Here is a 65,878-nt window from a genome sequence, read left to right on the forward strand (position 1 = left end):
AATATATTTTAAATTGTAACTTATTCCTGTGATAAAACTACATTTTCATTACTTTAGTCTTCAGTTTCACATGATCCTTCAGTAACCATTCTAATAGGCTGATTTTGTGCCTCAGGAGCAGATTTTATTTATTTATATATATATATATAATATACATACATACATACATACACACACTACCGCTCAAAAGTTTGGGATCAGTAAGACTTGTAATGTATATATATATATATATATATAATATAATATACATACATGTACGTACATACACACACACTACAGCTCAAAAGTTTGGGATCAGTAAGACTTGTAATGTTTTTTTTAAAGAAGTCTCTTCTGCTCAAGGCTGCATTTATCTAGATTTACTAGATCATCTAGATTGTGCTTCCAATTTTGATCAATGTAATAATTTACTTGCTTAATAAAAATATTAATTTGTCATATTTTCACAAATATTCATAAATTATTAATAAAAATATTTCTGATGCCATATATAAATTATAAAAACGATGTCATTACAGTTATTTTTTCCATGATCTTTTAGGATCACCATTAATCTGGAAATATTAGCAAACAAAATAGTTTTCCAGCCCTGCAAAAGTCCTGCAAAAAATAATTGTGCTTAAGTTTAATTCACTTAAGATTTTATTCATTTTCAAAATTCTTGGAAATGGCTGGAAAGGCATAAAAATGAATTGGTTTTCAGGTTTGGAAAGTCTGCTGGAAGCCATTTTGGCTCCAGATCAGTTCTAAATTCTTATTTTTATACATCCAGTTGTGTTCTCTAGTCCACAGACTGTTCTTAGACATCTTGAATTACTTCCCAAAGAGGATGCAGCTCGTGACAGACAGTCTCGATGTGCCTGGTACCTGTCCTTCCTTATCAAAGCCTCGCTACAGAAACGTCTCTCCTTCAAATGTGAGTGTAAAAGAAACAAAGAATTCATTACTGTGTCTCTGCAACTAGTTCAGCTCATTTTATATGGCCATTGTCGTTTTTTTAAAGAGCACCTATTATGCAAAATTCACTTTTAAATGTTGTTTGAACACAAATGTGTTGGCAGTGTGTGTACACAACCACCCTATAATGATACAAATCCATTTAAAAAAACGAATTTGTTTTTACTGTCATTTGCAGTTGGTATTGAGGATGAATGTCCCAGAATCATTATCCAAAATGTGCTGAAGAATTTCACAGTGGAGAGTTTCCACCATGGCAGGTGTGTACTTTCCTAACTACGCACAGTCCTGCAGCCTATTCTGACTTCATTTTGTGCCGCCTTTTTTTTTTTAACTCTCAATTATAATTGCAAAGATATTATTTAAACTGAGCTGGATGTTGACATCACTCCATAATAGGTGCCCTTTAAACATTTAAAAAAACGGATTTGTTTTTACTGTCATTTGCAGTTGGTATTGAGGATGAATGTCCCAGAATCATTATCCAAAATGTGCTGAAGAATTTCACAGTGGAGAGTTTCCACCATGGCAGGTGTGTATTTTCCTAACTACGCACAGTCCTGCAGCCTATTCTGACTTCATTTTTTGCCGCCTTTTTTTTTTTTAACTCTCAATTATAATTGCAAAGATATTATTTAAACTGAGCTGGATGTTGACATCACTGAATTCAATGATGAACTGTCTTTAACTGAAAAATGAGTGTTTACTATTGTCATTTTGCATTATTGACACTATTTTCCTAATTAATGCTGTTCAGTTGCTTTGTCACAATCTGTATTGTTAAAAGCGCTATATAAATAAAGGTGACTTGACTTGACTTGACAAATTTCAGACAATTACATATATAAATGCAAGTTTTGCCTGTCTCAACAGCCTCAGGAGCACTGTGTCTTCGTCCATGCGTATTAAAATGGTTGCTCACTGTTTGGCTTTACTGCTGCACATGGGTGATCAGACGGCTAACCTTACACTCCTACACAGAGACATGGGCATCAGTGATGCCAAGTAAGTCAAATGTATTATTATACACCTTAATTGTGGAACTAGATATTCAGTTTGTTTTCTCTTTCTTGTGGTGGTCTAAAACGGTGATTCTCAATAAGTATTACAATTATTTAAATATATTAAAGTATTCTTGGCAACACTTTACAAGGTTCTATTAGTTTACTTTAATGTATTATCTAACAATGCCCATTTATTTTGCAGTTGTAATGCTTTGGAAATATTTTTTATTATTAATTTTTATTGTTAGTAATTAACAAATAGAACCTTATTCATTGATAGGCCTATTGAATCAGTGCCTATGAAATCACATTTAAAGAGACAGTTCACAAAATATGTAAAAATCCGTTATCATTTACCCACTCTCATGTTGCTCTACACCTGTATGTATTTTTTTCTCCGTACAATGGAAATCAATGGGAACCAAAACTATTTAATTACCAGTATTCTTCTAAGTATCTTCATACTGGTTTGAAATTACATGGGGTTATGAGGATAGAGTAAATGATGACAACATTTTCATATTTAGGTTAGACTATCCCTTTAGGATCTTTGAATTGTCTTTTCTGAAATATTCTTGCAAAATCTAAAAAACTTTCCATTAGGCAGTTTTCAGTTTCACCCTTCAATAATGTGCACATGTACATAAAACAGGAGTGTTTTTATAGGAAAGTTGAATATTGCCGCTCGATGTAATGCAACTCATGATTGGCTGCATCTCGGTACCCAGTACGTGCTGTTTTGCACTGTCCTGTACTGAATGTGCTTTCAGTTGGATTGGTAGCCGGCCAGACTTCAGGTACATGATAAAATCCAAACTCCAATAAGTTCCTCATAAACACTGATCAATTTAGAGTGAGTTGACTGATTCATTTCAGATCCAAGTATATCAAAAAGGTGGTCTTAATCCTTTAAAGTTTGATTATCGGACTACTAAACCAGTGGTTCCCAACCCTGGTCCTGGAGGCACCCCAACACTGCACGTTTTGCATGTCTCCTTAATCAAACATACCTGATTCAGGTCATCAGCTCATTAGTAGAGAATTCAATACCTAAAATTGGTGTGTCAGAGAAAGGAGACATGCAAAATGTGCAGTGTTGGGGTGCCTCCAGGACCAGGGTTGGGAACCACTGTACTTTGGTTAATCATATTAAAAATGTGCTTTTTGATCATTTTAACGTCATGTGCTTGAGGCTTAATCTGATTGTTCATCATCCATCCAACATTGAAGCAGTGCCTTCACCTCCTCGGTGTCCTCCTTCACCCAGGGTTCACATTGAGGGAACATTGTAGGAATATCCATCTGATGTTGTGGAGCTATAAAGCCAGGAAATATGTACCTCATAAAATTGAGCAAAAGATGCTGCTGTTGTTATGGCAACCACTTTCTACAGAGGTAGTGATTCTGTTTGTCATGGTGATGGCAAGGTGAGTAGGAAGTGTGGAGGGGGTGACGCTAGAAGGGTTACTATTGTGAGGACGAGGAGGTGGATTATCTAAGGTCCAAAGCGCTTGTGATCTAGGACAGAAAGAGTAATACAGATCAAATATAGTGTGCCATATATTATTAGCGATGCACAGAACCAAAAATGTTAAGCAGAAAATTAATTTTCCATTTTGCCTGAAACGGTTTTGGAAGGGCGAAATGTGAACCAATCATCTCTTCCACTTTACTACTAGTTACAGCACAAAATAAACAGGAATGAACATCAGAAGAGAAAGACATCAATAAAACAGCTTGTAAACAATGTCATGTAAGGTTACTTTCATCTCAGGAAAGCCTTTCAATGTCCATAGCTTGAGAAGCTAAATAAATGCACTTTATTACTCAAACTTGTTTTCATTATTTAATGTATGTTTTAATAAATCTCTCTTGACAACTTTCTTACATTCACCGTTCAAATGTTTATATTTCAATTATGGATTGGAGTAGAAAAAAAATTGTATCAACTTATTTTAGTGTCAGTTATTAAATAAATTTGATTAATTGATTATTAAATAAACATTATTGTCAATTTTGGCTTTTGGCATAATGATGTTAATTTTGGTAAAAACAAAATCATTTTGGTGCATCACTATATATTACGATATATATATTGTAGATATATGAAACTGAATTCTTCTAAACTACATATAGAGTTTTGTGCCTATGACGTGAGTGTATCTAACCTGGGTGTGAGCAGAGAGTTGTTAAGTACAACACACTCCAGGTTCTGTTTGTTTGTCCGTATGGGGGTTTTAGTACTCGCAGAGTGGCTCTGATAAACCAGGTTCTCCTGAACCACACCTCGGACCCTCTCCTTTACAGAAATCCCATAACCCCGCAACACCTGAACACGATTCCTCAATACCTGCAGAACACAAAGCAAATGTCAACATCTGATAGCAGGGACTGTAGTTTAAACAGTACATGAGCTGTGTCCGAAACCTAAGGCTTTGCTGCCCTGTCAGTCAATAACTACACAGCCAGTACTTTTGTATAAAGGTAGGCTTTAGTGATAACTACATTAATATTTAATGATTACAAAGCTTATTTCCCATTAAGGCAAAAAGTCACTTCTATAACTTCTCCATCAGTTAGGGGCACATCTATGATGCCTTTAAAGATAATTATACAGTTTTATAAAATATTTTAAAATGTTTACATTTTTTCAGTTTTGTAATTTATGCTTACAATAGATAGAAATTGTTGACACAGCAAGAATTTCTAATGGCTAAATTATTTTTAATAATAATAATAATAATATATTCTAAGCATATATTTTTATTGTAGTAGTAGTAATATTAATAATAATAGTAATATATTCTATTAATGTTATTCTTACATTGGACAGAAATTCTTGACACAGCAATAATTTCTAATGGCTAAAGTATTTTTAATAATAATATATTCTAAGCATATATTTCTTATTGTAATAATTATAATAATAATACTTATTATATACACATGAATTACTAATATAATACATGTAGTATTATTATTAATAATGAACAATGCTAACGATATTTTTTATTGTATTCTATTATTAAGAAGACGAAGAAAGGATGTATTGATATAAATTTATTGTAGTCAATTATTATTTTATTAACATTATTATTGTCACAAATTTTAAATAAAATTATTAAAATTCAGTTCTGCAAATATTGTTTCAGATAATTAAAAATAGTATCAATATTGGCCTTAAAAACAGTATCTGTCAATCTCTCATATTATCAGAAAGGATGTGACACAAACACATCTGTATTTCGGACACAGCCACTGTATGTTTTTACTTTTTCAACCATGTGACAGTAAAATTGAAGCATACTCACTTTAACATCTGCATTGTCCATCACTCGTATTCCAACAGCATTATTTCCAACCACATCGTTTTCCACAATCAGCCCATCGCCCCGGAAGCAGACACCGTGACAGTTATTGCCATAAACCCCATTGCCACGCAGCTCTACTCGACAATCTCGGTCCACGGCCACTCCTGTCCAGCCATTACAGAGGACACAGTTTCCAACTAAACGCGTCAGCTGAGCGCTCTGAATGACAGACACGCCGTCTCCTCTGTTACTGTTCACCATGTTAGCCACCACGTTCAGAGGCTCATTGCTCTTCACATACACTCCAACAGCTGGAGAGACAGAGGAGAAAAAGGAGACAGAAGTGGCTGAGATGTCAATCTAATATGATCAGGTGAAGTTGACTAGGGGTTTTACAACTTTCTGATGCCAAGGGCCACCAAATCTCTGCTGCGTGATTGTTTGTCACAAAAATATATAATTTTACTGCCCATCTCTAAGTTTGATATATATTATATTCAACTTTAACTGCATACATACAATACACTTACATAAAGCAATATATAGACCAGGGTAGCGTCATATTTAATATATATTTAATACTTTTCTACAGTACTTACCTTTGTAAAGTCTGTAGTCTGTACCTCACAGAAATTATATTTAACAGCAACTCACCTCCGTTGTGACTAATGCAGTTGTTTTCCACTAGGGCTACTGTGATTGGCCGTCGAGAGGAAAAGCGTTCATCTTCGCTATCGATATCACTTTCCCATGCCATCAGTTCTCCTTCCTCATTGAAGTTCTCAGGACCTCCTCTGTCCCTCTCTCCAACCCCGACTCCTCTCTCTCTTTCCTGTAAAGAGCGATAGCCCTCTCGGCTCACAGCAGACTCCGTGTCCTTCCGGCAAAACACGGCCAGCCCATATATGCGGTTATGGGTAATATGGTTTCCAATGAGCTGAGGTAGACTAGATGACATTACCCACACCCCACAGCCTCTGTTCCCTACAAAACACACAATTATACAATGTCATGACCAAAAAATTAACTTTGACCCTTTTATTCTTTTCTGAATTGAACATGTTAGGCCATTGTAATTTTGACTTCATTCTTAAAATATTATAGTCAACAATTTATTTTTTTACTTTTTATTACGTGTCAAATGTCTATTATTAAAACATTCTCAAAAAGTCTCTTTTTTCAGTTTTATTCTTGTAATTATTTTACTGTGGTACTAAATCAGACCTAAAAAGTATCTTCTTTTTTTTTGACCCAATCTGCAACCAAAGCAGCTTGACAGATCTGCAATCATTCCAAAGCAGCTTTAAAAAAACTGTATCACAAAGGTGGTCATGAAATGTAAAACTGGCAAAGAGAAACTCAGCAGAACAATATCAGCAAATTAATTTAAATAATTCATGTAATGTAATTATGTAAATCAGTGTTTCTCAACCCTGGTCCTGGGCGCCCCCCAGCACTGCACATTTTGTGTGTATCCCTAATCAAACACACCTGATTCAACTCATTAGCTCATTAAAAGAAACTCCAGGAGCTGAAATGGGTGTCAGATAAGGGAGACATACAAAATGTGCAGTGTTGGGGGGCGCTCAGGACCAGGGTTGAGGAACACTGATGTAAATAATGTAATAAGTGTTATGACCAAAAAACATTTACTTCAAAGGATTAGTTTACTTCCAGAAATAAAAAATGTCCTGATAATTTACTCACCCCCATGTCTTTCTTTCTTCAATCGAAAAAGAAATTAAGATTTTTGAGGAAAACATTCCAGGATTTTTCTCCATATAGTGGACTTCATTGGTGGCAAACAGGTTAAAGGTCAAAATTGCAGTTTCAATGCAGCTTCAAAGGGCTCTACATGATCCCAGCGGAGGAATAAGGGTCTTATCTAGCGAAACAATTGGTCATTTTCTAAGAAAAATACAAATGTATATACTTAACCACAAATGCTCGTCTTGCACTAGCGCTGTGATGCGCATGCTCGACTTCATGCATTACATAATCACGTTGGAAAGGTCACGCGCGGTTAGTTCTTCATCTGTGTACTTCAGTTCAAAAAGGTAGAGCAGGGTGAAAAACATTTTCTCCTCCAACTTCACAATGGTCCGATATCGTTGTTTTATTTATACCTTTTTTTGTAAAGGGTGTTTGATTTTCTTTGCATGTTCTCTTTGTAAACACTGGGTCAGTACTTCCGCCTATGTCACGCGTGACCTTTCTAATGTGATTACGTAATGCGTGAAGTCGAGTTAGTGCAAGACGAGCATTTGTAGTGGAAAAAATATAAATTTATATAAATTAAACCTATTTTTTTTTAGAAAATGATCGTTTCATTAGATAAGCCCCTTATTCCTTGGCTGGGATCGTGTAGAGCCCATTGAAGCTCCATTGAAACGGCAATTTGGACCTTCAACCTGTTGCCTCCCACTATGTGGAGAAAAATCCTGGAATGTTTTCCTTGAAAACCTTAATTTCTTTTCGACTGAAGAAAGAAAGACATGAACATATTGGATGACATGGGGGTGAGTAAATTATCAGGAAATGTATTATCTGGCAGTGAACTATAATCCTTTAACATCGCAATGTAATGCCTCTGTAATTTTGACTTAATTCTCAAAATATTACTATTTTATCTTGTAATGTTACCAGTTTTTTTGAGAATTTTTGTGTGGTACTAAATTGATCTAAACAGAATGCTTATTCTAATTTTTGTGTCCCAATCAACATTTTTAAAATCAGTTGGTTTTTGTGTTAGGGCACACAGTGTTTGTGTTGGTTTCTGTTGTAGCCTCACCCACAGGTCCAATATGCTAAATAATGTGTGCCAAAAATGCTCTGACTAGATGACATTTTGTCGCACAGCATTTTATCTTTCAGTGCGTATGGTAAAATTACTTCTCACTGTTGCACTGTACCTGATCACACACTTAAATAATTTCTAATGCATTTCAGCTACAGAAAGAACAAAGGCTGGATAACATCTGCCAAATGCCTTAAACGTATAAATATGAAATATGCACACCGTATATGTGGTTGCCCTCAATGAGGCCCCTCCCTCTCTCTCCCACCACCACTCCGTCCGAGTAGCCATAACAGATGAAGTTATTGCGGAGGACTGGATCACCTCCTCGACGGATATCAGCACCACCCCACTGGTTCTGCCTTATAACATTCTCTATCAGATGCAAGAGAAGTAAAGCAGAAATTCAAATTGATTTAGCGTAATTTAATTGAGCAGTTTCAAGAGCATGAGGAAACTACTTGAAAAGGGCAAGGTCTACTGTGCTTGAAGCACCTACTGTATATACAATTAAACGGCAAATAGAAAATGGTATACTGCAGTCAACGGACCAGTGATCAGTCCTCTTCCATTCTCGTTGACAGCAATGCCTGCTGCAAGGCCCTGGAAAATGTGATTTCCACTGTCATAAAGAGAGAAAGAAACAGAAATCAGATCTTCATTCTTTTTAGTTTCATGATACTAAACAAATACATCTAATTTTTTTCTTGTTATCCAACTTTATTTGAATAAAACACAATAACCCCTGCACTGTATACCTGACAACAGGATTGCCATTAAAAAGAATATACACGCCAGCTTCCTTGTTGCCGTAGATCTGGTTGCTGCGGATAGAACCTCTCCCGTTGCCCAGGACAACAATCCCAGAACGCAAGCCACTGTGGATTCTATTACACTATAGCCAGGAAAAAAGAAAGGGAAAGAAAAAACAATGTACCACAGAAAATTATCTGGCATGGTGGAAATTCCACTATATTTTCTAAACTTTCCTCTGCACTAGCTCTTCTGATTACACTAATTCATTTAAAAGCAAATCTGTATAAGAGAAACATACGCATTTTTTACGCCATTGACAATTTTTTTTCCATGACTGAAAAAACTATTTGCCATTGGTATAAGAAAAACAAACACTTTTATCTAATTATACTGTACATATTCCTCCTCCTTTTTTTAGCGTACTAAAATAAATGTGTACCAGTATGATAGGATTAGCCCCTTTGCGGATGTCTAGTCCCGCTTCCCCATTGGAATGAATGTTGTTCTCAGCAATGAGACCTTGAGCAGAGAGTCGCAGGAACACACCAGACGCCTTGCACTCACACACTTCATTACGCAACATCACCATCTAAACAGAAAAAAAGACACAGTATAAAAAAAGAGACACTGGTGAAAGAGAACCAGGACATGAAAAGAAGATAAAAGAGAGAGTAAGATTAGAAACATATTCACAGAAAATATTTCATGACATTGCAATCTGTTGTTTGTGATTTTTGTGCTACAAGCAGTATGAAATAAAATGAACACAATTTTTTTTTTTTACATTTTATGAAGAAAATATGGCTGGTGCTTAAATATTTAAATTTTTTGACTGATGATGGATTAATGTCAGTATTAAAATTCTATACTATTTTGTTCAAATTAAAGCTCTAAAATGACAAATTCATCATTTTAAATGTTACAACTGAATTTGTCCAGTTCCAAAATGGCTATTCATTTTGAGATATGCAAATTAAATAGTTTTTCCCAAAGCACCAAAGGCTGCTGTACTTAAACTTTTCAGGAAAATCAGCCAACTAAAAGCTTACTTAAAGTTGTCTCTGCACATTAAACTTGGAAAAGTTATTTTCAGGTAAGCAAAATTTCACACATCAGCTTTAAGGGCCATTAAGACGCAGGTTTTACACACTTTGGCATTCTGGATGCAGCGCACTGCATAATTGAGCCCTCTGAACACATTGGCCTCCAGTCGAGCTTGACCGTGATTGCACAAGTGCACACCCCCTTTTCCATCACGCAGCAGACAGCGCCGCAGCAGGCAGCCTTGAACCAATGCAGCCAAGTCCCGCGCCTCTGCATCCCTCTGCAGTTCTGCAGACAGACTCAACAGTGCAGGAAATGCAGAAGAATCAGGCGTATCTGCTTTGGAGAGATGCGCTAGTCCGTGCTGATCATATGAAAGTTTTAAGCCTGTGCCTTTCTCGCCGTCTTGCTCATCATCTTCCTCACTTGACTCACTCGATGTTTCCATGCCATTCTCCTCAATCACTGTACCATCCTGACTTGGAAGAAGACTACCTCCACCTTTCTGTTTTGCCCAGTTTGCTTCCCAATCTACTTCCTGTTTATTCCAGTCCTCCATTGTGTTAACTCCTTCCAAGGGTGTGTTTACATGACTACCAGCACCCACACTGTCTTTCCCGCCCTGATTAGATATTTCAGTTGACCCATTACTAGTCATCATGGTGAAGGTCTTGGCCAAGGCGACCAGGTGTTTGAAGGCCCAGTTGCGTTCAGAGACCGGAGCACCTTCCACAGTGACAGAGGCAGAATCTCCCCCTGAGAACTCACAACTGTCCATTAAACTGATGGTCACCCCCAGAAAATGGGCTGAGCTGCCCTGGGCAAATGAGCAGAAACGAGCCTGACACGTCCCTGGACCCCGGATGTGCAGCTGACAGCCCTCAAAGTTACAGTTGTCCAACTGGACATGACCAGAAGACGTCTAAGAAAGAAACAAGAGAAAATATGTAATTTTAACACTATAGGAAAACTAACAGTGTCTCAATAAGAATCAGATTATCTTAATACAATTTAACACTGTTTCAATATCAATTTACTGTTTTCTGTATGAAGTCTTAAAGGGGTTATGACATGAGAAATTAATTTAGCCTTGATCTTTTGGCATATAAGAGGTATTTGTCCCATTTCATCAACATGCAAGTTTCATAGCTTAAAACATCCTCCTCATTGTAAACTAAGCATTTATTTAATCAAGCTCCAAAACTGCTCGTTTTGGATTTGAGGTGCAAGATGACGTCACCCGGGCACAAACATTTGCATAAACACTGCCTCAAGAGCAAGGCAAAGAAACATTTGTTGAAAGATGAAGTGGTTCTAGATCTGACTGCAGCTGCATCACAAACCGTTTCATAATGCTTTATCTGGAAATGACCGTTTTATTTTGATCATGTTGTCAAAACACTCACATGCAATAGTGAGGAGGTGTTGATACTGTTTCCTATGCAAGGACGTTAGACAATCATAACAGTGGCCAATTCCAGACAAGCCTTAAAAGACCCGCCCCTTAAAAACAAGTAATTTTAGACAGAGGCTCAGAATGAGGGTTGAAAATAATAATTTTTCCACATATAATTTTTTTGTGTGTGCAAAAAACTAGATTAACATTATAAGTTCAAGGAACATATTAAAATGCTAATAAAAATCCATGTCATGACCCCTTTAAAGAGTGGCAAAGGCAGTGGAACTTTTCTTAATCAAGCTTCAGTTAAAGGAACACTCCACTATTTTTGAAAATAGGCTCATTTTCCAACTCCCCTAGAGTTAAACAATTGAGTTTTACCATTTTCGAATCCATTCAGCCGATCTCCGGGTCTGGCGGTAGCACTTTTAGCTTAGCTTAGCATAGATCATTGAATCTGATTAGACCGTTAGCATCTTGCTCGAATATGATATTAGCAAGCACCTGAAAATAGTCCCAGCTAGGTAACTTCCAATAAGCCTATTTTCAGGCACTGCGTAATATCATTGCGCCTGCTGCACCCATGGTACGGCAACAAAGTTCCTTGATTATTACACCGGAATGAGAGTATAGTTCCTAGCCATATCGGCCTAGAAAATCGCAGCTTTTCATTTTCCGTCGGTCTTAGTACATGATGTAACTACAGAAGAGTCAAGTTTTTAATAAGAAAAATATAGAAACTCTTTGGTCATTTTTGAGCGAGATGCTAACGGTCTAATCAGATTCAATTATCTATGCTAAGCTAAGCTAAAAGTGCTACCGCCAGACCCGGAGATCGGCTGAATGGATTCGAAAGCGGTAAAACTCAACTGTTTAACTCTAGGGGAGTTGGAAAATGTGCCTATTTTCATAAATAGTGGAGTGTTCATTTAAAAGAGATGATAACAAATGACATGCTTAATGTTGGAAAACCATGTCCTACATGGGTAGGGAGGGATGAATAGATAGACCGATATACAGATAATTACATATTTATATTTTTAAAAGATGGATAGATAGATGGGCGAATAGACATAGAATGGATGGATGGATGATGAATGGACGAACAGACAGAAAAACATAAACATATGGATCATCGGATGGATGGACAGACAGATAGCTAAATAGATGGACAGATAGACAGATATAGACACACACAGAACACATGGAGAAAGAACACACAATTGCTGAAGTTTAAGGGGCTGAAGCAATTACAGATTTTGATGCTGACAGTGGAGTTAATCACAGATTTTTACGGGCACTGAGATGAAGCCCCCAGTTAATAGGGTTTAGAGAATGTGTTCAGCCAATTATGGATGCCAGTGTTTTCTGGTTGAATAAGCACAGATGTTACAATTTGCATGCTTTTGATGTGGAAGTATCAAAACTCACCTTATAAACCACCGGTGAAAACCATGCTGGCATGAACACCAGATTGCACAGCCTCGCTGTTGGGCATTGTTGATCAAAGCTAACCAACAACGACACATCCCCCAACTTGCCCAATCCAACAATCTCCACAGGCACCTTGAGGGACACCTCCACCTGTTCCTCATACACACCCGCGTGGAGCACCACCTTATCATATGGCCCTGCTGCAGCCAGCGCTCCCCTAAGAGTCTCATAGCCACCTCCTGCTATGGTCCCGGCATGCCAAACTCTGCGGTCTTTTCTCCGGCGGAAAAGATGGAGGCAGGCGGACGAGTGGAGGTCCGAGCCATTCTGGGTCCATGTACGGCTGGCAAGAGCATGCTGATGCAGAGCCTCTCTCCAGGAAACCGGGGGCAGGTGGGGGCGACGGGGCCAATTTGGGTGGCGACATTCACGGCATCCTAGACAGAGCTGGCGCCAGCGTGTGCTATCCAAACTCAGAATGAGCTCCCGCCAGGCTCTGCACACCAGACAGCATCGACCCAGATCTGGCAGAGGCAGGTATGCCAGGATGAGGCGCCAAAGCTCGACAGGCAGACTTCCCACCTCCATATCTGTCAGCACCACACCACCTCACTTGGGCAGATCGCCTTAGTGTAAACAGGGAAAAAACATTTGCTCAATCAAAGTATAAATACAAATTTTTACAATTACACTTTCTTTCCGGTATTGACATATTTCCTGTTGAAACAGGAAGAGTGGGCAGGAAATACTGAAGTCCTTCATTATATCATAATTATTATTATTATTATTATATTATTATATATTATTATATATTATTATATTAACAATCAATAAAACAGCCTTTAGTCATGAACTACAATTTACTACTTGTGGTTACAGGATGCTCTCATTCTCGTGAACATTTGATTGGGCAGAAATCTCTTTAGTACATGATGAGTCATCAGAGACTCCGAGAATTTTAAATGCATATACAATTGTTTGGGGTTAGTAAGATTTTTCAAATGTTTTTGAAAGAAATCTCCTATGCTCACCAAGGCTGCATTTATTAAGTTAAAAAAGGGAAATATTAAAGTTTAAAATAACTCTTTTCTATTTTAATATTTTTAAATGTAATTTACTCCTGTGATGGCAAAACTGAATTTTCCGCAGCTATTTCTCCAGCCTTCAGTGTAATGTGATCCTGCAGAAATCATTCTAATATGTTGATTTGGTTCTCAAGAAGCATTTATTATTATTATAAATGTTAAAAACAGTTGTGCCGTGCTTTTTAATAATTTTGTGGAAACTGTGAAATATTTTTTAATGAACAGAAATCTCAAAAGAACAGCATTTGTTTGAAATCTTACTGATCCCAAACTTTTGAATGGTAGTGTATCTGCTAATCATTTTGTCAACTTTTAGGTGTACACTAGCATATAGAAAGCAAAGCTAATAAGATTAATCTAATTTTGATTTCATGGGATGATGTAAAATAATTTTAGGTTACATATGATCCATAGATTTACCAAAAAAAAAACAATCAAAAGGTCAAAGGTGAAAGAACATGGTTCAGGATAGACAGACAGAACATAAAAAAATTATTTTATGCAATTTGATTAAAAATGGAAATTATACATACATACACACACACACACACACACACACACACACACACACACATACATATACAGTGTATATATATATATATATATATATATATATATATATATATATATATATATATATATGTGTATATATATACACTGTATATGTGTGTGTGTGTGTGTGTGTGTGTGTGTGTGCGTGTGTGGATAGTACAAGGATAGGAAAACCTGAGATTTTTTACATTGTGGGGACCAGCCTACGTTTAAATGATGTTTATCTGAAAGTGTAACAATGCAAACAGGTTTTCTGTAAGGAGTAGGTTTAGGTTTAGGGTTAGGGGATAGAAAATATAGTTTGGTCAGTATAAAAGTAATATCAGTCTATGGAAAGTCCCCACAATCCACAGAAACAAACGTGTGTGTGTGTGTGTGTGTGTGTGTGTGTTTATATGTCACAAATCCTGTTTCCAAATAAGAGCATAGTATTCTTTCAATGAAACATTAGAAGGGTTCACTGCTGCAATCTATAATATATTATATATCTATAATATTCAATAATATTATAAATAGTCAACAAAATGAATGTGCAATGCTATAATATTTACTCTTGGCAAAGAGTCAGTACAGAATTACAATGCCCTGTCCTGCATGCAATAACAAAGCAACACGGGACGCAATACGAGCACACAAATGAAAACAGTAATGGGTGCACTGCATTCGACTGAAGTTCAAAGGAAAATAACACATCCATCGATTCTGCAGCAACTTCTTATCTGCGTGACAACAACGAGATGTTACAATGCTGCCATCCGATTCAGCGCAAAAACAACAAACAATCCTACCTCTGACAATACTGTGTTCAGCTAGCATTTTATCAGACGTAAGGCTCATCGTTTTCTCTTGGGTTACGAGCAGAAACCAAACACCCATCCGGTAAAAATCTCGTATTTTGGGGTATTTTCCTTGTTTTTGAAGGCGTGGAAAATAGGGCTCACGTATTTTCATTCAGGAGGCGGGCCGGGGAATGTTTTTCTACGAACGACAACGACAACTTTTCCCTCTTGTCTTGTCTGACACAGTTGTTAAGCAACATGGCTTTTACTGTGCAGCAATACACGTGATATTAAGATTTCGACCCCAGCTCCCCCTTTCTTTGCCTCTTTTGCAGGCGCGCGCATCATTTGTTGCCAGCCAAGCTGATGATCAAAATCACGCATCGCTTATGTCGCGGGGGGAAAATCGTGCGTGTCTTGTGATTAGACTTGCAGAATACATTACCTTCCCCAAATAGCCTACATTTAATTATTTATTTGCAGTATATTCAGACCAAACTCATCTACTTCATTCCTGCTTTGAGGCCCTTCCTACAGGGCGCAGGCTGCGTATACTGCTGGCTAAAAAGAACCTATATAAAAGATCATTTGTAACATTGGCGGTGACTGTTTTAAGCCAAATTCTTAAGTGAGGTATTATCATGAGGTATCTTTCTGGGTAGGTGTGTGTACACATGTGTATGCATGTGTGTGGGCATACATATATATTGTATTGTATTCATTTTATTTTTTCATTTTTTATGTGATATGTGAATGTGTAGTATTATTTGTTAGGATGTATTTTCTATGCCAGTGTCAAAGATGAATTTCTGTTCAGGAAATCTGGACAGACAATAAAGTTAAACTAAACTAGTGTAAAAATTATTTTTTTAATTCATCTACACTTCCATGTCAACTCCAAATGTCTGCAACCAAACGTTGACCTAAATGTATTCCACTAGTGAAATGATCTTATTAAATATATCCAATTAATGCATGCACATGAAATGGCAAACGTTTCTCATTCAAATTAAAAGTCCTTGTCAGTCAGTAGAGCATTGCAGTAAAAGCGTAAAAAAGCTGTTCTGAATTACGTTTTTATTAAAATGTGACATAATTGCATTTCCTTTATAAGTGTGATAAATTAAGTTACAGGAGTGAAACATGTTTAACAAAATCAAACAGACAGTAGGCCTAGTGGGAAAACTCCCTTCCCTATTTGGAGAACACAAACAGTTATGTGTCTGTCTGAATTGCTTTTTTTGTGTCTTGTAATCTTCTCTAGCCTTTTCCTGTTTTTCTCCCACAGTCCACCATCCACTAAGCATCCCCATCTGACTTAAGTTCCCAGGAAGAAAGAAGAGAGCTTCCCTCATACTTTTTAAACCCCATTAACTTTTTTAGTATCCTCATGATGGTTCCACTATACAAATTTATGTCAATCAACACATCATGTTTGAGTTAAAACTTCATGTAAAGCTGTTCATTTGTGATGCCAATTTATAGACTTTATCAGAAGGCTAATTCTCAAAGGTCTCCCTCTGGAATTTGTATTATATTTTAAGAACAATTACTTTTAAAGTAATAGTCTAATAGTAAAGAATAGAAAATATATATATTTTTAATGTAACAGTTTTTTTAAAACTTTTGACCACACACACACACACACACGCGGGAAAGTTTGTGTATGTTTCATGTTTTGTATTTGACACATCAGGGTTTTATGGCCCATATAGTACTATGATATAATGAGAAAATAGTGCTCATTCTCATGGAAGAAAAAAAATTCAGAGGCACAAACTGAGCAAAATTATGGAACTTAGCCAAAAAGATAAATAGATGAAATTCAGGTAGCTTATAATGTAAATCAAGAGATTTTTAGTATAACAGTATAGCAGAATACTTATATCCAGTATACATGCAAATAAATATCAGTTGTCACTATATCTCCCAAAAAATATATCTTAGTAAGATTATATTTTTTTGCTTAGTTTTGTGATGAAAGCTCTGCACTGGAGGGCAAACCATTTCAATGCAATACAGTGATGACTGAGAATTACAAATAAACTCCAAAAGCCTGTTTTTTCCTCCTAAAATGTTGTATGGATAATAATGTACCTGTAAAGTTGCTTCAGTTCAGTTCAATAAATGTTCTTGAAATTGATATTGTTCTTGAAATATAAATAACAATATAAAAGATATTCTTGGAGCGTGGAATACAACACTATTATACATTTAACACACATACTTATTTACATTTCAAATTTGCACATACCTTACCTGTACATACAAAATTGTCTATTTTGTATATTGTGTCTTTGCTATTTTGTACATTGTATATTTGTATATTACTCTTTTTTTCTCTGTGTCTTGTCTTGTCACTCATTTTGTTGCACTGTGGAGCTTCTGTCACTAAAACAAATTCCTTGTATGCGTAAACATACCTGGCAATGAATCTGATTCTGATTCTTACATTTACGTTACCACAGCCTGAAGGTGGACAATTTTTAGAATGATACTAAAAGGTCTTTTACTAACTAAACAAGTATGACCTATCAGTCATAGGCAGAATGCACATAGAAGATTTTTACAACAGATTTTTCAGCAAAGATTTGATTATGTTAATAATTTAGAGGCCTTAGAAATGTATGTATTGATTATAAGCTCATACTAATAATTTTGTTTTAATTTGTTTAATTCTTTGTATAATTATATTGCATAATAAATGTATGTCCTTTGTCAAATGTGTTTATCTTTTTAATTTAGACAACTATTTTATTTGCTTTGTACCATTTTTCATTGTATGAAGTAAATCTTAATTTCAACAAGAGAGAGATGATGGATTTTATTTATTATCTGTTTTTTTATTGTTTTTTTCTTTCTTTTTATATATGTTAATGCTTCGGCAACATTATGTTACACAATCATGCTGATAAAGCTTGATAGAATTGAAAAAAATTGAAAATTGATAGAGAGAGAGAGAGATAGAGATAGAGAGAGATCGAGGTGTTGTCTTAGGAGTGGCAGTGCTGCTGGAGACTTCACTTCAAACATGGCTGCACAGGACGAGCTCAGTAAGTTTAACTCATTCTACATGCGTTATTTCTTCATTACTGCATACTTGTTTTCAAGACCCTCTTCATTATTTGTCACTCTTATGAAGACTGAGTTCACCGTGCTGTCTGTTTGTCTATCTGTAGTTACATAAATAAGTATTTGCAAAGTGAATATCAGTTTGGCAGCTAGCCGGCTAGTATTTACTTACAGAGGCCCAATGCTCAGTCATGCTCCAAAATGAAAGTACCTCTTTTGGGTTTTTTTAATTTAGAGGACACTACAACCTCTTTTTACCGTGAAAATAGCCTTATCTAAACGTCATTGTGGTCCTGGTCTGGTTGTCATTTATTGACAGCGTGAGAAATAAGTATGTAGTAGATAATAACCGTTAACGTCGGTTAGCAGTGAGGCTATTCAGATCACAGGCTAACCAACTAACGTTAGCGATTATAGCGTCTATATTGACCGTTTATCTGTATTTACAGTAATTCTTATCTTCTGTTGTTCATTGCAAGCTTGTTAAATAATTTTATTGTAAATTGATTTATAGAGAGCCGGTGAAATGCACTTATGCAAGGGACATGATGCATTGCAGTAATTCTCAGTGTCTCTTTAATAAATGGATTTAACTAAAATATAAGCTTCTTATAATTAACCTGTGATCATATAGGAAGTATGTGAGATTTTTTTCATTCAAATCAATTTGAAAATAGCTAAGTTAGCCCTGCTTATTTTGAACACTGTATCTGCAACTTACGAATTCCTGCTTTCTCTTTGTTTTCCATTATAGACCAGTTGGAGCGTGTGTTTTTGCGCTTGGGTCATGCAGAAACAGATGAGCAGTTGCAGGATATTATATCCAAATTCCTGCCTCCTGTCCTCCTCAAACTATCCAGTGTGCAAGAGGGGGTTCGCAAGAAAGTAAGTGTGTGAGAAAAAGAAAACCGTTCATAGCAAAGAATCAGAATTTTCGATTTTGTGGCAAAAAAGTACATATAAAATAATTTTCTTGCATTTCTGACACTTCTAATCCTAATCTTCTTTGAAACGGCGTCTGTAGCTTCTGAAGAGCAGTACTAAATTGAAAAAATAGGATATTTAAAATAAGAAAAAAACGTACACATCACCCTGTTCAAAAAGTCTTAATGCATTGTGTTTCCTTCTTGAATATAAGTGAATGTTTTCAGTCTTTGTAATAGTTGCATATAAGTATATTTGTTGCCATCAGTGTGAAAAGATGGATCTCGAAATCATACAGTCACTGTTGTAAAGGGTTCAAATATAGATATAGCCCTGCCCCTTTTCAGTTCTGCACTTGTTGTTTTCTGTATTCTGGTTTGTATTTCCACAGCGTGAAGGTTTGGTTGTACAAATTTATGAATGAACTGCTCATTTTAAAATCTTCCCAGTTTACTGACATCTGTTATGACATCTGCTTCGAATATTACAATGCACATGATAACTTTCGTTAACTCTACAATAAGCAAATCCACTTCACAGGCTAATTACTCTTTAAAGACAAAATTCGAAAGATGGCTGCTCACATAAGGTCTATACAGAATGATCTTTTGCGTATTACAAAATATGTGAAAATTATTAATTAATGTTTTTAATGGAAGTTTTAATAAAGTGTTTATGGGAGTCCCTGTGTTGACTTGTGGTCTGCTTGATGATCCTTGGGTTTGTAATGGTTGAAAACCAATGTAACGATAATAGAAAAAATGAATGCTTTTGTATACGTGTTTATGTGAGAGATGCAAGTTCAAAACTCTACATTATTAATGTCATTCCTCTAGGGATGCATTGTAGGACCCATGAGAATAATTTCAAAGAAGATCTATTAAAGAACTGGATTTTGTTATTGCCCTCTCCAGGTTATGGAGTTGCTGGTACACCTAAACAAAAGGATAAAGAGTCGACCCAAGATTCAGCTTCCTGTAGAGACTCTGTTGGTTCAGTATCAGGACCCTGCTGCTGCATCTTTTGTCACGGTATGATCGTATCCCCACATGTTACTATCACCACTAGAGATGTGTCACCATTTCATGCTGAATATATTCCCATATTATGAAGTAAGAACTTCATTGTCATGACTGTGTTTGTGCTTGCAGAACTTCACTATCATCTACATAAAGATAGGCTATCCTAGGTTGGAGGTATCCAAACAGTGTGAGCTTGCACCTACTCTACTCACAGCAATGGAGGGCAAGCCTCAGCCCCAACAGGACAGGTTAGTTTCAGCTTCATTTGAAATGAAACATTGTTGTTTTCATTATTAAGGTAGAATGTAGCTGGTTATAAGCACATTTATAGTATATGATAAAATATTGTCTAATGAAATGTATTTATTATTAAATATATACACAACTGTTTAAAAGTTTGAGGTCGGTATGAATTTTTTATATTTTTGAAAGAAGTTTCTTATGCTCACCAAGGCTGCATTTATTTGATTAAGAACACCGTAAAAGCAGTATTATTGTGAAAAACTGTTATAATTTAAAACAAGTATTTTCTATTTCCATTGATATTTAATTGATTCCTGTGATGGAAAATCTGATTTTTCAGCATTACTCCAGTCTTCAGTGTCACATGATCCTTCAGAATATACAGATTTGGTGATGTAGTGAAGAATCAGGATTTTCATTTTTATTGGAGAGAATTTATTTATTAAATTTACTTAAAGCTTCTAAGATTCCTCTAAGAAAGCTCCTAATTTTGCTTAAAAATTTCTACGTAGGAGTCTTGGTTTAAGAGCGATTCAGGACCAATCTGAGAGCAACTCTGAGTGAGGAAAAGACAAAAACTTTCATCTTAGTGAGGAGGCGGGGCTGACCCCATTGCTAGGTATGACACAGTCTTTTGAAGACTGTGATTGATTGGTTGGTTGTCCAAGAAGGAAATAAAAGAGCGCTTTTAAGTGTAGGGTCTATTATAAGCCTTCACTTTGAAATTACAGGCGTAATTTTTCCTGTTTTACCATACTCTCTCTCACACACACATTATATATGTATATATATTCTTTATTTTTTATTTACCATGCTGTTAATGTCGTACTTGTATTGGATGGGAAATGAACAGCGACACAATATGGTAATTGTTTGTGTGATCACTTTGCTTATAGAAGTTTGTGACAGACCCAAATCATCACTGCTGCATAGTTGCATTTTTCCAGTTGCCAAATATGTTAGTGTAGTTGATGTAGTGATTTCTTCAATTTCTGGCGCTATGGCATTTCTGCGCGGTGCCGGAGATGTTAGCGTGTCTCTAATAAGATCGGTCACAAACATAATCCCTGCACAATCTAATGTGTCATGCATTGTGTGCAACAAATTTCTTCTCCCTCTTCATGTTTTCGTCCATTTTCTCCACTGCTAAAGAAACTCTTAAGCCTCTTAATAGTCCTCATCCGTACTCCTAACAATTTTGGACCTTAAGACCTCTTTTAAGGGTGAAGATGCTTTCTGAATTACTTTTTTCATTACTAGGATCTTTTCTTTAATTTTAGGAGGAATCATCTAAGGAGAATTTTCTTAGAATTTTGTTACTAGGAGCAACTCTTAGCACTAAGATTTTTCATGAATACGGGCCCTGATTTTTACCAAAGTCAAAAAGTGTAAACTTTTTGAACAGAATGGTCAGGGTAAATTATACTTATTTTATCTTCCCTGAAACTGAAGGGCAGTACTAATGTGATATTTAAAATATTTTTTTTCTTCTTATTATTATTATTATCAATGGTGAAAACAGCTTAATTTTTTTGGAAACCATGATATATTTTTTTCTGAATTCTTTGATAAATAGGAAGATCAAAAGAACAGCATTTATTTGAAATAGAACTTTTGTTCTAATAGAATTCTAGAAATAGAATTTTGTTTCAAAACTATAATACAAGTATTAAATTGAATAAAAGCATTAAAAAACACCTTACAGACCTCAAACTTTTGAATGGCAGTGTATATATACATATTTCTATATTAATATTTACACATGCATTAAATGTCAGTATTGAACAGTATTGATGTAGTCTTTGTCTTCTCCCTCTAGTCTGATGCACCTGCTGATTCCTACACTGTATCATATGAAATATCCATCAGAGCCATCTAAAGCTTCCCCATTTGTTCTGACGGAGAGGCCCAAAACTGTTCAACTCCTCTTAGAGTTCATGCTTGATGTTCTTCTGATGCCATATGGGTATGTCAGGTGGATATGTACAATAAGTTGTAGTTGGTAATGTTAATGCTGTTTTCATAATTCCCATTAACCCTATCTTTCAAATTATATCAAGGTTTGTGTTAAACGAGCCTCCAAGTCGTCCGGCTCCTTCATCTCCACAAGGGGGATCTGGAGCAGGAGCCGCGTCAGCACAAGGTCTCCCTCAGCCTCCTCCAGGAATGAGCGTTTATGCAGTTAAACGAGTCATTGGAGAAGCTCAGTGGAGTCCAGAGCAACTGGAGCAGGTGAGGTTGATAAGAAAATATGTTGGAGCATATTTGTTGTTTTTAATGGGAGATATTTTGCTTTATTTCTGTCTGTTGTTCTGAAATAACCAGTTTACTCTTTCTGATTCTTCACTGAGTAACCTCTTGATCATTGTGTTTGCAGTGTAAATTGGGAATTGTGAAGTTCATAGAGGCAGAGCAGGTGCCTGAGGTTGAAACAGTCATTCACTTAGTTGTGGCTTCAAGTGACACCAGACACAGTGTCGCCACGGCGGCTGATCTTGAACTGAAAAGCAAGCAGAGGTGAGGCTTTCTGTAATGATATATCAAATTAAATCATGAGGTCTTGATATTGAAACTCATCTCGTGTCTTTTTATATTGCAGCATTATTGACTGGAACAATCCACTCATTATCAACAAAATGTATAAAGTTTACCTGGGTGATATTCCAGTCAAAACTAAAGTAAGTATTTTCATTACACAAGAGGCATTCGACTTTTATATTCAGTAAGGTGTTCTACATAATGTGTGTGTTTTTACCCAGGGTGCCACAGTCAAACAGGAGCTAAAGCATGAGCCGGTCAGCACTAGAGTCAAGATGAAGATTCTGCCTCATCTTCTCCGCTCCAGGCTGGCTGCTGAGTGCTTTCCTGCTAATATACAGGTCAGATTGATTATGTTTGACAGAATGAAAGTAAATGCAGCTGAGATGCATGTTGAAAGAGACAAATAGGGACAGGCAAGTAATATGTCCTAACTTGTTCAAAGGTTGTTCGTTACAGTGATTGTCTGTTTGTTTAGGTTGTCTATGATGGACTTTTTGGAGCAAACACCAACAACAAACTTCTGTTCCTCACTCTGCAGTTTGTACATCATATCTGTATGGTGTAAGTGTCAATGATCTCTAGAAAATCACATGGAAAATCACATTTACTACTATACAAATAATAGGTTGCTATACAGTGGGGAAAATATTTATTTGATCCCCTGCTGATTTTGTAAGTTTGCCCACTTACAAAAAAAATGAAGGGTCTGTAATTTTTATGGTTGGATTATTTTAATGTATAGAGACCGAATACCAAGCAAAAAAATCCAGAAATACACATTATATAAAGTAGGGATGTTCATTTTAACCGGTTAACCATTAACCGACTCATAAGAATTTTGACGATTGATTAATACAATCAGTTAAATGGTTTAAAAAGTAATTTATTAAATTTTTTTCAGTAATTTATCAAAATATTTAAAAAGGTTTGGTGCATGGTTAAAATACGCTACGCATATACAATTTATTTTTTTTAATAGAGAAAAAAAAACCATAAGTCGCATTTTATTATTTCATTCAGAAATAGGCCTAATGCCAACGTGAAATGTTTATAAACATTATAATAAACACTGTAAACATAGACTATTTTAGTACCCCTCACTCCACAACAAAGCCTTTCAATTTACAGTATTTAGAAAACAACAAGAATTAAAAATATAAGAAGCTATAGCAATCTAAACGACGAGCCAAGACGAATTCGTTTAGGCTAAAACGAAACTGAAACCAACGTTGGGTCTCTCATTCGACACAAAATCAAATGTTTCCGTATTCGCGATGTATTTGAATGGCAAATTATTATTTATGTACTTCAATCACGTTCCAATAGCCACGTAAAACAAAATGTTTTGCATAACATCACGACGGTACAGTAATAACACTTAACGGCACAGATTTTACTACATACAGTGGGTACGGAAAGTATTCAGACCCCCTTAAATTTTTCACTTTTCCACTGACTGCATTTTATTATGATAATGAACAGGCTGCATTATTGTCAAGGTAGTGTAAGGCGTGGGGTCTTAGGTGCCCGTGAGCTGATGTGAATAAAGACGATGGACTTGAAAATAGATGCCACTGGTTTCCTTTCCGCAGCACAAAAATGAAACGAAACTGCATACTAGGCTACTTGTTGCACAGTTTTTCTTTCATTTTCTTAATTTATTATTTAAGTAAAGATATATTTCTCATATAGGCCTATTTATTCGGTTACCGGTTAATAATCGGTTAATGAGCATCGGTTGTCGGTAAGGAAAAATAACCGAAATGAACATCCCTAATATAAAGGTTAGAGATTGATTTGCATTTCAGTGAGAAAAAAAAGTAATTGATCCCCAAGCAAAACATGACTTAGTACTTGGTGCAGAAACCCTTGTTGGCAAGCACAGAGGTAAGACGTTTTTTTGTAGTTGGTCACCAGGTTTGCACACATCTCAGGAGGGATTTTGATCCACTCCTCTTTACAGATCCTCTCTAAATCCTTAAGGTTTTTTGGCTGTCGTTTGGCAACTCGAAGTTTCAGCTCCCTCCACAGATTTTCCACAGTGGAAAATAGGCCACTCCATGACCTTAATGTGCTTCTTCTTGAGCCACTCCTTTGTTGCCTTGGTGGTATGTTTTGGGTCATTGTAATCCTTGAAGATTTATCCATGACCCATCTTCAGTGTTCTGGCTGAGGGAAGGAGGTTCTCGTCCAAGATTTTACAGTACATGGCCCCATCCATTTGCCCCTCAATGCGGTGAAGTCGTCCTGTACCCTTAGCAGAAAAACAGCCCCAAGGCATAATGTTTCCACATCCGTGCTTGACTGTAGAGATGGTGTTCTTGGGGACATAGTCAGCATTTCTCTCCCTCCAAACACGGCGAGTCGAGTTAATGCCAAAGAGCTCACAGCACTTTCACCCAAACCTTCTCTGAATCATTTAGATGTTCATTGGCAAACTTTAAATGGGCCTGTACATGTGCCTTCTTGAGCAGTGGGACCTTGCAGGCACTGCAGGATTTCCGTTCATTGCGACGTAGTGTGTTACCAATGTTTTGCTTGGTGACTATGGTCCCAACTGCCTGAAGATCATTAACAAGCTCCTCCCATGTAGTTCGGGGCTGATCCCTCACCTTTCTCATGATCATCCTTACCCCATGAGGCGAGATCTTGCACGGAGCTCCAGACCAAGGCCGATTGATGGTTGTTTTGTATTTCTTCCATTTCCAAATAATCGCACCAACAGTTGTCTCCTTCTCACCAAGCTTCTTGCTGATGGTCTTGTAGCCCATTCCAGCCTTGTGCAGATCTACAATCTTGTCTCTGACATCCTTTGACAGCTCTTTGGTCTTGCCCATGGTGGTGGGAGAGGTTGGAATGGAAGATACAGATTGTGTGGATGGGTGTCTTATACACCTAACTAGCTGACATTAGGAGTAACTTCTTAAAGTGACAGGACTAATCTGTGTTCCACATGGGCACATAACCAATCTGTGGGATCCAGAATTCTTGCTGGTTGGTAGGGGATCAAATACTTATTTCACGCACCAAAATGCAAATCAATCTCTAACCTTTATATAATATGCTTTTTTCTGGATTTTTTGGTTGGTATTCTGTCTCTATCCGTTAAAATAAACCTACCATAATAATTACAGACCCTTCATTTCTTTGTAAGTGGCCAAACTTACAAAATCAGCAGGGGATCCCCACTGTATTAGAGCCATGTATAAAACGAGTAGTTTAAGTGCTTTTCCTATTTTGTGTGCATTTGCATCAGATGAGGAGAAAATAATTGTGTGTTTAATCTGTAGGTGCCCTGATACCAACAAACCTTTGGGTTTGATGCTGCTGAATGGACTTACCAAGCTTATTAATGAATATAAAGAGGTATGAATGCATGCTGAACAATTTAGGTTTTAGTTGTAACTCAAATTTTGGCTTTTTCAGAAGTATCCGTCAAAATGACCTTAATTTATTATTTTATTATAAGGACCCCAAACTTCTATGTGTGGCCTATTCTGCTGTTGGAAAACTTTCAAGGTAATTTTATAACTAAATATATTTCAGTAAATAATATATTTTAAGTTTTATTTTATATAATGTAACTTTAATAGGAATTAAAATGTGTAAAATGTATTTTTCCCTTTTTCCTCATTGCCATAATAGTCGAATGCCTCAGCTTTTCACAAAAGACATTGCATTGGTACAGCAGTTTTTTGAGTCCATGTGCAAGGTTTGTTTGATATAAATTTTGTATTGTAGTTATCCAGTTATTACTATGTGACCTGTTGTAAAAATTTAACCTAGTTTCTTTCTCACAATGGAAACAGGAGGATGCTGATGTGCGATTGGCCATTCAGGAGGCCTTGTCGATGATGGTGGGAGCATACGTTAATCTTCAGGGGGCACTCTTGAACCTAATGGAAGCACTTGTGGCTGCATATATCACAAAGGTTTGTTATTATTTCAAACTGCCTTATTACAAGCACCTAGAAGGAATAAACAAAAATGTCAACACTAAATATGAAATTACTCAACTTTATGATACAACAAGTTATTTAACCCAATTTTGAGTCTATGAATAAATACAAAATAATAATAATAAATTTAGTGTGTAATGTCCTGTTGTGTATGGCTTTGTGTTAGCCGGAGGTACAGGTGCGCCAAATAGCGATGAAATTTGCCAGCGCAGTGTTTGCTCCTGATCATGTTGCCTCTAGATATCTCTTACTGCTTGCTGCAGGAGATCCGTGAGTATACTTAACGCTTAATTGAAAACTTGAAAGAACTCCAGGAAGTGTTGTCATGAAAGATGTACATCATATGGCCTGTGTCTTCAGTCGTGAGGAGGTGTCTGGGGAGGCTCGGCGAGCACTTAGGTCTCTCCCCTCTACGAAGACCGAGAAAGAGGGATCGAGGCCTATGCCGTCATTCCCTGAGATGGTCAGCTACATCCACGAAAAGGTGTGGCGTTTTGATTTGTTAGTGACTGAGTTATAACTGGTGTGTCATGACTCCAAATGAGTCTTCAGGTCTGTTCTGATGCTAAATGCAAATAATAAAATGCAAGTACCTATATAATCATGCATCTTTAAGCACCCCAGTTATGGCCCAGTCTACAAATAAATATGGGTTTGTTTGCATTAATGTGTTTTTTGCTGATGTGTTTTGTGTAGCGATTTATTGGCAAACCAGGTGAGAACTACCAGCTTATGTAATATAGAGGCTGACACTTTGTTATTTTGTGTCAAAGGCTGCACAGAGATTGAAGACTCCTGCGAAATACATTGTTGGGACTTCCACGTTGCCTTTTACTCCTGCCACATTTGGAGAGGTAAACTGACAAGTCTTTAGATTTAAAGGGGTCATATGATGCGATTTCAATTTTTCCTTTCTCTTTGGAGTGTTACAAGCTCTTGGTGCATAAAGAAGATCTGTAAAGTTGCAATGACTAAAGTCTCAAATCCAAAGAGATATTCTTTATAAAAGTTCAGAGTCAGCCACACCTACCTAAAACAGCTCATTCTAACACGCCCCCACATACCTACGTCACTATCTGGGAAGATTTGCATAACGCTGCCCAAATGTTCACGCAAAGAAAGAAGCTGTCAATACTACTTTTATTCTCGCTGTAGTATTGTTGCCGCCGCCGCCATGTCGTGAAGGCGCTGTGTGCTTCGTTGTGAAAGCGAAACTACTTTGTTTGGTCTTCCAAAAGAGGACACGACTAGAAATCAGTTTGAACCTTAAACCGCATAAACACATTTCATTACACTAAATACACAAAATAATGTTCTTTTTAGCAGCATCATATGACCCCTTGAAGAATTCTTTCAATATTATATTTAATAAACATACAGCATGTATTTTCACTTGAACATATGCTCTTTTGTTTCCACAGATAGTTCTTTATCTGAGAATGTGTTTAGCTTATAGTGCTGGTGCCACATCCACATCTCAGAGCCTGATGGACATGCAAGATGATGCTCCTCTTATTGGACGCTATGTTCAGTCGTTATTGTTCAGTGAAGCTTCTTCTTCTTCAGCCACTAAAGGAGGGGAGGCCCATCCAGTTCATGTATACATGAATTTACTGCAACAGCTGCTATCAGCTGTAGGAGGTGAAGAGTTTACAAATTATGGTTTCTAATATGGTTGGGCAGTTAGATTATCTACATTTTGGGTATACTTCATATAAGTAATCTATTTAATATGTAGAACCTAATCTACAGGAAATGGATGATGTGGATTATCTTAAGTTTATTTTGTTGTGATCGGATGATGTGGCCTTATTCATTAATACAGGTATCCCAGTGATGTACTGTCTCTTGGAAGTGGTCTCTGTGTGCCCAGAGAAACTTACCCCCAACTTTGTAGACAAAATCGACTGGATTAAAGTAATTATTATTTTACATTATATTTCTATTACTGTCAGTAAGAGTTTTGGTTACACTTTATTTTAAGGTGTCATTGTTACAGTGTAATTATACCTTTAAGTACTGAGTAATAGTAATTAACTATATGTACTTACTATATAATTAGGTTTAGGATCAGGGTTTGGCTTAGGGTTACTTTCATGTAATTATGCATAGTTTATTGTTATTATAAATAGTAGGTACACATGTAACGTGTAACATGGACACCTTAAAATAAAGTTACCAGATTTTATATATATATTTTTTTTAGAATTAATTACTTTTATTCAGCAAGAATGCATTAAATTGATCAGAAGTGACAGTGGAGGCTTTAACATGTTATGAAAATGTTTGATTTTAGAGAAATTTTGAAAAAATGTATCACAGTTTACACAAGTATTAGCACAGCTGTTTTCACTATTGATAATAAAAAGAGACGTTTGAGCTCAAATCAGCACATTTAGAATAATTTCTGAAGGATCACGTGATACTGAAGACTGTTAAAAGTCAGGGGTCAGTAAGATTTCTTAGCAGCAGTGTATTTTATATTATATCCTCTGGAATGGAGACTTTAAGTATTTCTGACTATAAAAATATAATTGTATTAATTAATTATGTTTGCTTTGCAGGGCCTCATGAACACCAATAAAGAAGATATGCGTGAACTAGCAGCACAACTGTACGCCGTAGTTGTCTCTACTATGTCTGGAAATGAACTTAGAACTGCTGTACAAAACCTGATTAAGACAACTAAAGACACACATGTATGTGTAAAATTATGTAATATGTTTTTTTCTAATTTAGAAATGTATCACATTTTTAGAAATGTATTAGTTTTTTTGTATTAAATAATTTATGTATTTATTTATTTTTAAATTTAGAGTCCTGAGACTCAGCATGGTGCCATCTTGGCTCTGGGCTACATGGTGGGTAGATACATGAATAAGAGGCGGAGCCTAATGCCTACTGAGCCCACGCCCAAAGAAAATGAGGAACTAATTGCTATGGCCACAAAAACCATCGGTATGTGCCTTTTCACGTAGTGTGTTCACACATGACACTTCTGATATTGGGATGCTCTTGTATAACGCCGTGAACATTTGTTTCATTAGTTAACTATTGCTGCAAGAAAAACTAATTATATTCACCTAATTAAACAAATAGCTACCAATGTGTTTGTCTGCAGGTTCGTTTTTGGGTAGCGAATCTCCTCTGTTGACTGTTGCTGCTGTGACAGCATTGGGAGAGATTGGGCGTAACAGCGTGTTGCTGATACCAGCGGATGGAAATGGCTTCACTAAACTCAGTCTAGTGGATAATCTGCTTGCCAGGATCCCATCTGGAAAAGAGACTGGCAAGGTAAAATTAAATTCACACTCTGGGAGAGAATGATTTTAGTTGTATTATTGATGTTCGCATTCTTCATCCAAATAAGCGCTTCTGCATAAATCAATTTTCAAACTGTTTCCACAATGAAATGAAGGCTTTTTTGTTTTATGGTACTGATCATCTGCTGTTTGTGTTGTCAGATGAAAGAACGGGCCATCCAGACTCTTGGGTTCCTGCCAGTGGGAGATGGTGAATTCCCACACCAGAAGAAAATCCTGCAGGGCCTCATGGATTCAGTAGAGGTAATATTGTGAGGCTCTTCATGACACATCACATTACAACTTTCATTCGTTTAAAATAAAGTACAAACAAATGAGACTGTTTATTGTGGATTATAAGTAACATATTATTTACTATGTGTAGGCCTACTTATAGTTTGTTTTATCTAGGGCTGTCAAGGGATTATAATTTTTATTCTAATTAATTACATGATGTGCCGATTAATTAATCAAATTAATCTGCTTGCCACTTAATTAATCGCATATAAATTCTGGCTGAGATTTAGCCCACAAAAGATCATGTAAATTCATTATTTTGTGAAAAGAGAAATCATTGAATAGACATTACAAAAAAGTAGCTTTAGAACCAATATTTTGATTCAATATAGAAAAAATGTAATATTGAAATATAAAATTATTATTATTAAGTCATTCATTCAACTGATTCGTTCAAGCGGCTGATTGATTTACAAATGAAGCATGTGACTGTCTTTATGAATGGGTCACTAAATAATTGGCTCCCTCAATTCGTTCAAAATGTGGATTCATTCAGTAAAAAAACATAGTTCTGTGTTGCTCAGAGATGCACACAAGTTCTGCTGTGGCTTTGTTTGGAACTATTTACATTATATTGGCAAATTTAAGCAAAAACACAATACTGACAATATTGTGTCTAAAATGTAACCATTAACTTCTTGTTTGGAGAATTGTAAAATCATATCACATTTGAGATCATGCCGATATTCAGGGGGGAAAGCCGCACACTTGCTCGTGTGATATTGCTAAACTACAGTATATCATATGAAATAAATATAAGACAAAATCCCATACAAGGGCATATCTTAAATTTTAGGGGCATATAACTGGATTCATATAGACTACATCACATAATCAGTCGTCATCCCGCCTCATTTGTCAGCAACTGCATGCAAAGATGCTGTAAAGGTCTGGGCAGTTAAATGCATGAATAACTTTTAACACTTTTTTTGTTGTTGTTGTAATTAATCACACTTAATTAACACTTCAAATTGACTGTCCTATTTTTGTCAGCATAGTTCAGTGAATTCATATCAAATTAATAACACGAGAAGAAAAAAAACCCATGAAAAAACATTTGGCCATTTCTTATTGTAAAATGTTCGTGTTGGGTTTCTTTAGGCGAAGCAGGTGGAGCTACAGTTTACTGTGGGAGAGGCGTTAACTAATGCTGCTATAGGAAGCTGCTCTGGAGCTGCCCGAGATGTGTGGACATGCACAGAAGACCAGTACTGCCCTCCTGACAGTAAGTATGTGTGAGATGGAGAGAGGGAGCTGTGTGCTCAGATGGGGCTTGAATCTTTTTCACACTTGTCTTAATTGTGCAAACTTGTCTTTTGGGCAAGTAAAACTATTTGCCTGACTGAAAATGTTAAAAATATTTGGGGCAACATTGGACAAGGCATCAGGAATATAAAGTAACTACACGTTGGGTTTTGGGCTCCTTTCCAAGTAGATTATTTACCGTTTGGATATAAATGTGATCCCCTCCTCATGTAAATTAGATGTCATGACGATCAAGTTATAAGGTAGCAGTTTTCAGTGGCTTGCCTCCAATAAACATTTTATAATTTTATGGTTGCCATTAAAGGAAATACTCAGTCTGGTATCCCAGAAATCACTGCTCTGTTACAAAACTGAAACAATGCCAGTGTGAAAGCACTGTGTGGGCCTGCTAGCCCGAAGAATGCTTTTAGTTCAGTTGTTATATTGTAGATCAAGAAGTCTCTCTCTCTCTCTCTCTCTCTCTTTCTCTCTATATAAATTGTATGATGTGCCGTTTCATTTTTATCTTCTTATTTTAATTTTTTTCAGATGTGAAGAATAATGATATAGTGCCCTGGGTGTTGAGCTCTGTCTTGTCAAAATATATACCAAGTCCAAACCCTCATGTTCGGCAGGCTGCCTGCATATGGCTCCTGTCTCTAGTCAAGAAACTCAGCCATCACAAAGAAATACAGGTAAATACATGCACAAATGCACTCCCAGTCTCATTTACACACACAAAGAAACATTGACATGACAAAGTGTATGTTCTCTCTTTGTCTGTGATAGTCTCATCTGAAGGAGATACAGACAGCCTTTATTTCTATCTTGTCTGATCCAGATGGTGAGTCACATACTTATGATACTGCTCTTTTAAAGGTCACATCACATTTTGACAGTATATAAAGTTGGGTAGCTTGTGGGCAGGTTTGATGGTGATGATCTGTGTGTGTAGAACTCAGCCAAGATGTGGCATCTAAAGGACTCGGGCTGGTTTATGAGCTCGGAGGAGAACAGGATCAACAGGAATTGGTATCAACCCTTGTGGAAACTCTCATGACTGGTAAAAGGTAATAAAACAGCTAATTACTAATTAGATTTGGTTCAGTATCTGAACTTTTATTTTTCAATGAGTTACATAACAGAATATCGTGGGCTCAATATGCATTTTTTGCTCCCGACTCGTTTGATATCTGTGAGATTTTATGTTTTTAGAGCCAAACATGACGTCTCAGAGGACACTGAAGTCTTCCAGGGGGAGGCACTTGGCAAATCACCTGATGGGTATGTGCTTCTTTTAGTTCAGTTATATTTCATATTGTTTAGAACTATTTTAGGGAGTACGACTTCACAGATTTGAGAATTAAAAAATGTTGAGAATTAAAAAATGTTATGAGATTACTAGAGTGGATGTTTTCTTTCATTGTGTATATTGTTTTGATCTTTTACTTTGGTAGACAAGGACTCTCCACCTACAAGGAGCTCTGTGCATTGGCTAGTGATCTAAACCAACCGGATCTTGTTTATAAGTTCATGAATCTTGCCAATCACCATGCCATGTGGAATTCCAGGAAGGTAAACTATATTAACCATGATGTGATTGTTTATAACTTGGCAACTTATTATTCAGAGCCTTTTTCAGTAGCATGCAATGATCGTTGACTCTTCCTGTACTGTAGGGGGCAGCATTTGGGTTTAACATTATTGCAGCTAAAGCAGGTGAGCAGCTGGCTCCTTTCCTGCCTCAGCTGGTTCCCCGTCTCTATAGATAGCAGTTTTCAGTGGCTTGCCTCCAATAAACATTTTATAATTTTATGGTTGCCATTAAAGGAAATACTCAGTCTGGTATCCCAGAAATCACTGCTCTGTTACAAAACTGAAACAATGCCAGTGTGAAAGCACTGTGTGGGCCTGCTAGCCCGAAGAATGCTTTTAGTTCAGTTGTTATATTGTAGATCAAGAAGTCTCTCTCTCTCTCTCTCTCTCTCTCTTTCTCTCTATATAAATTGTATGATGTGCCGTTTCATTTTTATCTTCTTATTTTAATTTTTTTCAGATGTGAAGAATAATGATATAGTGCCCTGGGTGTTGAGCTCTGTCTTGTCAAAATATATACCAAGTCCAAACCCTCATGTTCGGCAGGCTGCCTGCATATGGCTCTTGTCTCTAGTCAAGAAACTCAGCCATCACAAAGAAATACAGGTAAATACATGCACAAATGCACTCCCAGTCTCATTTACACACACAAAGAAACATTGACATGACAAAGTGTATGTTCTCTCTTTGTCTGTGATAGTCTCATCTGAAGGAGATACAGACAGCCTTTATTTCTATCTTGTCTGATCCAGATGGTGAGTGACATACTGCTTCTTTATGATACTGCTCTTGTAAAGGTCCCATTACATTTTGACAGTCTCTAAAGTTGGGGAGCTTGTGGGCAAGATTGATAGTTATGATCTGTGTGTGTAGAACTCAGCCAAGATGTGGCATCTAAAGGACTCGGGCTGGTTTATGAGCTCGGAGGAGAACAGGATCAACAGGAATTGGTATCAACCCTTGTGGAAACTCTCATGACTGGTAAAAGGTAATAAAACAGCTAATTACTAATTAGATTTGGTTCAGTATCTGAACTTTTATTTTTCAATGAGTTACATAACAGAATATCGTGGGCTCAATATGCATTTTTTGCTCCCGACTCGTTTGATATCTGTGAGATTTTATGTTTTTAGAGCCAAACATGACGTCTCAGAGGACACTGAAGTCTTCCAGGGGGAGGCACTTGGCAAATCACCTGATGGGTATGCGCTTCTTTTAGTTCAGTTATATTTCATATTGTTTAGAACTATTTTAGGGAGTACGACTTCACAGCTTTGAGAATTAAAAAATGTTGAGAATTAAAAAATGTTATGAGATTACTAGAGTGGATGTTTTCTTTCATTGTGTATATTGTTTTGATCTTTTACTTTGGTAGACAAGGACTCTCCACCTACAAGGAGCTCTGTGCATTGGCTAGTGATCTAAACCAACCGGATCTTGTTTATAAGTTCATGAATCTTGCCAATCACCATGCCATGTGGAATTCCAGGAAGGTAAACTGTATTAACCCTAATGTGATTGTTTACGACTTGGTAACTTAAGGTTCAGAGCCTTTTTCAATAGCATGCAATGATCGTTGACTCTTCCTGTGCTGTAGGGAGCAGCATTTGGGTTTAACATTATTGCAGCCAAAGCAGGTGAGCAGCTGGCTCCTTTCCTGCCTCAGCTGGTTCCCCGTCTCTATAGATACCAGTTTGACCCCAACCTGGCCATTAGGCAGGCCATGACTAGCATCTGGGATGCTCTCGTCACAGATAAAACCAGTGTAAGATATTATTATTATTATTATTACTCCGAATAATGTATGCAGTTGCTTAAAAGATATGAGGGACATAAATTTTGTCTGTTTTTGACAGGTGGAGAAATATTTTAAGGAAATTCTTCAAGATGTAATTTCCAACCTCACTAGTAACATGTGGAGGGTGCGGGAGTCAAGGTAACGTGTCTAGATATGCTTGAAAGAACCTTTATTTCCTGCCGTCTAGATTGGGTTCAAATCATCAGACCCCCTTTTTTTCCCCAGCTGCTTGGCTTTGAATGATCTGATACGTGGAAGACAGGCAGATGAAATCATTGACCGCCTGTCAGAAATCTGGGAGATTCTGTTTCGGGTTCTGGATGATATAAAGGTGAGAAATAAAAAGCTGTTGTATGTTTTGCAATGCTTTGTGTGTGCTTTGCTTGTAACCTGCAGCTATTTTTATTTGACTGTCTTATTTGTTTCCTGTTGTAGGAGTCCGTTCGTAAGGCAGCAGATCTGACTCTAAAGACTCTCAGTAAAGTGAGTTGCAGCACTGAATTCTGGATACCGCAGTGATTTTACACTCTTGAGACAGCACCGATAACTGACATGTGTGTTTGTCCAATAGGTGTGTGTGCGCATGTGTGAATCAACAGGTGCTGCTGCTCAGAGGACAATGGCTGTGTTGTTGCCAACTCTATTGGACAAAGGCATTGTCAGCAATGTAACCGAAGTGCGCACTCTCAGGTAAGAAAGCATATATTTACCAGCCACATGCACACAAACCCATTACATTTTATAATCAAAGTAAAAGTCTGAGTATTGCTTTGTTTTAGTATCCAAACTCTAGTAAAGATCAGTAAGACAGCAGGCAGCCGTCTAAAGCCCCATGCTCCTCGACTCATCCCGGCTCTGCTGGAGGCCCTGAGCGTGCTGGAACCGCAGGTGCTCAACTACCTCAGTCTGAGAGCCACAGAGCAGGAGAAGGTGAGCAGCTCTGTGATCATCTACTCTGATATGGAGTAAACTAGGTGTAAAGTTATTTTATTTATATGGTGCTTCATACAGCAGAGATTATTTCAAAGCAGCACAGTATAAAACAGGAAAGTAACAGTTTGATGCAAACTTCATCAAATAAATAAATATTATGAAATAAACAGTACATAAGAAATGTGAACAACAAAAAATAATAGTAAATCTTTATCCAGACTGACAAATAAATAGACATATTTAAATGTCTTAAATGTGTTTAAATAAATTAAAGTCCCCCTGTAGTCAAAAATTGTATCCCTTAAAACTCATCTTTGATCATCAAAATTACATATTAAATGTTTTTTCTTGTGCAAATAATTTTCTCATGCCTTAAAATAGCTTGAATGTAACTCTACACCCTTGCCTCATTTACTATACGTGGATCTATGAATATGCAAATGAGCCCCGCCTCCACTCAGTCACACCAGCCAGGGCCTCCTGATCCATGGATAATGACTGATAAAACTGTTTTTACTAGCGGACAACTACAGTGGATACTGTAACAGTCGTTAAAGTTACTTACCTTACTTGACGATGTTGTGTCCTCAAAATGCCTTGAAGACTCGAATGCAGCCAAGTTTGTGATTCTTAATTCGCGCCCGTGAGCAATGCGTGTGAAGTGCGGACGCCAATGCCGGAGAGGTGGGTCTGACTCCGGGCTACTTTTACACTGTTGTCGCGGGTTATTATTTAAGTTAGTGATTCTAAATTCACATTAAACCACGGCTTCATGGGTTTTTTGCTCTGTTTTATTTTTGGTTTTGTGCTGGTAATCCTATTGGTATATTTTGCATGTGATCTCTATGCGTGCCACGTTTGTATAAATGGAGAGAGGGATATGCTAATGAGTGCAATCTATCCCTTGACGTGATTGGTTATTGAATTTTGTGACGTTATTGAATTTTGTGACGTAGCAAACCGAGGGCTGTTTCAAACCGTGTTTCTGGGACAGCCTTTGGGAAACTACAGTTTTAAGAAGAAAATACTCTGCAATGGTGTTGATTAATGGATTGGCACATGGTTTGAGAGCGTTTGAAACAATCATTATTTTTGTTATTCCTTTTGATGATATTAGCAGTATAGACTTGTATGTAATGAACTTATTTTTTTCACATTTCCTTCTGTGTCAGAGTGCAATGGATGCCGCAAGGTTAAGTGCAGCCAAGTCCTCTCCTATGATGGAAACCATTAATATGGTAAGAAGACACATCAAGTCTGTCTATATGATGCATTAGCTGCATTCCAAATGGGTAATTAAATGAGCATTTCATTACAAAAACACATCTATATGCATGTTTACAAGTGTTTTTTTTACTCCAATGTTTATGTGAGCTGCGTTTGTGGTTTTTAGTGTCTGCAACACTTGGATGTGTCTGTGTTAGGAGAGCTTGTTCCAAAACTTTGTGAGCTACTAAAGAGTGGAATCGGACTTGGAACCAAGGTACACATCCTGCTAGATTTTTATCAATATTATCTTCCACATGTACACACAGACTGACAGTTGTTTGTGCAATTGTAGGGGGGATGTGCCAGTGTGATTGTGTCATTGACAGTGCAGTGCCCTCAAGATCTTACACCATATTCAGGTAACACATACTGACAGAATAGAGGGAATTAGAGAGAATAGTTTTGTACATTTGTAAGTCTTATATGTGATCGGGCATATTATGTCCCACAGGTAAACTCATGAGTTCACTCCTAAATGGGATTAATGACCGTAGTAGCGTCATTCAGAAGTCGTTTGCCTTTGCCATTGGACATCTGGTCAGGGTATGAAAACACACCTGAATGCATATTTCAGTTGAACCTAAAACAACTACAGAGTTACAAAACAATACTCTTGTTTTCCCCATCAGACAGCCAAAGACGGCAGTGTTGAGAAGCTTCTGCAGAAAATGAACACCTGGTACCTGGAAAAAGAGGGTATGATGGAACTATTCAACTTTAATGGAATAGTTCACCCAAATATGAATGCACTTATGTCCTTCCAAATCCATATTACTTGACTTTTTTGGTTGAACACAAAAGATGATATGAGTTAATGATGACCCATCATGATGTTCAATTATGGGTGAACTGTCATTTAGTGAAGAGGATTTCTCTTGAAAAATAAGAATGTAAATCCTCATGCTATCTAGGTTGTAAAGTGTTTTTTCTGTCATTTTCAGAGGCACTGTACAAGTCCTCATGTTGTCTGGTGGTTCATGCCATCAGTCACTACAGTCCTGATGTGTTGAAGGCTCATGCTGGAGTGGCTCTGCCGCTGGCGTTTCTGGGCATGCATCAGGAGCCTGAGGAAGAGAAAGGAGAAAGCGCTGAGGCCAACCTGTGGTCAGAGGTCTGGCAGGAACATGTACCTGGTAGGTTACGATACACAACCTTTGAAGGGGAAAAGATAATTTTGCAGATTAATTCATAAAATTTTGAATGTGCAGGGTCAGAAATGAACTTTTCCATTAATGCCCGGTTCAGACTACACGATTTTGCCACGATTTTCTTGACGTAGGGTGTCATGGGGATTCGTAAACGACAATGGGCGTCGGGAAGCAAGATTCCATCGTTTCAGCACGTGTAGTGTGTCATAGTGGACGACAACCGATTCCGCATCTGCGATGCTTCATGACATCACGACAGAAAGACTAGCATGTTTAATTTTTTTTCTGTCGTCCACGACGAGTTCTGTCACAATGGTGACGTTGACCAATAGCAGCACAGAAGCTCTTTCATACACCGGTTTCAAACATGGCAAAACGAAAGATATTAGGAGTCAAAATCGTGTAATCTGACACAGTGACTATCGTGACCAACAAAAATATTGTGTAGGCTGAACCCGGCATAAGGAGCAATTTTTGCCCCCTGAAATTGATTTCAAGGAGGGGAATTTTTATCACCGCTTTGACTGTTTAAAATTGTATCTAAATTATACGTTTAAAAACATGAGCTAATATGGCTGCAGTATCATGACAAAAATCATTATTGTCGATTTAGTGCTCTTGATATTGTAATAGTGATTATTAATGTCGATTAATAGAATACATATTAAAAACTTGCGTTTTGTGTCTGGGGAAACGGCTCGTCATATATTCTGGCTCTGGTTTCACAGACAAACATGTCGGTCTATGATTTTATCAATTATTTTATCAAGTAGCACAAGCTATGCAGAAACTCCCATTATAACCAATAAAGCTATAAGATTAATCGCGCACACTCAACAACAACAACAACAGAGTTTTCAGCGCTGACTAATCTGAATGCCTCTGGCCATTGCATTCCTAAGCTCAACGTGTGTGATTGGTTATAAGGCTTGACACTGATATAATTTTTTTTTATATCACTTCGCCCTATTGCTATGTTAGACTTCAACATTTTAGCATTAGTTTACATATATGGATTTTTTTTCATATCTAAGCAAAATTGTTATTTGATTTCATTATGCATATATTAGTTACAATGTTGAGTCAAACATAATCTAACTGAAGACCGTTGGATCTAATTAGAAAACAGTCTATACCCAGGCCTTGAAGCACTAGAGGGATATGTGCACTGCTGTTGGAAAGTTTAAAGTTGATAAGATTTTTATTTTTGAAAGAAGTCTCTTATGCTTACCAAAACTCCATTTATTTGATAAAAAAAATACAATAAAAACAGTAATATTGTGAAATATTATCACAATTTAAAATAACTTTTCTATTTCAATATATTTTAAAATGTAATTTATTCCTGTGATGGCAAAACTGAATTTTCAGCATCATTACTCCAGTCTGCAGTGTCACATGATCCTTCAGAAATCATTCTAATATGCTGATTTGGTGTTCAAGAAGCATTTCTACTTATTATTATTATTATTATTATTGTTCTGCTTAATATTTTTGTGATACATTTTTTTCAGAATGATTTTGAATAGAAAGTTCAAAAGAACTGCATTTATATGAAACCGAAATCTTTTGTAGCATAATAGCATTATTATTCATGTCTTTGTCACTTTTGATCAATTTAATGTGTCCTTGTTTAATAAAAATATTAATGACCCCAAAAGGTAGTGTACTACATATTATAGTGTGTCTTAAGGGCTAGGATGAGAGAATGAATTATGAATTATTGTGTACATGTCTTTGTCACTTTTAATCAATTTAATGTGTCCTTGTTTAATAAAAATATTAATGACCCCAAAAGGTAGTGTGTCTTAAGGGCTAGGATGAGAGAATGAATTATGAATTATTGTGTATTTTTAGGCAGCTTTGGTGGAATCAGGTTGTACATGACTGAGCTCATAGCTATTACTCAGAGGGCTCTGCAGTCTCAGTCCTGGAAGATGAAGGCTCAGGGTGCCTCTGCCATGGCAACTATTGCTAAGCAACAAACGGGCTCACTGGTGGCACCTCACTTGGGCATGGTGTTGAGTGCACTACTGCAGGGGCTTGCAGGACGCACCTGGGCAGGGAAGGTAACATACCCACTCTTTCTCAAACACATGATCTGTGCTGGGGTACAGACTTTATGCACCTGGGCAAGGATTAATAATACTGTGTGCTCTGGAAGCAGACAAACATCTCAGTGGTTTGTTTTAACCTGATTTCTTTCTTTGCTGTATTTGTGGCCACTGAAGTCTAATGTCTTGTATATCCACAGGAAGAGCTGTTGAAAGCTGTTGGATCTGTAGTGTCTAAATGCAGGTTAGACTCTACTATATCTTTCACACACTTATATAGTTGTGCTTATAGCTTTACATGATCTGTAAGATGTTTAGCAAAAACAAAACAAAAAATGGAATAGTTTACCCAAAAATGAAATTTTGCTGAATATTTTCTCACCTTCAGGCTATCCAAGATGTAGATGAGTTTGTTTCTTCATCAGAACAGATTTAGAGAAATTTAGCATTACATCACTTGCTCACAAATGGATCCCCTGAAGTAAATGGGTGCCGTCAGAATGAGAGTCCAGACAGCTGATAAAAACATCACAATCCATGCGACTCCAGTCCATCACTTATTGTCATGTGAAGTGAAAACCTGCATGTTTGTAAGAAACAAATCCATGATTAATGTTTTAAATTTAAACCGTCACATATAAGGATGATTTTTTTTTAATTAATTGTTGCTTTATCAGATGTTAATTGATTGATGTTAATTGAGTGGTGTGGATTACTTGTGATGTTTTTATCAACTGTTTGGACTCTCATTTTGACGGCGGCACCCATTCATTGAAGAGTATATACATTGGCAAGCAAGTAATGCTAAATTTCTCCAAATCTGTTCCTAAGTAGAAACAAACCCATCTACATCTTGAATGACCTTAAGGTGAATAGAGTTTCAGCCAATTTTCATTTTTGGGTAAACTATTCCTTTAAATATATGGTCATTCCTTAAATGTAGTGCTTTGAATGATCCTGTTCAGAGGTGTACCTACTTTTGATTCTTAACATTATGTTTAGCCTTTTATAGCGAGTTGTGCAGAGCATGCTGGGAAACCAAAACTCACAGGAAAACAGAAAATTATAAACCTCTTGCTGTTTCTGGGTTAATGAAACCTATGAGTTGAACTGTACTTACTGTATGTAAGTTTTCATATACGTGGGATTCTGTCTGTAGTGTGGAGCTACAGAAGCCTGCAGCAGGTCAGCCAACGGTGAGCGAGGTGCTGGATCTGGTGCTGAAGGAATGTAAGAAAGAGAGTCCGGTTTATAAAATGGCAGCCTTACGCAGTGCAGCAGACATCTTGGAGTCGACGCAGGAGGATCGTTTTCAGGAAATCACAGACATTGTACTTCCTCTCATTAAAAAGGTGCAGCAAACCCTACATGCTCATAGTAAATCTGTTTTTTTAAAGCTTTGGCATTTCGTCCTAATTCAGTTACAATATTGCTAAAAGTGTTTGAATCATTTGGGAGCCCCACATTCAGTACTTAATTTAAAAAACTTTTTTTTGTATTTAGAATCAGCCAGCGAGTGCCAGCTCCCCGAGACATGATGATGATGATGAGGACGACAATGATGCTAAAGCTCATGAATTACAAACAGAAGTTCTGTTGTGTGCATTTGAGACACTTGGAAAGACCTGGCCTGAAACCATTCAGACACAGAGTAAGTCTGTTACAAGTCTTAGACACACACAGGGGTAGAGTGCTGCTGTTTAATGAGTGTGTTTTGTGTTGTAGATCAGTTCCAGAATGAGGTTTGTAGCGTAATGTGTGATCGACTGAAGTTGAGCACGTGGAGGGTCCAACTGGGAGTTCTGCGTGCATTGAAGGTCTTCTATCAGAGGTATAGTATACTAAAAACTTTTACGTAGACAAATGCCTTGTTTGTGGGAAATATAGGCTCTTCTGACAGGGTTTTTGAACTTAAAATGTTCTTTAAACCATATTTGCTTTTCTTTGAAAATAGCAGGTAGAAAAAGAGTAAAGTGCTAAAATAGTTGGTGAATGCATTAAAAAGATTTTGAATGCTGTATTGACTGTATGGTGTTTTGTGTGTGTGTGTATGTTCTAGATTGTTGCTGTTGGATAAGAAACCTCAGAACGCTGCTGTTCTGACTGAGATGTTGTCTGACACCTGCACTGCCCTGGCAACACCACTAGGTAAAGTTTCTCATGAGCTTCCAAACATTAAAGGCATAGTTCACCCAAAAATGAAAATGTAGTCACCCTCAAGATCTAAACAAAAGAAGGCATTTTGAAGAGCGTTGGTAACCAAACAGTTTTGGTGACCGTTGACTTTCAAAAAAAAAACGTATTTCTCAATTTCTTTTATTTTGCACAGAAGAATTTTATTTTTGTTGACCCCTCTTTTTATCCACCTTTTATTCATACTTGGCTCATGAGAATCATTCTTTTTTCCCCTACAGAAAACAAAAGCTATTCATCAGTAAGAACAGAAGCCTTGGCGGTAGTTGAACTTCTTTTGAAGAGGATGGAAGGTAGCGTTGATTTGCTCTAACACAGGGGTGCCCAACCCTGCTCCTAGCGATCGACTGTCCTGCAAAGTTCAGCTCCAACCCTAATCAAACACACCTGAAGCAACTAATTAGGGTCTTCAGGATCACTTAAAAATTAAAGGCAGGTGTCTTTGATTAGAGTTGGAGCTAAACTTTGCAGGACAGTCGATCGCCAGGAGCAGGGTTGGGCACCCCTGCTCTAACATGTCGAAAAATAGCTGATTACAGAAATAGGTCAGTTATATCATGTTGTTTCAAATGTTCCAGGTAAAAAACTAAATTATGCCAGATATCTCGGTGCCAATCCTGTGACTTCTACACTGTCCTGTACTAAAGTTAAAAAACCCAAAATAAATAAAAAAAGCCAAATGCATTAGTTCCTTTTAAAAGTAAAAAAATATATGTTTGTGCATATCTGCAAACATAGACCAGAGGAATAGGAAATTTAAAATCGTTTTGGAAAATTTTGATATTAGAATAGAACTACATATTGTTTAGGTAGCAACATTGTTTTGAAACGACACTATAGTTAGGGTGACCATACGTGCCATTTTTATGGGACGCACCCTTGCCAGGATTTCTATATTGCCTAAAATATCCAGGTTTTGGCTGTTAGCACTGTGCAGATCGATCGTTGCATGACATTATTTCACGAGAGCTATAGAGAGCAGAGCAGATGGCTCCTTATGCTTTCAAATCACTCTCGTGGTACTTTGGTGTCATACAACAAGCAGCTTCAAGTCGAACGAATGAACAAACACGTGCACATATTTGCATCGAATTTGATCGTTCTCACCTCACGCGCGACGCACCACGATTGGTCGATTATGTACAATACCTGCATGTTATTGGTCAAACTACTTTAGATGTTTTAGGAAATATGAAAATCGTGGCCAGGACATGTCCCGTATAAATGGCACATATGGCCACCCTAACTATAGTGTCTATGAACTCTAAAATGACCATAAAACTGACTTGAACAACTTTGCAGTTCAAATAATATCAGTTTTGACAGAAATAAAGTTAAAATGGTTTGCGGGTATGAAAAGTTGGATCGAAACCTTCTCACTAATAAAATTGATGCTGTTTTATGTTTGTAGAGAGTGATCAGTGGGAGTTAAAAATAAAAATGTGCGTATTTTTTTGGGTGTCTGGCAAAATGATAAAGAAAATCATTTCGTCTGCTTGAACCCTGTCCCTTTCTTACAGTTGACTGCCAACTGGCATTCAGATCTGCATCCAGAGATAGATATACATCACAAAATAAGAATAGAAAAAAATCTCGCTATTTGTTACATCGTGACTTTAAAATTACAAAGTTCTTCTACATATTGACAAATTAATTTCCATGATTTGTGACTACTGGATAAATCTATAGAGCTTTGTATTTAGTATTTGGCTAATCAAATATTTTAGCATTACGCATTTATTATATATATATATATACACATATACACACTTTAAGATAATGGCTATAAATTACTATTCTATGACATCGTTCAGTGTTTAAGCAACATCCAATAACATTTAATGGCAAAAACACATTTGATCAAATATTAAATCAGCATTTGTCAACTGTTTTCTTAAATGTTCATTAGGGCAGGATGTCATCTTGACAATTTCTGAAACCACTACAATTTTTTTGACATTTTATTTATACAAAACCAGCTTGCAAAGTTTGAAAAGACAAAAAGTAATCCTACAAACAAATATATTGAAATACAGTGCACAGAGAGAGAAAACAGACTCACAGGATTAAAAAGTTGTAGAGCAACTACACTCCATAACGTCAATAATGCGGAGAACATTTGTGAGTGTAACAGCATTTTAAAATAGGCTACACACATTTTACTGAACCAGATGCATCATGAGTGTTTGATCTTTTTCTTACTAGTTGTAATTGTAAAAAATGAATGGGTCATGGGTGGTTTATTTTACCTTCTGCCACGCCACATTGAGAGCCTCATTCTTCTTCTGGTCCAACTCTTCAATTGTTTCCAAGATTTTGGCTTTATCATTCTCAACAATTCTCTTTTTTTTCTTCAGATCATTGTACTAAAAGAAGGCAGACAGTGTTATTACATTTTACTACTACTACTACTACTAATAACAACATATTTCTAATAGAAATAGCTATAATCATTACCAATAAGTAAATAAAGATACCACTAATAATAAAATAAAGCAGAAACTGGTCAAAATCTCACAAAAACATGCAAGGCACAACTAAATAAATAATAAAAATAATTAAATAAACACAATCATTCAAAATTGGGGTCAGTCAATAAGATTTAAGTGACTGTAAAAGACATACAAATGCTGTTCTTTTGAACTTTCTATTAAAGGGGTCCTATTATGCTCTTTTACAAAGTCTTGATTTTGTTTTGGGGGTGTACTAGAACAGGCTCTCACACTAGGTTGTTCGAAAAACACATTGTTTTTCACATATTTTACATTATTACAACACCTCTCTCCCCAGTCTGGCATGAACGGCTCGAATAGTTTCTGTATCAAATGAAGGCCCGCCTTCTGAAATACGAAATGTGCTGTGATTGGTTAGCTGGGCCAGTGTGTGTTGTGATTGGCAGCACTCGGCACCTGGTCGGGAAATGTCATGCATCTTACCATAGCCACCTGCAGCTTCAGTGTGAATATTGCGTCAAAATCAAATCAATTTGAGCGCGATTTAACCCTGGATGATTGTAACCACTCTAAAGTTCGTCTGCCTTGAGAAAACTAGCGTGTCTCTGACATAGTGATAACACTCATTGCCTTCTCTAGTGTGCAGCTCAACCAGGTCTCGTCCCATTCGTCGATATTTGTGATATCACAAATCCCGGAAAATATGCGTTGTAGTCCAAACGAGTCGTTCGTTGTAGTTTTTGAAAAGTGATTTCTGTTAAATAAAATGTATCCTTTTGAAGTGGACTTTGAGCTTTGTAACTTTGCAGATCTTTTTTATGCTTAAACAGCAACATTACAGACTAACTAAAGTTGAAAAACTGAAAAAGCATAATAGGACCCCTTTAAACAGAATTCTGAACAAAAAATAATAAATATCAATTATTTTCAACATTAATTTGGTGCTCAAGAAACATTTATTTTTGTCAGTATATTAGAAGGATCATGTGACAACTGAAGAATGGACAAATAGCTTCTGAAAATTCAGCTTTGCATTTCAAACTATATACATATAGAATTCAGTTATTTTAAATTTTAATAATTTTTCAGAATATCACTTTTTTAATAAAACTCTATTTATGACTAAATAAACGCAGCTTTGGTGAGCTTAAGAGGCTTCTTTTGAAAACATCAACAAATCTTACCAAAAAACTTTTTGAAAGGTATTGTATATACAAGATGTAGCCTTACAGAGACAAACTAGTAATAAAAAAAAGAGCATTTTAGCCTTTTGAGGACATTTAATTGTCAAAAGCAGACATAATATCAAGTTTCCCAAGATTAACCTCTGCTCTTTTATTCTCATCTATGTTTAAGACATCTTTAACAGCACTGTCACTAAAGAGGTCGTACCCTTTCCTCAGCCTCACTGAGCATGTTCATGGCCCTGCGGTTGACATTTCTCTCCAGCTTGTCTTTAGTCTCCTCGAGTCTCTTCAACCTCTGTCCAGCCTCTTTGGGATTGTTGGTCTTAAAGTCGTAGGCAGTGTTGGGCTGGCCGAAGAGATGCTTCTCAGAGGAGATCCAGTCATTTTCAGCTAACATGCGGGCCACCTAAACAAACGCAAACATTAGATAGTCTAATCTACAACACCCTAGTCTGGAATGATCTCATTAACTTCCTCTGACCTTGGCAGTGGCATCAGCGCTGTCTTTCTTGTGTTTGCTGATGTTGTGCTCCAGCTCTTTGATTTTGAGCTGAGCATCATTATTTTGCTCTCGGAGGCGGTTTGCTTCTCCGGTCTTTCCTTTAATTTCTCTCTCCTGTCCCAGAATCACCTTCTTCTGTTGGGACAGCTGCTCCTGTGCAGCACGCACTGCTTCCTAAACGCACAGAGTGACAGTTTACATTTATGGCAACAAAGGCATCCCTTTTAAAGGGACAGTCCACCCAAAAACTACAATTGTGTCATTTACTCACCTTCATGGCATTCCAAGAGTGTATGACTTTTTGTTTTGAGAAACATAACACAAGACAGGTTAAAGTTTTGGTTCCGAATGACATCCATTGTCAAAGGGAACCAAAACTGTTTTATTTACCAACATCTTAAAATATCTTGTGTGCTTTACAGAAGAAAGTCATAAAGGTTTGGAATGACAGGAATGTAAAAAGAGAACAGAATGTTCATTTTTAAGGGATAGGATTAAAATAAGTTGTCTCTGTACCTTATTGGCAAAAACCTCAGTGGTCATGGTGTCGATCTGCTCCTGTATGGCTTTCAGAGCTTCATCTACAGCCTGAATCTGTTGCTCATATCCAGCCTGTTCTCTTTTCAGCTCCTCCAACTCCAGAGTTACTGCATCTGCCTCCTAGAGAAAGAAAGAGAGAGGTATTTTCAGAAAAAAAAAAGTACTCAGCTTCTAGCTGTTGTGGTGTGACACAACCCCTGTAGACCCAGTGTAACTTTGTCAGTCAGGAGCCTGATACGTGTCGTCGTAATGGGAAAGTACCTGCTGTTTCTCTTTCAGTCTCTTGTTGTAAGCATCTGCTTTGCTCTTGGCCTGGTTGAGTTTCTGCTGGGCTGCTTTCAGTTCTTTCTCTCTCTCTGCCTCTGCATTCTTCATCTTGTTCTCCAGAACTTTGTACTTCTCTTCTGCCTTCTTATGAACCTCCTTTGTCTTCTGCAGAGTTTCCTCGCACTCCTCTAAAGAAACAGAACACCACGATAGTTAAAGACCAGCAAAACCAGCAATGACCCATATTGTGTAGTTGTGTGTTTATTGCGCCTCTTATACAGAGCACCGGTTTCAGAAAGAGAACTAACAAAATTCTGCCAAAGAGTGGTATTTGTGTATACCGATGGTCTTGCGCAGGTTCTCCAGCTCCTCTTGTTGCTTGTGGAAGGAGCTCTGCTGAAGTTTGGTCTCCAGGATCCGAGCCTCTTCAGTCTTCAGGTCCAACTGCTGCTTCAGCTGACGATATCTGAAAGAGAGCAGCAACATTTCAGTCTTCTGCCTTGTGCTTTTGTTCCGATTGGTCAGTGAGGATTTTGAGAAGTTGTATTTTGGACAGAGACTCACTTCTCAGCTGTTCCCTTGAGGCTGCTGAGCTCAGACTCTACCGCGGTGAGTTCTGCCTCTTTAGCCCTCAGACTGTCCTGAATGTCCTTCACCTCAGCCAGTTTAGACAGGACAGAGGCCGTCTGAGCACGTGCACCTACACCCACACACACAGGTAACAGTTATTACAGAACACAATGTTCTACTGTCCCTTGCAAATGTATTTAGACCATAAACTCATCTGTCTTCTGGATAAAAATCCCACAGGTATCATTATTCAGATTGTAAATTGTGGTCCACCAATATAGGTTTTCTGTGGCTAATGCAGATGGTGAGAACTAGAGATTAGGGGCCAGTATAAAGGTGATACACAAAGTACAATTTAATGATCGCAAAGATGTATCTATGGGTCCTGTAGCTCAAACAGCAAATGGGCCAATTCCCAGGGTATGCATGAACTGATAAGTTGTATATATTAGCAAATAGTGTAATAAAGCATTTGCCAAACGCATGTTACATGAATGTAAATGTGCATAAATCAGTTGAACCTGCAACATACTGAGCTCTAAAACTTAAAGCTTTGATTGCTCTGCAAAATATTTGTGGAGATTGAATACTGCAAACTGTATATTGGTGAATCTCACAAAACCCATCATGAACAGCTCATATTCAGTATTGTTAATGTTAACTATAACTTAAAATAATTTTCGGTGTCGGCGGCGATAGCCTTGTGGGCAGCATGCAGACATACATTGTCCCAAGTTCTAATCCCGACTTGAGGACCTTTCCCGATCCCGGCCCCTATCTATCACCTATATCATAATAAAGGTGAAAAAAATGCCACAAATAAATCTTTTAAAAAATATATATTTTCGGTAATTGAAAGAGCTCAAATAAATGTAATATAGAAGATGAAAAATTAACTGGCAACTATGTGAAATAAGCTGACAAATTAAAGTAATAAAAGTGACGAGTACAAAATAAAAATTTAAGTAATAATTAACTGAAAATAAACATTATAAAAGTACATCACTATTAAAAATAGCACTTAATAAAATAACACACAGTAAAAAAGGGGAAAGTTTTTCTTGGGAGAATTTAGGAAAGGTATTTTTACATTATATAATATTATAAAGATTTTTCCCCCTCACAATTTGTCCAACATTCTCATTAAAACATTATTTGTTATATAGCAATCAGAATTTAATAAAGAACTGATCTGATTACATCAGATTGATGTAATGTGGAATTTTGAACAAATAGTCAGAGCTGTAATCTAGTAAACAGAGAACTGATAATGGGTCTGAATTAGGGGCGACCCCGAATAGTCGAAGATTCGATGCTTCAATAGGAGGAGCCTGATTCCACTACCAATCTCACAGTCCAATATTCGCGGGGTGATATGATCATGCCATTTTGGCTATATGGGTGTGCTCAAATGTCTGATTTCACATAGAACTACTGGTTTTCTCCCAGTAAGTTAATATACACCCTATTAAAATAATGCTGTAAATAAGAATCTGAAAAGAAAGAAGCTTCAAATAAATATTTTAACGTGTGTGAATAAATCCAACCACCCCTATAGATTTAAATTTCACTTTCCATAATCCGTGACTGACAGAGGAGCATGTTGGCAGCAGGGATTTAAAACTTTAACAAGACTCAAATTGACACAGGCAGAGTGAAAGGTATATATTATTTATCTCGTTTAAGATACATTTGGTTGAGTTGTGCTGCAGTAAAGCGCTTCAGCTACTACGGTGATTATCTCTTCAGCGCGCAGCGCGAGCAGGACATACAACAATGCATAATATTAATAACTATGACTGGGACTGTCATATACATAATTATAATGAGAACACTATTATAACAAAACGCTATGAATTTTTAGAGTTTAGTTGCTGTGTTTCTGCATGTTGTTGCGTGAAGAATGCATCCACAAAAGGAATTCATTCAGAGCCGCACAGACACGTTCACTTCTGTATTCGGGGCATTTTGTGCAGAAGATTGAATATTAGTCGTAATATTAACGTTATGTTGTATAAATAACGAAGCGTATTCTATATGAGATAAATGATGAGTTAAATTCCATTGATTAAAAACCTGCTGCTTCATTCTACTGGTCATCTTCAGCGCGTGCAGCTCAAAACAGAAATGCAGAACATTAATAACTACTGTCATATACATAACGTTATAATGAGAACACTATTGTAAAAAATGTTGTGAATTTTTTGGGTTTCGCTGACGTTTAATGTTAACTATCTTTTAATCAAAACATAAAACATAATTTACCCCGTTTGTATCTGCGAGGCATCCCGTTACACATTTTCCCTGTGTGTTAATGTAATTATGGCTGTCGAATGTCTGACTTGACTATTGGTAATGTATTTTGCCCCACCCCCAAAACATATGATTCGACTATCAGCAAGATTCGAAAATTCTGATTGGACTATGAAAATCCTTAGTCGAGGACACCCCTAGTCTGAATACATTTGTGAGGCTCTATATCTTGTGCAGTTATAAACACATACAAACCTCCGGTCAATGTTCCCTGAGGATCAAACACGTCTCCTCCCAGTGTAACAGTTTTGGTGCTCACACCTTTGTCAAAGGCAACTTTTTTAGCATTGTCCAAACTGTCACAGACTAGCGTAGTTCCAAAAACATACTCCATGGCCTTCCTCAGCTCCGATTCATAACCTACCAACGAAAGAGCGGTGTGCACGTTATCTGGCCCAACCTGCAACACAAAATATATGGGTATCCTTTCTCTCAATAAAATTCCACTGAGAATAAAATAAATCATAATCAAATCAACAACAGCTCATTAGCAGAGTTCTCACCAAGTTTTTGGCAGTGCGCACTACATTGTCATTAAGGGTACGTGCTGAGATTTTGTTCAGAGGAATGATGGTGTATCTGCGTTTCAGTTCACCCTTTTCCAGAAGCTTTTTCCCAGTAACCTGCAGACAGACAAGTTTAAAATCAAAACAAACTATTTTTCAAAAATGTTTGAGGACGCCTACGCGTTTCATAAAGTAAAACTCACCTCATTGTCCACTACTATGTTATAGAGTCGACCACCAGCAACCACCTCCAGAGCTGTAGCGTTTGACACATCAGTCACACTGAAAAGATTTGCCACCAAACCCTTCACCTTACTGGGGTCCCAATTCTTCTCTGGGTCCCTACATACACACACAGTACCAATGGAGTCAATGAATGAATTAAGTGTATAAACCACAAATAATAAATGAGTCTAAATGAAAATGGCTCGCATGTTCTCACGTGTACTCGAAGCGCAGGTTGGGGAACTGTCCCATGAGGGACTCGTAGGTTTCTCTGAGCTGACTGACGTCCCGTGAACACTGCCTCTTCTGCTCCAACAGACGCTCCTCTCGTCCATCTGAACACACAAGTTAATCTTCTTTAAAAAAAAATGTAAAGTAATGTCTTAAAGACTAATATGATACTTTAACTCTGTATTAAGCTTTAACATTTTACAGTTCACATTTTTAGGCTTCAATTAACTGCACCTAATTCAACCACAATCACAAACAAAATGTATTCAGTACCTTCATAGTTGAGTTTCTTCATTTCAGCCTGTAGCTTTTCTATGCATTTCTTCACAGCCTCAAATGTGTCCTGGTCTTTTTTGTAGCCACTGTCCATCTTCTTGACCTGAGCCTGCTTAGTCTTCAGCTCCTGCTGAGCGTGTTTCAGTTTCATCTGAGCCTATGAGACAGAACAGAGACATTTACAATCGGTCTTCAAAAAACAACATTATAAAATATAATAAAAGGTGCCAACATAATACCTTTCAAAAGTTTTTTTAATGAATACTTTTACATAAAAAGGATGCATTAAACTGCTTAAGTGACAGTAAAGACATTTATTAATGTTACAAAGGACTTTTATTTCAAATGAATGTTGTTCTTTTGAAACTTGTGTAGCATCTGGACCAATCAGACACACAATATATATATTTTTAGTTATATTTAACAAATACTCTGTAACCCCCCTCAGTTAACAAGCCATATGAGGGCCTATGGACCCTTCCCCCGAAATGCATCTTAACACCTCAGAAAAGCAGAACAGGCCCCTGGTTCCATGGCAACCAATGCTGATATCACTGGTTTTATTGCCCATAGGAATGCGGGCAGAGAAACTCACTCATTTTCCTCATAAGACAGACACACAATGCCCAGAGAAATGGACTGTTCTCTAATTAATTCATAGAAAAACCTTTCTGTGAATGAACACACATCAATCAACCGCACACTTTTCTAACAGGTATCAATTTGCATCATAAAAAAATTCAAAAATCTTTTCCCGTACAAATATTTTAATACTTTTGCCAGTCCATTACCCACTAGGGCTGGGTATCGAGTTCGATACTTTTTAGGCACCGACCGAATTGCCTCGATACCATCGAGTATCAAAAAACATCTCGTCGTTCGGTACCAAATTTCGATACCTAAAGGGTTAATCTCATCAACGTCCGTGACCCAATAGGCCTGCAGCACTAGGTGTGTTCGACTAGAAGCAGCGCAGCGCAGATTGATATGTGTTTGACATCCGCGAGAGCGATTCGAAAGCGTATGGAGAAGTCTGCTCTCTATAGCTCTCGTGGTACTGTAATACACCGATCAGTCAGCACAGTCAGTCCGCGTCAAGTCAAACACACCTACTAGTTTACACCAGATTCGGGTGGGAAACGTGCAATCTGTGATCGCGTGCCATTGCAGACGCTCGCGAAAGCATCATTTACACTGGTGCGTTTTTGTTTTAAAATTAAAACGATCCTCATCATACTGGCATTTACACTGCGTTTCAAGCCGGCTTTCCACTATCTCCGACTAACGACAAGCGACGGAGAGCAGTGTGCGAGCTGCATAGAGTTCCAATCATATGCTGATGTCCGTTCATACTACACGACCGAAAGTGCCTGATACGTGACCATTCATGCACACTGTAGCATCATGCTACATTAGATTTATATTCTGCTTTTACTCAAAACTCACTTTAAACCACCATCAAGTGTTTTTAATAACTTCCGATTGCCGTTCAATGTGTGTTTTGGCCATGTAATGTTGCTGAAATTAAATGTTATTATGTTAGTCAGAACAGCGATTGTGGAAGAGAGAACACAGGCAGACAGCGCTGGAAGCTGCTAATGCTTATCAGTTAATCAGTGGAAAATGAATAGAAATTATGATTCTGTCTGAGCTATGCATTTTTAAACGATGCACTAGCATAAATGTAGCCTAACAGATGTGTAAACTGAAGACTATTTTCAAATTATTAAAACTATTTGCACTTAATTTGCATTTATTGTGTTGGTTACATTTTGTTCCTTTGTGCAGTGGCTCAGGAGATAAGTCTTTGAGTCTGTATAAACATCAACAAGCTGAAATGTAATGTAATCTTGTTAAAATTGATTTCATAAAATTGGTATCGAAAAAAGTATCCTTCAGGAACCGGTATCAAAGTCAAGATATCAGTATCGAACATTTTTGAACGATACCCAGCCCTATTACCCACCATTCCACTCTCTATTACAGACCTTCAGTCTCCACAGGACAAGTACACGATTACCAACCTGTTCAGGTAAAAGAAACCCTACCTATTTAAATCAGACGTCACCACACCATTTAACAGACTGCGGTCCAATTCTGGACCTTAAATGTGTTCCAACAGGACCACAAGTCATTTTTAATAAATTAGAGGCAGTTTTTTTTCTGCACACAGAACAGTTAGGTCATCTTAACACTGAAAAAGCTACCCAGTGGATTCAGCCGAAGTAACATCATGATACAATTACTAACCATTTGTTGATTCTCATGCAGAGTTGACAAAAGATTTCAAGTTTAAGCTTAAACTGGCCTTTTTAGACAAAAAAAAACAACTATTTGGGTAAATTAAATATAAAATAGCATCTTGATAGATTACCAAAATATTTCACCTGAATAAAAAAATATATAAGTTACAATAACTATTTTTACTTTTTGTAATTATAGTAAAACTAGATTATGTTTACAACTCAAGCGCAGCCTTTAATCTTTACATTTGCTAATAATTTTGTCATTGTGTAAATACCCAATCCAGTACAAAAGTTGGTTAAGTTAGATTTTTTTTTATGTTTAAGGGTAAGTTCACCCAAAAATGAAAATTAGCCCATAAATTACTCACCCTCAAGTCATCCTAGGAGTATATGACTTTCTTCTTTCAGACGAATCCAGTCGGAGTTATATTAAAAATTGTCTTTGATCTTTCAAGCTGTTTAATGCCACTCAGCGGGTGTTGCATCCATCAGTCCAAAAAAAGTGAAATAAAAAGCGCCCATCCATAAAAAATAATTTAAAAAGTGTCTCACACGGCTCCAGGGGGTGAATAAAGGCCTCCTGTAGCGAATCGATACGTTTTTGTAAGAAAAATATCCATATTCAAAACGTAATAATCACTTTAATGTAGCTCGAGCTGACAGTTGTGCACAGAAGCAGCTCTGGGAGAATGACGTAAGAGGTTGGCTTTGCGCATGCGCCGCTCAGAAGTGACGAACACGGAAGCGCAGTGAGTAATTTATGGGCTAATTTTCATTTTTGGGTGAACTAACCCTTTAAAGGTAGGAGTATTTTATGCTCACCAAGACTGCATTTATGTTATCAAAAACACAGTTAAAAACTGGAGATGTCAAAAATGTTATTACAATAATAATTTTTAAAAAATTATAGTTTAATCTATCTATCTGAACCCAACCCTTTGAACACCTGTGTAAATATCATGTGGCTTGCATTTCACATTTATACATTATACTATGCTTTTGACATTTTTTAATGTAGGTGGTCGCAAAGCACTTGACAAGAAAGAAAGGAGAAAAATTTAAATGGAAACTATTACAGCAAGAAACAATTAAAAACAATTTAAGTAGCCCTCAAAGGCTGAAACTGCCCTATGAATGTTACCAACAAATACACTATTGCTTCTTGCTCCTGTTCCCTGCCTGTTTGCTCTGCTACTTACCTTGTCCCTCCTGCGCTCCAGCTCCTGTATCTCCGTGCTCAGCTCCTTCACTTTGGCCTCGTTCTGCTTCATGTTCTCCTGCAGCTGTGCGATAGAGCTCTGCATCTCCTGCAGGTCTTCAGTAGACTTCAGCTTGGTCTCCTCGGCACACACAAACAGGTACGCCACATACAGTCGACTCAAGTGCTCGATCTCACGCATGAGCTTCTGGTACTCCAGGTAGGACGCACGTTCCTGAGGAGAAGCAAGGGAGATGGATAGGATGTGACAAAGATGATAAGTATCTATTGTATAAGTCATATGTATTCGGTCCACAGTAAGGAACTGACGCTGTTAGAAAACGAAAAACAAAATGCTGTTCACAGCTGCACATAAAGAACCAGTGGCACACAATAATGTATAGCCTCTCTCTACTATACATGATTTATTAATAATTGACAAATTCATTATTTATATAAAAAGGTGTAAATAAATAAATAATGCATGATTTTCTAATAGCGTGAATCTAATATACACATATACAATAAATTATAAATAAGCACTTTTTTTTTTTTTTTTTTTAACACATGCCTCCTTCAGTTTCTCCATAGCAGGGGTGATCTCCTCATCCAGGATCTGTTTCACACAAAAACATCCAAAGATGAAATTGCTGGTTGTATCAATTGTTGGGTGATTTAAATAAAAAAGTAATAATGAAATAAATGTACATACAGTCTGAATCTCTTTCAGCTTGGCATCTTTCTTCTCAATAGTTTTCTGAGCACTGATCTTCTTGCATTCGTACATCCTGGTACCTGCCGCCTCCTCAATCATGGCCAGAATCTGTGAATAAAAAAAAACAGTGCAATTATTTAAAATTTCACAGAAGAAAACAAAAACTTGCATCAATGACACTGAATGTTTGTATAATTTCATCCATCAGTAAAGAGCAAATCAATTGTAAGCTTTATTACTACAATCAAAATGTGAGTAGATCACAACCATGTATACTCAAATGACAAACATCTCACCTCAGGAGGCTTCATGTTTAAGACCTTGGTGATTCTCCCCTGAAATAAACACACAATTGGGGTGATTATGAAATGTGAACAATAACTACATATGACACAAGTGCTTAACTGTCTAAAAATCCAAAAAGAAATTAGTAAAAAAAAAAATCAACATGAAATCAAAATGAACCCTATTTACTTGTCATGCATATGACAACAAACAAACTGTAACATTACACAAGTTAAATAAGTTGCAAACAGCCGTTCACATTCATTTAAAAATGAAAATGCTGTTGTTAAAGGGGTCCTATTATGCTTTTTCACTTTTTCAACTTTAGTTAGTCTGTAATGTTGCTGTTTGAGCATAAAAAAGATCTGCAAAATTGCAAAGCTCAAAGTCCACTTCAAAAGGAGATATTTTATTTAACAGAAATCATGTTTCAAAAACTACAACGAACGACTCGTTTGGACTACAACGCATATTTTCCGGGATTTTTGATATCACAAATATCGACGAATGGGACGAGACCTGGTTGAGCTGCACACTAGAGAAGGCAACGAGTGTTATCATTATGTCGGAGACACGCTATCTTTCCCAAGGCAGACGAACTTTAGAGTGGTTACAATCATCCAGGGTTAAATCGCGCTCAAATTGATTTGATTTTGACGCAATATTTACACTGAAGCTCGCAGGCGGCTATGCTGCCAATCACAACACACACTGGCCCAGCTAACCAATCACAGCACATTTCGTATTTCAGAAGGCGGGCCTTCATTTGATACAGGAACTATTCGAGCCGTTCATGCCAGACTGGGGAGAGAGGTGTGTTTTCGAACAACCTAGTGTGAGAGCCTGTTCTAGTACACCCCCAAAACAAAATCAAGACTTTGTAAAAGAGCATAATAGGGCCCCTTTAAGAATATGATTATCTAATACTTTTATAAAAAATCTTTTCAGGCCACATAACCCGAGAAGTCTTAAATCAGTGTATTATGGTGGTTACCTGCATGATAAGAAAGTGAGGGTTGTTGACATTCAAGCCAACTGAACAAAACAGATCCTGGACTCGCAGGTTGTTTGCATTCACGCCGTTGATAAGGTACTTGTTGCGTCCACCTATGACCACCTGCACAACAAACGATAAAATCCCAAGCGGTGTAAGTCACTCTGCGTGCTACTAGCCATCAGTGAGAGTGGAGCAGACACTGATCTCAAGGTGAATACCTGTCGTGTTATGGTAATCTCATCATGTGTCTCAAACCCAAGTGGACTCTGTTTCTTGTTGGAGTTGTCAAAGGTGATGGACACAGTTGCTTTGGTGATCCCAGCCAGACCATTTTTGTACACCAGATCTTGGAGATTAGTGGCACGAACCTACAAGGTTTGACAAACCAAAACAAGCAGTATTACATTTGAGCTTTTAAACTCTGCAACCCACTTCCATACTTAATTAATCATGCTCTGTATCCATATTAGACTGAAAACATCTATTCTGATTAAAGTTTGATTTTTTTTTTTGCATTTTGTTGTTGTTATACAAGTGATTTAGAAAACAGAACAACTGAAAATCGTTTTGTTTATTAAATAAGCAAAAACAATTAAACGAAATAAACAAACAAACCGCTGCCAGATTTAGACATATGGCTGCGTGTATATGATATTTCATGTATTAAAACTGACCTGTGATAGGTTAGATATCCCCAGCAGAAAGCAGATGGAATCCAGTATATTTGACTTTCCACTGCCGTTCAGGCCGGTGATGGCGTTAAAAAACGGATCAAATCCGTTAATCTCCGTCCTTTCGGCGTAGGACTTGAAGCCCTCTAGTACAATAGACTTTATGTACATTTCGATAAACCACCGTATGCGTAAAATAAAATAAAACCGCTATACGCTGTTATATTTTTCGTGATAACAACCTCAAAAGAACTTCGGCGTTGCTTTCAGTTCAACCATCCAAACTTGAAATTTGGCGCCAGGCGCGTTTCCGCTGCGCCGTTATGACCAGATTTCAGTTACTAGTTAAACTACTAACAAATAAATCCACTCGAATCCTGCATATATTTAGACAAAATGATAGTTTATTTAGCAAGAATTCATGTTCATTACAAACAAGTAATTGCCATTGGAAGTGAAATGAATGTATTCTTTTGATTCAGGCGACTTTTTAGCCACCCCATTGATGGACCCAAAACATTGAAGCGTGTGTGACGTCAGCACGGCGGTTTGGCTAGTAAGTCCGAAAGGAATGTAGTGTAGTGCACATTTAACCTGTTACATAATATTATCATCATATTTTATTACTCGGCTCAATGGAATAATTGATTCTGGCCAGTCGTGATATTCTGTTTTTGTGTAATGATCGGTAAACCATATTTGCTGGATAGTTGTGCTTGCTCTGTTATCACGAACTCGGTTTCTTTTTACGAAATAAAAACTTTTAATCCCAATTCAAATATTTTATTACCATTTATATACTTATTTGGTAAGTAGCTGTACATTTCGCCGTAAATATGTTATTAATTTGCCTACGTTTAATACATCACAAGATGCAAATCCTTTGGTACCAAGAATATTATGCATGCAATTCTGGGTCTTGCACACAGTGACAAATATTTAGAAAACTTTCCATATGTTTCATTTGTTAAAATTGTGCTTAACTAATTGATGGCTGTCACAGTATTTTATTCAATAAAGCACACTGCAGAAGAAATGAGAAAACATTCGATTTTTCACCAGATGACAAGATTATTAATATTCACAAGTTTGTCTCACAGTTTCGCTTTTTGAAATGATTACATTTATTAGTATAGCTTAACTAATGAATCAGCTAAAACACGTGCAAAACATGTCACACAATTTATAACACTTTTAAATAAATACACATTCTTAATATTCAAGTCACAGCATTACACATCAGAAACACCCTTTTGTGTTGCATTTGCACAAGCACAAATTGGATTTCACCACACCGTGGAGTTATGTTACAGTTACTGTAGGTCTAAGTGCTCAAAGCATGGCTAAGTGCTCAAAACACAAAGCATGGTCTTTGTACACTCCCTAAGGGTATTATAGATTACACTGAAATGAACTTTTTATTGTCAACATCAAGAGTTGAGTTTAGGACCAGTTCAAAAGAAATTCCTCAAATAAGAAGACTAATCAAAATGCCTCTATGCCAGAGGCACAGGACACATGGAAAGACACACCAGGTTAAAGGCATAGAAACAGATCTGCGCAAGGACAATACAGTCACCACGATCTGAATACATTGTAGTGGGCTGAATGTACGTCCAGTCATAGTTCTTAAGTTTTAGTGCCGTGTGGTGATACTTCTTGCTCAGGGACAGCAGACAGCGGGCCAGTGTGTATTTCGCAGCACAGCTCACTGCTCTGATGGACCGCACGGAGTCGAAATGCATCAAGAAACAGGGATCATCCTAACACAGCAGAGATATGCAAACTAAACATCTTCCAATGAAAAGTAAGAGATTCTGCTTCCTGTTATATTACAACTCATCAGCACCGTTAATATGAACAGCAGTTACTGTAAGTAGCATGTATATTCACAAATTGGAGGAGGATGAATGCTAAACTCAACTCACAGTATCTGGATCTCTACCGTCCAGAATCAGCAGGTCCTCCAGGGCCCAAGTCTCTGTTCTTTCATAACTGTCCTCCAGCCCATATTTCTGCAGCTTATTGGTCCGAGAATGCTTAACTCTCCGACACAGGACAACTGAGATCTGAGCTTCTTTATCCTTAGTTACTAAACACACATTGGTTTTGTATTTTTATTACACCCCTTCATCAAACCATATGAACCATAAACATATTTAGGTCTGTATTTTTTTTTTAAATTCTTCCTCCTTCACAAACAATTTCTGACCCTATCCCCAGATGAATTTTTTTTTGAGAATTTTAGTATCTCATCCATTTTCTCAAATAATTTGTTCCATATAACCTAAAATAATTGTGCAAAAAAGTTGATTTTTCTTACTAGAAACGCAGAGAAAATGACGTCCCTGCTGTTGCTCCTCTATTTCTATAAACTCCTCCAGCTTCTGTCCCTCCGATCTGAACAAGATTCTGTCCATCTCCTCCCTCAGCAGAGACGACATCTCAGGCAGAAAATTAATTTAAGTGTGAAAGAGAGCAAGAGCAGAGTGAGGGATAAAATGCTTTCTTGAGGTGGATCTGGTTTGCAGGGTTTATCACCCTCCCCGCTCTCTCTCTCTCTTTCTCTTTCTCTCTCTCTCTCTCTCTCTCTCTCTCTCTCTCTCTTTCTCACTCTCAGTTGACAGACGAAACTGTATCTTCTTTGCATTTTCAAAATTTCAAAAGAGGTTTACTTTATAAATTCAGTTACACTTTTGTAAATTTTGCTGAAGGAAATACTTTTTTTTGGTCTTCAAAGGCTGTTTGAAATATCATTTTTGGAACTTTTACATGGATGTGTCAGGAATCATCTATAAAAGAATAGTTCACTTAAAATTAGGTGATCCAAGATGTAGATGAGTTTGTTTTTTCAAATCAGAAAAATTTTGCATTACATCACTTTCTCACTAATGGATCAGTATCACAATAATCCACAAGTAGTCCACGGTCCATCAGTTAATGTTTTTTGAAGTGAAACCCTTTGTGTTTGTAAAAAACAAATCAATCTTTAAGATGTTTTTAACTTCAACCCATTAATAAAATAAAATAATGCTAAAATATCTATAGTATTGGTTTATCTCTATAGATAAAGTCGTCCCATGGAGAAGAGAAATATGCAATCAACATATCAATCAACATTAACAAGCGGAAACTGTTCTTAACAAATATGTTGGGATTTTGATGTTAGATGACAACAGGGAATTAACTTTTTTTACTGGATGAAGCGTTATTATTTATGATGGACTCATATTTTGGCCAGAAGCAACAGTTCACAGTTAAAAAAAAACACCTTAATGATGGATTTGTTTCTTACAAACGCACAGCTTTTTGCCTCACCTGATGTTAACTGATGGACTGGAGTCATGTGTGTTATTTGAGGATTATTGTGATGTTTTTATCAGCTGTTTGGACTCTCATTCTGACGGCACCCATCCACTGCAGAGGATCCAAATTTCTCCAAATCTGTTCTGATGAAGAAATAAACTCATCTACATCTTGGACATTTACATTTTCAGCAAATTTTCATTTTTGGGTAAACTATTCCTTTAAATGTAATTTGTGTACGATATGTGTTGCCACACTTTTTTTTTTTACATAATTTTGTTCAATATTTTTCAGAATAACATCACTCAGGGTATATTATAAACAAAGTAATAGCTGATCATATATTTTTGGACTATTGTATTATGCAATGGATTCAAAACCAAATAAATTAGCAAATGTTATATCAATATTTGTCTTTACATTAGATTTCCTGCTTTTAAATCTACACATTAATATTTGATAATTTTTTCCCACCAAATAATATTTTATCAAATTTGTTTTTGTTTGCTTTTTCACAATGATACAGACCTCCAACAATACAAGCTTGAAATCATGTGTGAACTCACATATTCTTTCCTCTTCTTTTCATCTCTGGTCTTCAAAGGCTGTTTGAAATATCATTTTTGGAACTTTTACATGGATGTGTCAGGAATCATCTATAAAAGAATAGTTCACTTAAAATTAGGTGATCCAAGATGTAGATGAGTTTGTTTTTTCAAATCAGAAAAATTTTGCATTACATCACTTTCTCACTAATGGATCAGTATCACAATAATCCACAAGTAGTCCACGGTCCATCAGTTAATGTTTTTTGAAGTGAAACCCTTTGTGTTTGTAAAAAACAAATCAATCTTTAAGATGTTTTTAACTTCAACCCATTAATAAAATAAACAAAATTTCAAAAGAGGTTTACTTTATAAATTCAGTTACACTTTTGTAAATTTTGCTGAAGGAAATACTTTTTTTTGGTCTTCAAAGGCTGTTTGAAATATCATTTTTGGAACTTTTACATGGATGTGTCAGGAATCATCTATAAAAGAATAGTTCACTTAAAATTAGGTGATCCAAGATGTAGATGAGTTTGTTTTTTCAAAACAGAAAAATTTTGCATTACATCACTTTCTCACTAATGGATCAGTATCACAATAATCCACAAGTAGTCCACGGTCCATCAGTTAATGTTTTTTGAAGTGAAACCCTTTGTGTTTGTAAAAAACAAATCAATCTTTAAGATGTTTTTAACTTCAACCCATTAATAAAATAAAATAATGCTAAAATATCTATAGTATTGGTTTATCTCTATAGATAAAGTCGTCCCATGGAGAAGAGAAATATGCAATCAACATATCAATCAACATTAACAAGCGGAAACTGTTCTTAACAAATATGTTGGGATTTTGATGTTAGATGACAACAGGGAATTAACTTTTTTTACTGGATGAAGCGTTATTATTTATGATGGACTCATATTTTGGCCAGAAGCAACAGTTCACAGTTAAAAAAAAACACCTTAATGATGGATTTGTTTCTTACAAACGCACAGCTTTTTGCCTCACCTGATGTTAACTGATGGACTGGAGTCATGTGTGTTATTTGAGGATTATTGTGATGTTTTTATCAGCTGTTTGGACTCTCATTCTGACGGCACCCATCCACTGCAGAGGATCCAAATTTCTCCAAATCTGTTCTGATGAAGAAATAAACTCATCTACATCTTGGACATTTACATTTTCAGCAAATTTTCATTTTTGGGTAAACTATTCCTTTAAATGTAATTTGTGTACGATATGTGTTGCCACACTTTTTTTTTTTACATAATTTTGTTCAATATTTTTCAGAATAACATCACTCAGGGTATATTATAAACAAAGTAATAGCTGATCATATATTTTTGGACTATTGTATTATGCAATGGATTCAAAACCAAATAAATTAGCAAATGTTATATCAATATTTGTCTTTACATTAGATTTCCTGCTTTTAAATCTACACATTAATATTTGATCATTTTTTCCCACCAAATAATATTTTATCAAATTTGTTTTTGTTTGCTTTTTCACAATGATACAGACCTCCAACAATACAAGCTTGAAATCATGTGTGAACTCACATATTCTTTCCTCTTCTTTTCATCTCTGTTCTTTATTGAATTTTCTCTCCCCCTTTTTCTTAACCTACTACATGTGAATGCTTTTAAAGTTTTATAACCTGATCACGCACACACACGCACTAACAAACTCAAAACCTGGTTTAGATGAGCTATCTCTGACTGATTGTACTAAAATGGCCTTGAGGGAAAATACATCATTAGTTATTATGAAAACACATTTCCCTCTTAAATCTCCACCATTAGAGGTGCAGCTAGAACCCATTATAATTTCTACAGGGACAGCCCACGTATTGACTGTGGCCCCATCAACCTACAACGATTTGATATCCAAGTAATCCAACGGATCTACAGATGCATAGTTTATAGTCACAAAACACGTTCATTCAAACAAGTGTTCTGATTGCATCTGATAAAGACTTTTTGGTGGCCATAGAGGCCTTCTTGATATCCATCTGTGTTTTCAGAAGGCTAACAGATTAATTATGGACAAAATTCGGCTGTCTGAGCCTCAGACAGAGCCTACACTCAGGCACAATTTACCCAGTCCAGATAGAGGAAATTACCTCTGCTTTTGGTCTTCAGAGTAGCTTTTAGTTGGTCTTTGAGGCTTTGTTTGTGGCCGCTGTTACAGTCAGTTCTAAAGGATGGTCATGAGGTAGAAAATTGGTTTTTTTATGCTCCCATGTGCATTTCCTTAGGCAATGGAGTAGTAATGTCTTGATAGTTCACCCAAAAATGACACTCACCATAATGTCGTTCCAAACCTTCTGTGGAACACAAAAGAAGATATTTTGAAGAATGTTTGTAACCATATAGTTTTGATTTGTTACCACTGACGTCTACAGTGTAATAGTTTTTTTTAAAAAAGTCACTTTAGATAAAAGCTCAGCTAAATGGCTGTGTACATCCTGTCTATAGTGCTTTTCTATCCATATTACAGTGTCTCAGAACACCAAACCACAGATAAACCCCTTTTCCAGTACTTCATCTTCACTATATTTTGTGGAGCTGAAGACTACATCTATGTAAAATTCGGAGTCTGAATCTGGTTAAAAACAATAGAATGCTCTGAGGTACTCCAAGATATAATTTATTGATTTGGCAATGTCCAATAAACTGTGCCAGGAATGAGTCCAAGGATTTCCAAATGTAAATCATAGTCAATGGACTAAAACAAAGTGAGGTTCCTTCGCGAAACTAAAGCATTTACAGTCCAAAAGTCGGACTTCTGAGTCAACATTTTGCAATTCTGAGAAAAAAATCATACTTGTAAGATATAAACACACAATTCTAAAAAACTAAAAACAGTCACTGAGTTTATGTTTTGTACAGGTGCATCTCAATAAATTAGAATGTCTTGGCAAAGTTAATTTATTTCAGTAATTCAACTCAAATTGTGAAACTCGTGTATTAAATAAATTCAATGCACACAGACTGAAGTAGTTTAAGTCTTTGGTTCTTTTAATTGTGATGATTTTGGCTCACATTTAACAAAAACCCACCAATTCACTATCTCAACAAATTAGAATATGGTGACATGCCAATCAGCTAATCTTCTGCCATTTGTTTTCTTGGAATTGCAAGTTTATATCTAGCCATTCTTTTCTGTATGAATTGTAAGATTTAAAAAGTCGCAAATATCTTTTTATTATACATATATTTTTAATTTTGTGGAATATTTATTCAGAAAAGGCTTCCACAATAATTTGTAACTCGACAAATTATTTTTGTACATTAAAACAGCAATGCAGTTATTATTTCACTTCAAAACTATAATTGTTTAGGAATTTCCATTCCAAGCTCACATTCTAAAAAAAAATAAAAAAAAATATTTAAATAAATAAATAAATATTAAAAGAAATCACTAATGAGTTTCAAACTAGCCATTTTACCAGTAAATGTCATTAAACCATATTCATGTGTTAGGTCAAGTAAAGACATAAACTTTAATATATTTTATATAACTTTTGTAAAATGATGTTATTCTAATATTATTTTAAACACCAAAAGGCTGAACAGCCCACAAAAAGCAACAGTTTGCATAAAGAATCATGAAGATATTGTATTTATGAGGATTTATTTCTTTTCAAAATCTCTAGAGCCTTTTTTATCACTGGAGAGACTGCTTGCACATTTAGGGATTCATAAAACAAGCCACAGTTTTCATTTTATATTCATAATGTCTGTGTGTGGAATTCACTTGCACACATATTTACTCTGTTTGTCTTTCTCTAGAAAGAATGTGATCAATAATTTCCAATGAGCAAAAGTCAATAACTGACACAAAGGGACTACGTTTATGTCCAGGGAACAGTTCTATTAGATTTTTCATGCTTATGTGAGTGTGATGCTAATGGTTGAGTGCTGTGGGATAGATATCCTGTGTCCCACCCACACATACACTGAGGTTTCCATCCACTTCTTCCCACAAAAATGCATCCAAACGTCATAACACATGCAATATTTACCAATTTGCCAACTGTAATTTCCGTTAACCCTCACTCATAATACCACTTCTATCTATCTATCTATCTATCTATCTATCTATCTATCTATCTATCTATCT

General features: G+C 36.7%; 5 protein-coding genes across 5 annotated transcripts in view; 2 read left to right on the forward strand and 3 right to left on the reverse strand.

The window, feature by feature from the left end:
• Positions 1-1,985, forward strand: part of polr1e (RNA polymerase I subunit E) — a 4,920-nt gene extending 2,935 nt beyond the window's left edge. The window contains exons 9-11 of the mRNA XM_016233207.1: positions 786-916; positions 1,136-1,217; positions 1,831-1,985. Of these exons, the coding sequence (XP_016088693.1) occupies positions 786-916; positions 1,136-1,217; positions 1,831-1,966 (349 nt within the window). The 3' untranslated portion in view covers positions 1,967-1,985. The remainder of the gene's footprint in view (positions 1-785; positions 917-1,135; positions 1,218-1,830) is intronic.
• A 1,103-nt stretch (positions 1,986-3,088) lies between these two features.
• Positions 3,089-15,420, reverse strand: LOC107551581 (F-box only protein 10). The gene is made up of 11 exons (XM_016233234.1): positions 15,128-15,420; positions 12,700-13,328; positions 9,976-10,791; positions 9,265-9,414; positions 8,828-8,964; positions 8,621-8,691; positions 8,292-8,444; positions 5,927-6,256; positions 5,273-5,583; positions 4,130-4,311; positions 3,089-3,479 (listed from the first exon to the last, which is right to left on the reverse strand). Exons 2-11 carry the CDS (start codon positions 13,288-13,290, stop codon positions 3,302-3,304), a joined length of 2,919 nt encoding a protein of 972 aa, XP_016088720.1. The 5' UTR covers positions 13,291-13,328; positions 15,128-15,420; the 3' UTR covers positions 3,089-3,301.
• A 2,700-nt stretch (positions 15,421-18,120) lies between these two features.
• LOC107551559 (proteasome-associated protein ECM29 homolog) lies at positions 18,121-44,214 on the forward strand. The gene is made up of 49 exons (XM_016233200.1): positions 18,121-18,171; positions 18,945-19,075; positions 20,029-20,145; positions 20,266-20,384; positions 22,199-22,345; positions 22,440-22,611; positions 22,757-22,896; positions 22,979-23,057; positions 23,139-23,258; positions 23,396-23,481; positions 26,211-26,286; positions 26,390-26,439; positions 26,566-26,632; positions 26,730-26,852; positions 27,046-27,149; positions 27,240-27,363; positions 27,653-27,733; positions 28,301-28,520; positions 28,705-28,796; positions 29,444-29,578; positions 29,696-29,837; positions 30,001-30,173; positions 30,344-30,445; positions 31,580-31,703; positions 32,273-32,418; positions 32,513-32,567; positions 32,679-32,793; positions 32,939-33,007; positions 33,181-33,298; positions 34,917-35,084; positions 35,176-35,255; positions 35,343-35,448; positions 35,553-35,600; positions 35,689-35,807; positions 35,897-36,047; positions 37,223-37,288; positions 37,444-37,533; positions 37,612-37,678; positions 37,771-37,862; positions 37,949-38,015; positions 38,261-38,452; positions 40,325-40,536; positions 40,722-40,765; positions 41,681-41,873; positions 42,025-42,172; positions 42,247-42,352; positions 42,581-42,669; positions 42,936-43,007; positions 44,126-44,214. Exons 1-49 carry the CDS (start codon positions 18,150-18,152, stop codon positions 44,212-44,214), a joined length of 5,448 nt encoding a protein of 1,815 aa, XP_016088686.1. The 5' UTR covers positions 18,121-18,149.
• A 740-nt stretch (positions 44,215-44,954) lies between these two features.
• Positions 44,955-58,249, reverse strand: LOC107551560 (structural maintenance of chromosomes protein 2-like). Its single transcript, XM_016233201.1, has 19 exons — positions 57,900-58,249; positions 57,444-57,593; positions 57,223-57,345; positions 56,240-56,278; positions 55,941-56,051; positions 55,800-55,844; positions 55,230-55,463; positions 51,782-51,941; positions 51,495-51,612; positions 51,256-51,394; positions 51,050-51,169; positions 50,742-50,946; positions 48,228-48,363; positions 48,005-48,129; positions 47,658-47,851; positions 47,373-47,516; positions 46,836-47,030; positions 46,560-46,760; positions 44,955-45,080 (listed from the first exon to the last, which is right to left on the reverse strand). The coding sequence occupies exons 1-19, from the start codon at positions 58,065-58,067 to the stop codon at positions 44,955-44,957; spliced, it is 2,733 nt and encodes a 910-aa protein (XP_016088687.1). The 5' UTR covers positions 58,068-58,249.
• Positions 58,250-59,392: 1,143 nt separating this feature from the next.
• Positions 59,393-60,340, reverse strand: LOC107551572 (exocyst complex component 1-like). Its single transcript, XM_016233215.1, has 3 exons — positions 60,220-60,340; positions 59,825-59,988; positions 59,393-59,659 (listed from the first exon to the last, which is right to left on the reverse strand). Exons 1-3 carry the CDS (start codon positions 60,338-60,340, stop codon positions 59,393-59,395), a joined length of 552 nt encoding a protein of 183 aa, XP_016088701.1.
• Between the last annotated feature and the right edge of the window lie 5,538 nt (positions 60,341-65,878).

The sequence above is a fragment of the Sinocyclocheilus grahami genome, unplaced genomic scaffold, assembly GCF_001515645.1.
Source record: "Sinocyclocheilus grahami isolate Dianchi unplaced genomic scaffold, SAMN03320097.WGS_v1.1 scaffold427.1, whole genome shotgun sequence".
NCBI lineage: Eukaryota > Metazoa > Chordata > Actinopteri > Cypriniformes > Cyprinidae > Sinocyclocheilus > Sinocyclocheilus grahami.

Excerpts from the sequence above, each read along its gene's own strand:
- LOC107551581 (XM_016233234.1), bottom strand. The coding sequence starts at position 13,290 with ATGGAGGTGGGAAGTCTGCCTGTCGAGCTTTGGCGCCTCATCCTGGCA. Across the intron at positions 8,965-9,264 it reads GGGCTAATCCTATCATACTG|TGTAATAGAATCCACAGTGG; the intron begins GTACACATTTAT and ends TCCTGGCTATAG. Across the intron at positions 5,584-5,926 it reads CTGCATTAGTCACAACGGAG|CTGTTGGAGTGTATGTGAAG; the intron begins GTGAGTTGCTGT and ends CTGTCTCTCCAG.
- LOC107551559 (XM_016233200.1), top strand. The coding sequence starts at position 18,150 with ATGGCTGCACAGGACGAGCTCA. Across the intron at positions 22,612-22,756 it reads GTCCAGAGCAACTGGAGCAG|TGTAAATTGGGAATTGTGAA; the intron begins GTGAGGTTGATA and ends TTGTGTTTGCAG. Across the intron at positions 29,838-30,000 it reads TATGGCCACAAAAACCATCG|GTTCGTTTTTGGGTAGCGAA; the intron begins GTATGTGCCTTT and ends GTTTGTCTGCAG.
- LOC107551560 (XM_016233201.1), bottom strand. The coding sequence starts at position 58,067 with ATGTACATAAAGTCTATTGTACTAGAGGGCTTCAAGTCCTACGCCGAA. Across the intron at positions 56,052-56,239 it reads TAAACATGAAGCCTCCTGAG|ATTCTGGCCATGATTGAGGA; the intron begins GTGAGATGTTTG and ends TTTTATTCACAG. Across the intron at positions 47,031-47,372 it reads CTGAGGTTTTTGCCAATAAG|GAAGCAGTGCGTGCTGCACA; the intron begins GTACAGAGACAA and ends CTGTGCGTTTAG.
- LOC107551572 (XM_016233215.1), bottom strand. The coding sequence starts at position 60,340 with ATGTCGTCTCTGCTGAGGGAGGAGATGGACAGAATCTTGTTCAGATCG. Across the intron at positions 59,989-60,219 it reads TCATTTTCTCTGCGTTTCTA|TAACTAAGGATAAAGAAGCT; the intron begins GTAAGAAAAATC and ends ATGTGTGTTTAG. Across the intron at positions 59,660-59,824 it reads ACGGTAGAGATCCAGATACT|GATGATCCCTGTTTCTTGAT; the intron begins GTGAGTTGAGTT and ends CTGCTGTGTTAG.